Below are 60948 nucleotides of genomic sequence, written 5' to 3'. Positions count from 1 at the left end.
TAGTCTCGGGCCGACCAAAGCCTTGTGAGTGGATTTGGAAGACGGAAACTGAAAGAAGCCCGTCGTATATATGTATATCTATGTATGTATGTGTGTATGTTTATGTCTGTGTTTGTCCCCCAACATCGCTTGACAACCGATGCTGGTGAGTTTACGTCCCCGTAACTTAGCGGTTCGGCAAGAGACCGATAGAATAAGTACTAGGCTTCCAAAAGAATAAGCCCTGGGGTCGATTTGCTCGACTAATGGCGGTGCTCCAGCATGGCCGCAGTCAAAAGACTGAAACAAGTAAAAGAGTAAAGAAATAATCGCGCGTGGCATTATTCCTGTATAGAACTCTCTAATGATGAGAGGTGAATTCTTCCCACACCAGTATATCAACCTCACTCTACTATAAACTTTGTAAGTATATTTTTTCTTACTTTACATGTATTTACATTGTGTGTTATAAATAACTAATTATCTCGTGTAATTAACTTCAGAGATTGTTCATTAACACGTTAACAGCCACATGTACCACCGACGGTTCATCGCAAACTTCACACGATTACCATATGAACCACCGGTGGTACATTTTTCATAATTTGAGAAAACATTTTATTCTGTATTTTTGACATAGTTTCGAGGATATTTAAAAAAAAACATGAGTGTTAAGTATTAAAGTTTAATTACGAACTGTTGTAAAAATGCTAAAAAATTTACACTTCAAAACGAAAGAATACCTTAAACATTGAGAGCAATAACACGCGAAATACGTGGCGTCACCGGTAAATTGCAGTATAAGACCGTGACGGTTAACGTGTTAGAGATACTCTGTAAGAAGTAATTGTCCTTTACCTCCTTCGCCTAAAAGTTCTGCTCTATCTATCAATATCTTCATCAATTTCAGTACGTCTTTTATTATTTCGTCTTATAACATACCTATACAACTATCGCCCATCCCCGCGAATTTGTTTCCTCCTAACTTCCAGAAGAATAGATATTTTTCAATGAGGTTTTCTACAAATAATCTTCAGATGGTGTAAATTACTCTTATAGCAGAATATGTTGTGAAAAGATTTCTTTTTTTCAGTGGTTGGGAGAGAAGTTTCGCAAAAGTTCACCCGAGTCGGCTTTGTTTCCCCATAACTTTCAGAAAAATGGGCTTTTTTATAATAAAATTTTCTACAAATACTTTTCGGGTGGTGTAGATTACTATTACATCGGAATTTAGCGTGAAAAATGAAATATTAGGCACGTACACATACATCACAATTTTTTGTTAGAAATTTCAAGTTTCCATTGTATTTATGTGCGTGCCCACCAATTCTTTTTCCGTATCAGATTCCAATATAATCGAAATCTATACAATTTGAAGGGTATTTGTAGAAAATTTCATAAACAATATTCATTTATCTGAAAATTATCAGGAAACAAAGCCGACTCGTGTGAATTTTCCGAAACTCCTCTCCCCACCTTGGAGAAAATTTTGGTCAAACTAAAGGGTTTGACCCGGTGGGAAATAAAAAAATGAATTATTCTAATAGGTGTAAAACAATTTGCTGGGAACGAATATGAAGAAAAAAACGCGCGCTCGCGAACGGGGTGGGTGGGGAGAGGCCTCGGAGTCCTCTCCTCACCCCGCCTTTCATGGGAGCACATTTGTTTTTTTTCATATTCGTTCACAGCAAGTTGTTTTACATCTATTACACTATTTTTCTTTTGTTTCTTGGCTCCGGTGAGGCGTCTCGGAACATTCAGGATGTGAATGTTCCAAGGCGTCTCCCCACCCACCCCGTTCGCGAGCGCGCGTTTTTTTCTTCATATTCGTTCGCAGCAAGTTGTTTTACACCTATTAGAATATATTATTTTTTTATTTCCCACCGGGTCAAACCCTTTAGTTTGACCAAAACGTTTTCAGAAGAAATTCCGATATCAAAATCTACACTATCAAAAGCATATTTGTGGAAAATATCATAAAAGATTTCCATTTTTCTGGAAGTTATTAGGAAACAGAGTTGGTGGTTGGCACTTATGTAGGTAAGCCCATCTTATAACTACATTACATATTCTTATTTAAATATCATTCATATGCAGGCACAGAAGCGTCTTCCTGTAGTAAAATCTTTATATATATATATATATATATATATATATATATAACGTGAGAGAGTTAGGGGTTGGGGGTTCAACCCACTAAGGGATAATATTTCTATCTTATTTTTGCTGTTGTTTTTCTTCTGGTCTCTACCACACCTCTGTTTTTACCTCTTGCTCTACATTTGTATGTAACCCTTTGTGAATCTCTGAAGAGGCCTAGAGGTTCGGGCATGTAACCCCATTTCAAAATGTCATCCGATAATCACTCCGGAAAGGAATATTCGGATAGAATGGGCCTTGCTAAAACTAGGCCGAAACAGCTGTAAGATTAAACTTCTGTATGTAAACCATGTTGGCAAAATAACATAGTCTGCCATGGACACCTGTGCTTTGGTTCTTTCTTTCTTTTTCTTTTCTTCCTTTTTGTCACTTTTGCTATGAATTAAATTAATGAATTCAACTGTATACACCGTCTGCAAGTAGTTGGGTTCAGCATATTATCCTCCATTTTCTAATTGTTACACACATATATATATATACTAACTGACCCCGTGCTGTCAAAAACGATGGCTAACTGTAGATACATAATTATCACACATGCAAACATTCACATAACTTCGATTGTACATGCACACATATACTCACACAGTGTTGAAATATGCTGTTTGATTTTTCTTTTCAGCCTTGAATGTTCACCATCCCACTTCCATTGCACACACATTCACATGACTCCCTTTTATATACACACACATATACTTACATAGGTTTGAAATGCTATTTGATTTTTTTTTGCACTATAGAGCTTCCATCACTACCAAGTTTGCCATCACTTGCCGTTCTTATTTATAGTGAAATATTTCCTCTCCAATAATATTCATGTTAACACTTCACTGTCCCTTATGTTGCCTTTTTATTTCAGATTATCTGATGACATTTATCAACTTTTGAAGATTAAAAATAACTTTAGGTTGAATGGATATAGAATATTTCCTTGAAATTAAGATTTTGTATAAACATTTTGAAACATATTTACTGGAAGATTTTCTGTACAGATTAAACTTGAAGATTTGCTGTGAAGCCTTAACTTACATGTATGTATGGAAGATGGACGTTAAACGCTGATGATGATGATGTATAGACTAATATCTGGATAATTGGAGCAAATTTAAGAGTCTTTTAGTTGCTGGTTATTACTAACAAGATTCTATTCTAATAAATATATTTGAAAGTCTTTTTTCATCTTATAAATTATCAAGAAAAAAAGATAGAATTGAAAAGATTAAAATAAAATTATGGAAGTGAAATTGAATGGAAAGCAGGTGGACAGTGGGTCACAAACTGAGAATACTGAATTAGCAATTGAGACACAGAAAATTACTAGGAAGAAATCCTACCCTTGTGATGTATGTGGCAAAGTATTCATTGCCAGAAAAAATTTAATTCAACATAAGTTAATTCATTCAATGTCAAAGCAGTATCACTGTGAGGTTTGCAGTAAATGGTTCTCTACAAGTAGCTTGCTCTCTCAACACATACGTATTCATACAGGGGAAAGACCATATCACTGTGATACCTGTGGTAAAACATTCTCTCAGAAAGGTCATTTGTCTGAACACAAACGTATTCACACAGGTGAGAAACCTTATCGATGTGATATCTGTGGTGAAACATTTTCTAGAAGTTCTCATTTGTGCCGACACAAACGTATTCACACAGGAGAGAAACCATATCGCTGTAATTTCTGTGACAAAGCATTCTCTCAAAGTGGCCAGTTATCTGAACATAGACGTGTTCACACAGGAGAAAAACCATATCGCTGTGATATCTGTGGTAAGACTTTCTCTCAGAATAGTAACCTTTCTTCCCATAAACATATTCACACAAATGAAAAAAATAGTTGTGATACGTGTGGTAAAACATTTTCTAGTCCAGGTAATTTATCTGCCCACAAACGAATCCACACAGGAGAGAAACCATATCTCTGTGATATCTGTCATAAAACATTCTCTGCAAGTGGTCAGTTATCTCGACATAGACGTATACACACAGGGGAGAAACCATTCCATTGTGATATATGTGGTAAGAAATTTTCACAAAGTGGTCATTTGTCTTCTCATAAGCATTTTCACACAGGAGAGAAACCGCACCACTGTGATATCTGTGATAAAACATTCTCACAAAGTGGTCATTTATTTCAGCACAAACGTATTCACACAGGAGAAAAACCATACCATTGTGATGTCTGTGGCAAATCATTCACTGAAAATGGTCATTTATTGACCCACAAACGCATTCACACAGGAGAGAAACCATACTGCTGTGATGTCTGTGGAAAAAAATTCTCAACAAGTAGTTATGTATCTCAGCACATGCGTATTCACACAGGAGAGAAACCATTTCATTGCGATATCTGTGGCAAAGCATTCTCTCAAAGTAGTAGTTTATCTTCTCATAAATATATTCACACAAGAAAAAAGCCATTTCACTGTGATATCTGTGATGAAACATTCTCTCAAAGCAATAGTTTATCTGCTCATAAAGTATTTCACACAAGAGGAAAACCATATCACTGTGAAATCTGTGGTAAAACATTTGCCAGCAAAAGCAATTTATCTTCTCACAAGCGTATCCATACGGGAGAAAAGCCATACCATTGTGAAATTTGTGGGAAAGCATTTTCTGGGATTGGTGATTTATCTCGACACAAACGTATTCATACAGGAGAGAAACCATTCCACTGTGATATATGTGGTAAAACATTCTCGCAAAGTGGTACTCTATTTAGGCATAAGCATATTCACATAACAGAAAAATTATTCTAACATCTGCATTATACTGTCATTGAATGATAAATGTTTTCTCTTGTAAGAAACTATGTTGAGGAATTTTACAAATAAGTATCACTTTTGCCATAAATTTGTTCTTTTATTTACATTAGGAGTACAGCAAGTAAAATATATATCAGTGTATTGTAGTGTAAAACTCTAATTTCTCATAATATTTTCCCTTGTAAAAATGTGTTTTTACAAAGGAGATATGATAGCTAAAGGATCATAAAAATATTCACACGACTCACATGGCTATAACAATGATATACGTGATAATACTTTCTGCTTAGATGTAAACACCATATATATTCTTAAATATTATAAAATAATATTTAAATTAGTTCAAACGGAACTTTAAATGACAATCTGCCTACTAGAATATTCAAGTAGTTAACCCACTACTTTTAGAGTAAACTGTCACAAGTATGAGAAAATTTGTAGAATTATACAAAATACAACTTCATTAAAATAAAACCTTGAAATATCAATTTGTGTTGTTTTTCATTTGTTCTGAGCACTCTGTATTGGTAACTGTCAGCAATAATGTTTTCTGTCATTTAGTGCACATCTAATTATTTTTGAATTAGGCAAAAGGCCAGTAATTTGGCAGGTGGTGTTAGTCAATACCACCAACTCTAGTATTTAATTAATAATTATTTCTAATATAGGCTGACCAAAACCTGATGAATGGATTTGGTAAAAAGAAACTGAATGAAGCTCACCATATTGTGCTCAGCTATGTGTATAGGTGTAGCTGTGTTTGAGAGATTTGTTTCCTAACCATGTGATCTTTGGTTCAGCCCTACTATGCAGGGACTGAAAATGAAAATAGCCCATCATGAGTATGTATGTATGTGTGTGTATATATATATATATATATATATATATATATATACGAGGTGTGTATGAAAAGTCTTGAGCCTCAAAAAAACAAAACCTGATGCAAGATTTCTGATGAAGGTACAAGACTTCAAGGCTCAAAACTTTTCATACACTCCTTGTGTGTGTATATATATATGTGTGTGTGTGTAATGTATGTGTGAGTGTACCCTTGTCTTGACATCATGTGATGATAGTAAATCAGCATCACCATCATACAAGCAACATTCATTTGTTTCCTGCATGTTTGGTGAAATATTAACTTGTTTGGAAACAGGTGAGGGTTGGCAACAAGAAAGACATCCAGCTGTAGGAAATCTGCTTCAACAAATTCCCTCTAACTCATGGAAGAGTCGACTTAAGACTCTGATGATGATACATACATATTTGTGTGCATCCTTGTGACATTTTGTTATGGTTGTAAATGATCGCACTCCAAGTGATGTTTATCCCAGGGTGGGGCATAAATACTGTTACAAAAGTTCAAAACTATTTTTCATAATAATATTCAAAGAATTCTAATGATTTATTTGAGTTAAATGATAGTTTATTATATGTTTTCTTGTATTTCAGAAACTAAATATTAAAATTTTGTTGCAATGTCTGTTGAATGGAAGAGAAAATTCATCATAGAGCAACATGAGAAGGGCATGCGTCCACCTGAAATATTCAAGTTAGGAAAAACCTCAAAATTAACAGAATGTTGATAAAAAGGACGATTGATCGTTACCAGGAAACTTCTTCGATCAAAGATCAGGCCGTCCCCGCACCTCCAGAACACCTAAACTCATCAAAAATGTTAGGGAAAAAAATCAGACGAAATCCAAGAAGATCCATGAGGAGAATGGCAAAAAAAGCACAAACATCGCCAAGGACTATGCGGAGAATATGCAAAAGTGACCTAAAGTTGTCACCCTATAAACTCCAAAAGAGACAGCTTCTATCCACGCCCACAAATGAAAAGAGACTCAGCAGAAGCAGACTCTTGTTGAACCGTATTAAAGATGGCACGCTCCGTAACATCATCTTTAGTGATGAAAAGTTATTCAGTTCAACAGTCTCACAATCATCAAAATGACCGAATCCTTGCTAAAAGTATTGAGGCAATACCTGGTAATGCAGGAAAGGTGACCAAAAATTGACCAAGTGCTGGGATAAAATACCCTTAGATGTTGTGCGTGCTGCTATAGATGACTTCCCAAAAAGACTTCGTAGTGTTGTGAAGGCACGAGGTAAACATTTTGAATAAAAGTTACACCATATTGTTCCTTGGGCATTTGCAAAGCATATTTTGTAATAGTGGGTTGTTAAATAAATTTTTGTCGGGATAAATCTGTTTTATTTTGTAACAGTATTTATGCCCCACCTTGTATATAAGATATTAGTTACAATAATATTATAACTGAAAAATAAATGGAAACCAGAGTGACAGACCAAGAAATATGTGAATAAATAATACCAAGTATTGGATAAGGCAGACTTGTTTTGTAAGAAAGTGATAGCTTGAGTGTGAATTGAGATATTGACTATTTGCGGGTCAGACCCCGTTGCGGTACCAACCGCGGCTCGTATCGTGGCCGAGACGTCGGCCTCTCGATCGCACCAGCGGAACTCCGCTGCTTCTTTCTCTTTGCTCCTAATCGCTCGCCGGCTTTAAAGGGATGTATCAGGGGAGGTAATTATATTTGACTTGCCCTCATGACTTCAGCCAACAGGGTGTACCAGGAAGCAAGGTGGGGCATGTTAGGACTCTTGTGGTTATTCCCTCATTTACTGCTTGATACTCTCAATGTATGAGAGATTATATGATGAGAATTAAAAGATACACTTATGTCAATCAAATGTACAACAACAAATACATTTTTGAGTAATTCTGTTTTTATCACAATCATTTGTCACAACCACTGATATTGCTAACGACTAAAACGAAACATCATTATCATTATTTTAAATTCTATACAAGGACGTATTATTAGTCGTGCTCTAAAGTAATTTAGTATTTGAAATCAGAATTAATAACCAAAGTGTTGGACTATAACACCTTGGGTCTCAGTCATACTCAGTGCAGTCAGAACGACACATACTCTCTGTTAAACTGTTTATATATCCAAAATAAATCATTCAGTAGTGTAAATTTGAAAATCTATGCAGAAGAATTACATAACATATCATAGAAAATAGATTGTCGAATCTACACAAACAAATGGCCTATGTCTGTCATATTGATGTGTGAATAATCCAAGAATAAAACCTTAAAAAATGCAAGAATATCACAAGTTTCTATGTTGTATTTTTCTTAACAACTTGAGGTTCCTTAGTTCTTACACAGAAGAAACTCTTGTGCTTTCATTCATATGCCTCCAAACTTCCTTAAACTACTGTAACCAGTTCATGCAAACTTTATTTGGAATTGTTTAGTGATAGAATTAAAATGTTACTTTTCACAGTTTACTTTGAAATAATTCTGTTCTATATTGGTTTCAAATATTTTGGTACAAGGCCAGCAATTTTGGAGGATGGAGTTAATCAATTAAATCACTTCCAGTCCTCAACTGGTACTTATTTTATCAACCTCAGAATGATGAAAAGCAAAGTCAACCCTGGCAGCATTTGAACTCAGAATGTAAAGTTAGAAGAAATACCACTAAGCATATTTTCTGGCATGGAAACAATTCTACCAGCTCACCATCCTAATTCTTTTCTGTATTACAAATATTTGGATTATAATAGAAACACTAACAAAAGAAATAAAATCTAAGCATCACCCTTTTTTTTCACACAGGGACTCCATTCTCTGTAAAGAATAAATAACAAATGGTTAAATTACAAGATTTAAAATTTTTACATTGAAAAAGATCAATTTTGGTTGGACAGACTTGGTGACCAAATTTTACCACTTGTCACTTTTCAATTATAAAAGCCATGATATAGAATCTTATATTGGTTTCAAATTTTGGCACAAGGCCAGCAATTTTGGGGGAGGGGTAAGTCAATCATATCAACCCCAGTGATAAACTGGTATTTTATTGACCTCAAAAGGATGAAAGGCAATGTTGACAATGACAGAATTTGAACTCGGAACAAAGGCCAAATCCTTATTCATTGTTTCTATAACTGATTATCTTTCCTAACACCAACCACTTGGCAGAGTGCACTAGGTAGATTTCCTTAGCATCAGCAACAGAGAGGTTAACTTATTCCCTACTAAACTGAAGAGTCCTACCTGGGTGAAAGAAGAGAGTATGAGTGTACCAGATGAAATTGATTGGATAGTATTGGAGGAAGTCCTAGAAGAGAGTCAGTGATGTTTACATGTTGGTTGTTAGTAAAGAGATTGAACAGAAAATAATAACAGCAGCATGATGGGGAAAGCAGTAAAGATAAGTGATGGATAGAAACATGGTTGAAGGTAGGAGAGTGAGTGATGGATAGCAATAAAGATGGTGGTGCTAGGATAGAGTGAATGATGGATAGTAATAGAGATGGGTGATTTAAGAGTGGCAGATGTCATGGAGAAAGAGATCGATGGTTAGTGATAGAGAAGGCTAATGGTAAGGACATCTCATGCCATCCCTCGGGCATTGTGATAGCAAAAGAGAGATTAATAATAGTTGATAATGGAGGGATGGAATGTGGAAAGATAAAATGTCATTACACATGAAGGTGATAGGTAAGATGGTAATGAAGAGGGCAGTGGATAGAGGCAACATAATTATGATTGGTGAAAAACCCAAAATAGATATATTTTACATCCTAAACTCCATCACAACCATTTTTTAATGACTCTGTTTGCATAAGTGAGCAGTCTTCTTCGATACCATGTGTGTGTGTGTATATATATATATATATATAGTCGATAGCTTCCGCTATCTGGGCGACCAAGTTAGTAGTGGGGGTGGGTGCGCTGAAAGTGTAGCTGCTAGAATAAGAATAGCCTGGGCAAAGTTTAGAGAGCTCTTACCCCTGCTGGCGACAAAGGGACTCTCACTCAGAGTAAAAGGCAGACTGTATGACGCATGCGTACGAACAACCATGCTACATGGCAGTGAAACATGGGCTGTAACTGCTGAGGACATACGTAAGCTCGCAAGGAATGAAGCCAGTATGCTCCGTTGGATGTGTAATGTCAATGTGAATACCCGTCAGAGTGTAAGTATCTTGAGAGAAAAGCTGAACATTAGAAGCATCAGTTGTGGCGTGCAAGAGAGACGATTGCGCTGGTATGGACATGTGGTGAGAATGGAGGAGGATAGCTGCATGAAAAAGTGCCACACCCTAACAGTTGAGGGAACCCGTGGAAGAGGTAGGCCCAGGAAGACCTGGGCTGAGGTGGTGAGGCAAGACCTTCGTACATTGGGCCTCACCGAGGCGATGACTACGGACCGAGACCTTTGGAAATGGGCTGTGCGTGAGAAGACCAGGCAAGCCAAGTAAGATCGTTGCCAGTGCCCCTGGACTGGTTCTTGTGCGGGTGGCACATGAGATGCACCATTTTGAGCGTGGCCGTTGCCAGTACCGCCTGACTGGCTCCTGTAGGATTTTTGAGCGAGATCGTTGCCAGTGCCCCTGGACTGGCTTGTGCGGGTGGCACATAAAAGACACCATTTCGAGCGTGGCCGTTTTCGTGCGGGTGACACGTAAAAGCACCCACTACACTCTCTGAGTGGTTGGCGTTAGGAAGGGCATCCAGCTGTAGAAACTCTGCCAAATCAGACTGGAGCCTGGTGTTGCCATCCGGTTTCACCAGTCCTCAGTCAAATCGTCCAACCCATGCTAGCATGGAAAGCGGACGTTAAACGATGATGATGATGATTATGTTAAACAGATTTATTGACTCAGTGAACTGCTTGAAGCTTGACTGAAACTATGCAATGATTTGAGTTGAGAGAGACACTCCAAAATGAAAAACACAAATGTCTGGTGTAAAAGGCAAGGATGTGTGGTAAACTTCTACAGAAGAAATGATGTGACTAATGAAAGAAACTATTGTCTCCATAATGAAATGGAATAAAGATTTGTCCATCTCCATAATCTGAGTTAAAAATCTAGATTATTCTTGAGGCTTGAGAAATATGATTTAACTAAAATGAAAGCAAAAAAACACCTAGATAAAGAAGCTGTGAAGAAATGTCTCAACTTGAAACAGTTTTATAGCACAGCTTTATGAAGAAATGTTAAATTATACAATGTTTCTGAAAAGTCACCTAAATCTTGAGATTTCTAAAACTGAGGAACTCAATGAAAATATGGTGATGGAAATTTTTCCAGATCAAAGAGTAACCTACTAAACCAGTCTATAATGCTACCTATCATATCACTGTTTGTCTAACACTACCAACCATATTAGTGTATTGGTCATCTGATATTGCTTACAGCACACTGTCTGTTTACCATATCAATGTTTAATATCGCCTACTCCAGCACTGTCTTTCTAACACAGCATAACTAGATATGTGCCCCCACTCTACTACTTTGTTTCCTCATAGCTTTCTTAAACATGAGTATTTCTAAATACAATTTTCTACAAATACATTTCAGATGGTTTAGATTATGATTATGTTGGAATTTGATGTGAAAAAATGGAGATAGGATTTGGATAATTCATATACCTCACCTTTGTTTCATCTGTTTTGTTGAGGGACTTATTCTTCCCCCCACCCCCGATTTTTCACATCAAATTTTGACATAATTGTAATATACACCATTTGATAAGTATTTGTAGAAAAATTTATTTAAAAAAACTCTCACTTTTCAAGAAGTTACGAAAAAATAAAGTCAGCGGACCAAGGGCACATATGTGTAGTTATGATTCTAACACTATCTACTATAACATTATTCATCTAACATTGCCTATACTGCTGCTGCCTTTCTCATTATTTTCTATTTACTATTGGTTGTCTATATATATTGTCCAACGAGGCCTACTAAATTGTTGGAATAGACATGAATTTTAAGTGGTACTACTTAAGAAGAGTGGACCCGAACGCGCCAGTCAGTAGATGGACGCACGCACGCACACTTTCAAGTCAGTGGCACCCGCGACAAAAAACAAACCTTCGGGGGATTTTGTGTACTCCCATCATACTCTTGAATTTGCGTTTTGCATTTTTCCAGTAACTTTCAACTGAGTTTCTCTGGAGGGAAAACTGCGGGGTGGGTGGGTGAATGTTTTCAGAACATTCTAAAACATCTTTCAGAATGGTTCACTTTCGAATATTTTATTTCATTATTTTCACTTTTCTTTATGATTACTTTTGGGTAAGATTTTATTTCAAAATTTGTGTTTTATTAGATAGATGAATAGATAAAATCCCCCCCCCCCTCCGATTTACAGTTTATACATTTTTAATCGCGGGTGTCACTGACTTGCGCATGTGCATGCGTGCGTCCGTCTACTGACTGGCGCGGGTGCTCGCGTCGGGTCCACTCTTCCTTAGTAGTACCATTTCAAATATATTTTATTTCCCAATTATTGAATTTATTTTAATATCCTTCCATCTTAAATGTAAAATTCGTTTCTGAAAACTATCTTAACACATAAGGTGTGACGGGCCACGATCGTGTCCCAGATAGATGCATGTAATTTATGGACGTTTGTTGGGATTTAAGGATCTAGTTCAAAACGGGGGCACCAGTTTTCACTTATGTTTTATGTAGTGTTTTTGGTACCGAAAGACTTTCAAACTTCGTATACTTATCTATTTTGTGTTATAGAACAGAAAAAAATTTTTGTATTCGGAGTTATTTCATGTAAAAAATTGTCTTATTTCGATAATTTCAACCAATAACCCTAACCCTACTGCCAATATGCTTCAGCCATTTTTTGACAAGGAAATAATAATTTTATCACCGCCAGAATCGTTTGTTTATATAGTCAGCACTTACTGTATTCGACTGAATGGACGTCAGTCATTGATTGAAATTACAGAAATACAACTTTAACATGAAATAACTTGCGATGTACGTTTTTTAGTTAAGAAGACTAAGAGAAAAAGATGTTTTATATGACACATTCTACCAGTGTCTCAAGTTTCAAAGTGTTTCGTTAAGAAAATACTGGTGCCCCCGTTTTGAACTAGATCTGGGTTTAATGTTACTCAAACACTCTGGTACCTCCCAGAATACAAGATGATTAATAGTTCAACTAATGACTTTTCAGATGAAATAAAACTTGCAACCATTATATTGTTTTTTATGTGTGCATAGTAGTCTCATTTTTATAAAATGCGCTCAGCAGTCCATGCTATGTAAGTGCAAATCCCAGCGCTTTATGGGTTAAAGTAGTATATCATCATATAAACGTTTCCCCACGCATCCTATAGTCTTAAAAGGGAGTAGACACAATGGATAAAATAATCCTAGACAGCTGGACAATTTTAGAATAAAAGTCATTCTAATCATAGCTGTTGTGGGGATTGGACAAAAACAAGTGCACGCTGAATAATAGTCATTGGTATAATGTACCGCAAAAGCAGAGAGAAAACTACGGTTGGACCATCTTGGGCAAAGCAGTAACGTATCGCGCATCAGGTAAAGGAATAAGCAGTAAACAACTCTCTAGTGCTTAGAAGTAAGTTCTTCCAACCTGAACAATGATACTTCCGCTATGTCTCATCAGTGTGTCTATAAACACTGTTGACATATTATTTCTTAATATTTATTTACACCTTGTCATTAGTAAATTATTAACTTCTGTAACTAATTTTAATCATTGTTCATTAGCCAAAAGAAGACAATAGAGATATCCTGTAAGAAGTAGATGAAAGTTCTTTTAAATCTGTCAATTATAAGTCACTACTTCAGTACATCTCATTTCATTTTATTAACTATATTATGTAAGTATCATTTATAATTTACACATTCTCTGTTTTATATTTACATTTCTACTTCATCTGCGCCATTCTTGCTCCATTGAAGAGATAGTTTCATCTCCTCATTTTTACTTTGCTTCGTTATCTCTAATTTCTGTCTTAATTTAAAACCCGTAGTTAATATACTTTGCAGGAAATTTATTTTTAATTTTTATTATAATTCATTTAACTTCGGCGATCCTTTACATTACTGTTGTAAATTCAAATGTGTCTTTTCAGTTTACAGTAACTGAATCATTAACATTTTAAAACAATAAGTAGTTAAGGCGGCGAAACAAGAAGTATCGCTTCAGTGTATCCCATGTTGTGTATTAACATGAAAAGATGAGAGTGAACATGATGAATTTTGATAAACTAGTATGCTGTATAGTGAAATGTCTGAAGTTTTAGAACTGATACTTCGAGAGAAAAGGAATTTTTCATTTCTTGAACATATCTTTTCATTCAAACGAATTCCTAGTCCAAAACTACAGGTTCCTCCTTGCCTCACGTCATTCAAACTTAATCAAATTTATGAATTTCCTTGTGTATTCTTTTGAGTCCACGGTGAAAATGTAAAAGATTGCCCTACCTCTAATAAAATCATTAAGGTACTTATTCAAGTCCTACAATGAATTTTCTCACTCAAATATTTAAATGTTACTATAATCACAATAGGTCTTTTACCTCCAGAAGCCTGATTCAATTAAGTAACCAACATCTCGAATGATGTAGGTATGAATTTTTGTTTGCTTTGGATCTGGTGAAAAATATAGTTTTAGGATATTCTAGGTCTGCTGAGCTTGGTTTATCCACCAGTGGGTATTCTAAGATCCACACTTTTAGTCCTTATTCATTTCTATTACATATCTATACCAAAGTGTCTGTTCTCTGTAATCATGTTCTGACTGTTTCTTTCGGTTCTAACTTTCAATATCTGTGGTCAATTATTTTCTCCAATAATCAACATGTTAATATTTCATTATCCTTTATGTCTTATGTTGTCTTTATTTCAGGTTATCTGATGACACTGAGATAAAAATGTTTCATGGATCGTCAATCTTGGAAAACTAAAAAAAACTTCATCAAGCTGATGTTAGCCCATATCTACAACTCTTGGTTGAATGGATGTGAAATATTTCCTTTGAAGTGAGAATATTTCTAAAAAAATTCTTATACAAATATTTACTCTAATATTTTGTGTGCAGATGAAAATTGGAAGATTTACCATGAAATTGTAATTTTCTTATGTGTGATTACTAATATAACAAAAATATATATTTTTAATTCGGATGATTTTAATGTTCTTTTAGTTGCTCATCATTAATTATAAGATTCCATTTTAAGAAATTCACTTGAATTATTTTTTAATAGACCATCTTACAGAAGATAGTATAAATTAAACAGTAAAGTTATGAATGAAAAAGCAGAAACTGAGAATATTGATGCATCTACTGCTATACAGGAAAATCTGGACAAGAAATCACATCCTTGTGATATATGTGGAGAGGTATTCACAAGAAAGAATTTAAGACAACACAAATTAACTCACTCATCCTCTAAGCTGTACCAGTGTGAAGTTTGTAATAAACAGTTCACCAGCAGCAATTTGTTAATTCGCCACAAAGATATTCACACAAGAGATAAACTATACCAATGTTATATCTGTGATGAAACATTTTCTACAAAAGATCATTTGTCTTCACACATATGTGTTCAAACAGGAGAAAGACCTTACCAGTGTGATACCTGTAGTAAAACATTTTCCAGAAGTGGTCAGCTGTCTTCTCACAAATTAATCCACACAGGAGAAAGACCATACCATTGTGATATTTGTGGTGAAACATATTCTGGAAGTCGTAGTTTATCAAAACACAAACGCATACACACAGGAGAAAAACCATACAACTGTGATATTTGTAGTGAAAGGTTTTCAACACTTGATGAACTATCTTCCCATAGACGTTGCCACAAAAGAGAAAAACCATATCACTGTGATATATGTGGTAAAACATTTACTAGAAGTGATCATTTGTCTTCACACAAATTTATTCACACTGGAGAAAAGCCATATTACTGTGATATATGTGGTAAAACATTTTCTAGAAGTGATTATTTGTCTAGCCACAAGCGTACGCACACAGGTGAAAAACCATATTACTGTGATATTTGTGGAAAAACATTCTCTAGAAGTGGTGAATTATCTTTGCACAAACATATTCATTCAGGTGAAAGGCCATATGTATGTGATGTCTGTGGTAAAACATTCTCTCAAAATGGTATCTTATCTAAACACAAACGTCTTCACACTGGAGAGAAACCATACAAATGTGATATCTGTGATAAGAAATTTTATACAAGTAGTAATTTATCTTCCCACATACGTACTCACACAGGAGAAAGACCCTACCGCTGTGATATCTGTGGTGCAACTTTCACTCAAAGCGGTAGTTTATTTAAACATAAACGTATTCACACAGGAGAAAAACCATATCAATGTGATATCTGTGATAAAAAATTCTCTACAAATAGTCATTTATCTCGACACAAACGTATTCATACAGGTGAAAAACCATACCACTGTGATATATGTGGCCAAACATTCACTCAAAATAGTAATTTAAACCAACACAAACGTATTCATTCAGAAGAAAGTCTATAACATTGTGATATTTGTGAAAAAAAACATTTTCTTCAATTGACTGTTTATCTTCCCACATATGTATCCACACAGGAGAAAGACTGTCACAACACTATAGTATAATAATATTTTCTAGAAGTGGTGATTTTTGTCTTCTGACAAATATATTCATTATATTCATACACGTGAAAGGACATTACTACACTGACGTTTGTGGTAAAACATCCTCACAAAGTGATCATTTCTCTTGGCACCAACATATTTGCAAAGAAAATAACTGTACAACTGTAATATTTTTTGGAAGTAGTGATTTAACTCCGCACAAATGTATCCACACAAGCGATAAATCATATCTATGTGATATCTATAGTAAAATATTTTCTATAACTAATAACATTTTGTAATAAATGAATTTGTTAATGTATATCACTGACTCTTTGGCTTTTATGTTTTAGACTTCTGAACATTCTTCACAATTTTGAACTTAGTTTATCATTCTTGACATGTGTCATGGACTGAACATAAAACATCCAATTCTTATGCTGGCATGGGTTGGATGGTTTGACAGGAGCTGGCAAGTCAGAAAATTGCACCAAGTTCCACTGTCTACTTTGGTATGGTTTCTACAGCTGGTTACCCTTCATAACACCAATATCTTAGAAATGTTTGAGACAAATATATTTTTTGGAAGGAAAAGTAAATGGTACAGATGTGACGGACCAAGAAATATGTGGACAGGCATCACAGAGTGGATACAGTTACAGTATAAAAATGAGATGGGACAGAATGGTTATCTACAATGACCTATAAACAAATGAAATATAATGATAACAAATATTTAATATCAGTGTAGTTGTCAAGTAATATTGAGAGAGTCAGTATTCATGCTTCATGTCAGGATTATTATGTTATATGAGAGTGAAACGTTAGCATTAAGGACTTGAGATCGACATCCACTGGGGCATACCACCTTCATTTCTCTCCAGCCTATGCATGCCTTCTGCATTCAGAGCCCATGTCTCACTACCATGGAGTATAGCCATTTGCACACAAGCATCATATAGTCTACCTTTCAGTCTGAGAGAGAGTTCTTTTGCTGCCAACAGAGGTAATAATAGCTCTCTGAACTTCCTCCACCCAAATCTTATTCTAGAAACAGTACTTTCAAAATATATTTCAATCAATTCCAAAAAGCAAAGAACTTTTATTTTGGGGGAGGGGATTAGTCAATTACATCAACCCCAGTGTTCAACTGGTACTTATTTTATCGTACCCGAGAGGATGAAAAGCAAAGTCAACCCCTGTGGAGTTATAACTCAGAACATAAAGAAAGACAAAATGCTGCTAAACATTCTACTTGGTGTGCTAATGATTCTGTGAGCTTGTCACCTTAATAATAATAATCCTTTCTACTAAAGGCACAAGGCCTGAAATTTGGGAATAGAGGACTAGTTGATTACACTGACCCTAGTGTTTCACTGGTACTTAATTTATCGACGAGGCAACAACAAAAGGCAAAGTCAACCTCAGTGAAATTTGAACACAGAACATAAAGATGGATGAAATACTGCTAAGCATTTTGCCTAGCTAATGATTCTGCTAGCTTGCCACCTTTATAATAATAACGATGATGATGAAAGTGCAGCAAAGTACTACATGTTAAAATTTTAAATATAGATATTCTTGTACAACTTACAAAGGAGTTGGGGATCAATTTTGAAAATAGTGGCATCAGTGAAATTTTCATTTCTAATAGTTTAATGTAATATAAATGAAAATACATTTTTAAAGCTAAATGCATCATTTTATGTGTAAAATACAAACATATATGTTGATATATATATATTATGCCTCTTATTAGCCTGCAGGCATAATACATATATAGCTATCACCTTGCCCCTCCTCTTTGATAACTTCTTGTCTTTCTAACGCTCTTCCTTCTACCACTTATCATTATTCATCCTCTTCTTTACACTTTCACTATACACTACTGCCAGTGTATCAGTGGATCGCCCCTATTCATTGTACCATAACTTCCAATGTAACTAGGGATGTCATTGAACCTTTGCCCATTTCTCTAACACTTAATCTCTTTCATCCTTATAACTCCATCTCTTGCTCGTCACAAGACATGTATGAGGGATTGTATCAGATCTGCATGCACCGCATATATAACACTTTCTATACTTCTGGTCATCACTCCATTTTCTCCAGGCCACTGTTATTGGCATCCATTATTCACACTTACTGTTTGTCCACTTCCATTACTAACATTTTATGAACATACAACTTCTCTAGTGTTGGTGCCACAAAATGCATCCAGTACACTTTGTGATAGGAAGGGTATCCAGGCATAGAAACCACGCCAAAACTGAAATGCAAAAGACAAAAGTAATTCCAAACAAAGACAGTATGAAAAGTAGATGCAAAATGATGAGGACAATAAATACATGAATAATTGAATTTATCATTTAAAATTCTTATTAAAATTGTCTACCAACCTTTATTTGTTTCTATGAATTTGATCACTAATTTGTGTTGAATAAAAACATGACATTTTATTTTCCAACCATTTAGTATTTGTCACATAGTTCTCTGAAGAAACTCTTCAGATTTGTCTTTGGAGATGTCAGAGGAAATAAATAGGTAATTGAGATAAATACAGACTGTCAATACTTACAGTACAGTATTTCTTCTTCTTATTATTATTTCTAAAGAAATCATTCAGTAGAACTTATTTGGATGAATTACCATTAACAGTACATAAAATACTACAAACCAAAACCATTACGAAAATCAAATAAAACTATTAAATATCATTAAACCTTGGGAGAGGCATTATGCTGGTAATAAATAACACTCGATAACAATGAAACTGTACGGGAGATATGTGGATGACATTAACATCGTAGTCAAAACACCATCAAACATTCAGACCGAAGAGAACGAGAAGATCGTGATGGAAAACATCCAGAATACAGCTAATGCAATACACCAGAGCATCAAAGTAACAATAGATTACCCAACAAGAGACTCCTGGTACTTGACACAGAACTTTGGCTAGAAACAATTAACGACAAATTCAAATCCTCCACTCACATTATATGAAACCTATATCTTCAAAGTATGTTATCCATAAGAATTCGGCTCTATCACACAGTGTGAAAATTAATATATTAATAGCCGATTTAGTCAGAATAATGAAAAACATATCCCCCCTGTGCAGTCCTTGGGAGAGACAAAGACATATACAAGACTTCATGCATCACATGCAGTTTTCGGGATACAGCCAGAAAGATAGGATCTGACTATACAGAGGAGCTAGCAAGAAATTTGAGGAGATTGTTGTCAAAGATACAGATGAAACACAACCTAGGTACCGTAATAAACAGTGGAATCAACTACAAAGAATTAGTGACAAAACAAACAGAAAGAACATGTGGTACAATACCGTCAAGTTCCAAGGTGTAATGTTTATAGACACCACACCACACGGAAAACTAGCCTGCAGATTTAGAAAAATCCTCAAAAGTACTAAGTTGAAGATAAATGTCATAGAAATCCAGGGAGATCCATTAGGTCGATAATATGCAAAACATACCCCTTCAAAAGGACAAAGTGTGTAGAAGAGAATTGCATTGTGTGCAAATATAGTCCTGGTATCAACTGCAAAGCCAGAAATGTGGTTTACAAAATAAGCTGTATGGATGGTGATTGTAAAAACGGAAACACGGCATACATAGGTGAAACGGCGAGAAGTTTGGCTGAGCGTGTAAATGAACATTGGAGGGACTATAAGAATCATAAACAAACCTTGGTGTTATACCAGCATGCCAAAGAACAACATGGTGGTGTACTGGACCGAATTAGCATAGAAATCCTGTCTAGACACCCTAATGACGCATCGTTACGGCAAATACAAGAGTCAGTCCTCATAACTGAAACGCAACCAATTTTGAATAGCAAGTACACGTAGATAAAAGCCTTACAATTACCCATGGTTGCAGATGTTGTTCACACATGAAATACAGAACATGAACATAAATAAAAAAAAAAGATGCATTTACGAAGAAAACAGAAAGGAAACCAAAACCAAGTCCAAAGTCTCTATCTTATCTGATATGAACGAAATTTAACAAACACACACTCACATGCTCATACCAGACAATTTCAAAACAACGCTAAATCATACATTCAAAATAAATGGAAGTGGAGAGACAAGTTACTGAAGAGATTGCAATGAAATGATTTAACAAAACAAAAACAACACAAAACTAAATACTGTTTATAAATTAATAAAGGACTGAACCAGTGCATGTGTTTATTATCTCCCAAGGTTTAATTGTATTTCTTTCAACACACGTATCCACATCAAGAATCTTGCACACCAAATACACATACGAAATATTAAATATCAACTTTTCTGAAATTGTGTTTTGATGATTTCACTTCTATAGATATTGTGACAACCCCAAAGATTTCTGTTATTACCGAACTCACACAATTGATCAGTGTTATATGTTGGATAGATAATATGGATTATTAATAATGATACTTTCTACCATAAGTACAAGGCCTGAAATTTGGGAAAGTGGGTAGTTTATTACATCAACCCTAGTACTCAATGGGTACTTATTTTATCAACCAGATAAGGATGAAAGACAAAGTTGACCTTGATGGCATTTAAACTCAGAAGGTAGAGATGGAAGAAATGCCATTAAGCATTTTGTCCACCATAGTAACCATTCTGCTAGCTCATTAACTTAATAATAATCCTTTCTACCATAGGCACGGTGTGATGGTGAGCTTCCATAGTTCTGCAGGTTGGAAATGGGATGTCCTCCCATTGAAACAGAGGAGTTGAGGTCTTCAAGTGTCTCCTGCATGATGTTCTCCAGGAAGATGTTGAAAAGCACTGGAGAAAGGGTACATCCTTATTGAATACCCACTGTTGCCCTGAAGAATTCTTCGATGTTGTTGTTCAGGTGAACTGCATGGATTGAGTTTTCATACAGTGCTTGGATTACTTCAATGTGGTTGTTGTCAAAGTTGTAATTCTTCACCACCTACCACAAACCATCATGCCAAATACAGTCAAAGGCCTCTTTTGAAGTTGAAGTTGATGAAGTTAGACTGGTATTGCAGATGCTTCTTAGTGAGCAGTCTAATGTTAAATATCTGCTTCACAGTACTCCTTTGGAGCTTAAAAAGTATCAGGAATATACAAGATGGAGTTCAGCTCAGAAAAGAGCAAGATCCTGGTTAAGAGCAACAGCTAAACACCAAATCAAAGATAGAGAGTCATCAGCAGCATTGTCCTTCCTTGGCCTATCAGTTATATCATATTGAAAACGGCCAAATTTTTTTTTTACAGCCTTTATTTTACTCTTCCATCTATTATCAAACATGAAGGTAACTGATTTCTGATCGGTTACTAACTAGAATTAGTAGATAGTGTGTCCACTTCTTTAAAGATATAGCATAGGATTGTTTCCATAAAAGAATGTCTTTGCTCACAAGCTAAAAGTATTCTTGAATAGAAAGCCACTGGGCATCCTGGTTGGCACAAGATATAGGCTGGCAGCAATAGCATGCTCTGAAGCAATGTTCTCAACTACCAGCAGCACGGCCAGATCAATTGCTTTTGTAGTAGAATTGGCAATGTCCTACTTTAGACTCTCAAAAGCTTTCAGTTCTAAAATGCAGTGCAGAAAGCATTTAGTATTAATTATAAAATGGAGTTTATCAGATAATTTCAGGACTCAACATAACTAATTAGTGTTGACAAAGATGTAGCTGCTATTGCTAGCATAGCTGACTGTAGTACTCTCACAGACTAATGTGTGTATGTATTGCTGTTGCCAGTTATTTAAAGGCATTCCATCTTTTATTTTTAAAGCATAATGCATTCTGCTTTACAGTATCTCCAGTACTGTCTTTAAAAAAATTGCATAGTGTGGTACAAGGCAGATTTTGGGTTACAAAAAATAGAAATAGTCACTATTGTAATGGTTATGCACTTTGGGGAAAAAAAACCTGTTGGAAAAAGGGATGGGGATGGTGTGAATGATTTCAAAAAAGCTGAGTCATGTTCAGAATGTAAGATGGTTATGCTCTTTAAAAAAAAATGGTGATCATGGCTTGAACATTTTAAAATAAAAATGGAATGGACACGTTTAAAGATGTGTACTTAGAATGATGCAGGTTTTTAAGCACCAACATAATGAGCAGAACACAACTAAATCAGATAATGGACATAACACAACTGAATCAGATGTTTTATCTTCCATTGCAAAAAAACTTTCAGATGCTCAATTACTGAATATAACATTTGTTTCTGTTTAGGCTATCTCCCACTGATATCGTTCAGGAAAAAAAAACAACATTTTAGGACCTTCCTGCACATGTATCTAGAAAGAAAAATGCTTTTCTGAAATATTTCCCCAAACCATTTTATGGGTAATAATATTAAACCTCAATACATTCAGTATTTCTATATGTAAACTGATTACTTCTAAATCTCACCAACAAACAATATGCATTGCTGAGGAGGTAGGTCTAATAAAACTGAAACATACCTTGCTATTACTTGTTGGCATTAAAAACAATAACCATAACCACTCATATCTGATAGTCTTCGGTTTCTAAAATTTAAACTTAATTTTACTAGTTGTCCCCCTTTTTTGGTGTTTATAAAATGTTGCACACCCACTGGAGGGGATATCTTTTGTCTTCAGACTGCATGGACAATCCAAGTTAACCAAATTTTTTAACTCCTTATATTACATAAGTGAGGCCACATTGTATTATACCTAATATACAAAACACTCTTCTAACATACTTTAACTCAACTAATATTAAGTTCTGTGACCAATATCCATGGAAGCATTTATACCAACAACTTTCACCAGATAGTCAATACGTATCAGAAAATGATATTACCTTGATTAACTCTTTTGGTACCAACCTTATTGAGACTCCTCCTGATTCTATAATACAAACTTCCTAATTTACAGTAATCTAAATTGAAACCTTCCATCAAAATTTTCAGTTAATTTGTGTTCTGAACACTAGCTTAAAAATGACAAAATTTGTTTCACAAAATTCTTCATTCTTTTCAAAATGAATGTAAATGAAGGCAGCCTATTTCATTGAAAATATAGTAATGAAAGTTTTAAAATATAAGGATTTGAAATTTATCAAATTACATGCAAATATTCAACAATATCAATCTTACACACAACAGGAGCATTCAAGGAAGAAAAACTTTCCCTTTCAGTTTCAATTCTTAAGGTCTGCCACGATACAGAGTTACCAGGTCAGTTTCATGAAAAATGGCAGATTGTATTAGAAAGTAGCCCAGAATGAAAATATAGCTGGCAAATTGAAAATATATAAACATAAGGATTTCCTGTAGATCAGTTCTAATTAACACAGTTGATAACTGAATAAGACATTCATTATGATTCATACCTTTAAGGCACTGAGGTGGCATATTCATTAGCATGCTGGGCAAAATGCTTAGTGACATTTTGTTAATTTTTACATTCTAAATTCAAATTCTAGAGGTCGACTTTGCCTTTCAGGGTTAATAAAATAAATACCAGTTGAACACTGGGGTCAATTGTAATTGACTAGCAGCCTCCTCTGAAATTGTTGGCCTTGTGCCAAACTTTGAAGTCATTATGATTCATGCCTTATATTTTAGTGCATTGAAAATTTCATTCTCTTCCTTAATTTCTTTCTCACTGTAGCTTCACTAGGAGCAAAATCAGTAACAAATATAACTACTTTGAGTTTTAGTTGTAAAACTGACAAAATGGCAGTCCCCCAGCAGAATTGGCACAATTTGCAAAACAGGGTAGCGAGTAAAAGAGAAAGTGTATCGAAACCATCCTGTTTTTTTCACTCAGCTTTGATGGAGGTTATTCTTTGAAACACATTTTCAACCAAGAAATTGCTTAGTGGCATGCTGTAAACAGACAACACATGACAAATCTAGCAAGCCAGATTCATCCCTACATCTTTCGGTGTTGTTGGTCTACACCAGGCTTCTAACTTGTCTTTAAGAATTTGCTTAGTATACTTTTCCAATGGTGTGTTAACAGTTTGAGCCACTAGTTCTCTATTTCCCAAGTTTAGATTGGTCAAAGTTAAAGGCAGACCTACAAAAGAAAGGTGAATGTCCAACCCATGCTAGCATGGAAAGCGGACGTTAAACAATGATGATGATGATGAAGAAATGATTTTTAATCTTCTGAAGGGTTTCACTATTTCTAGCTACACTGTTTAAGAGTTCTGAGTACATCTCAAGAGGCTTAGATAGCTTTTCTAATGTGTGGCTTTGTTCTTAGAAAATTTTTTTGATGAAATTTTATTGGTTAAAAACTGTTAAAACAGCTCATATATAAAGTCACCTATTTATAAGGTAGATTTTCTACAACTGAATGCCTTTCCTGTCACCAGCATTCACTTGCTTCCAAGCAGAGTAATTTTTCCCCATGATCTGACACATTTCCAAAGAAGAGTGGAAACAAACAACACTACTTGTATGAAGGGGACGCTTGTTTACAACATCACATAACAAGACCAGGAGACACAAGCACTCATACATGTATGGATGTGCTGGGCTTTCAATTTGTTTGGCAAATTTACTCACAAGGCTTTGGTTGGTCCTAGGTGCCATGCAGTGTGACTGAGCTCATAATAATGTACTTAGTAAGAAAACTTAATCATACAACCATGACTGCATGTTTATAAATCAATGTCTAAATTCATTTCAAATTTCACATTGAGTATACAAAATTCTTGTAACCATAAATTGTAAAACTATGCTGTTCATGTTACAGTGATCAAACATTTCTTTTTTTGAACAGCACATTAATTTTAGCAAATTCACACAACACAAGTCTCATAGATGTTAAATTACATTTGTTAGCTGCATTCAAGTAATCTTACATAAAACATTTTATAACTAGATGCCACATAAAAATGCAATTTTAAAGCATCCCACTAAGAATTTGTTTTATATAGTTACTTCTTGCCAATCATGTGGCTGAAAAGGGAATTATTTTAACTGGCTCCTCACTAACATCGATTAATTCATATGCTTCTGTGTAAAATTTTCATTGCAGCATAAGGCCTTCTTTAGTTTTGCCCTTTTTGCTATCATATTCTTCTTGATATACAATGTCTTTCTTTTAATCAATTTTAAAAATAATGAAAAATTCAATAGGATACCTTTCTCCTTATCAACCCGGTGCTTGGAACATGAAATTATATAGAAAGGTTTTTTAACTTATATCACTTTAAAAAGAGGAAGTATGTATCACAGATTCAGGAGCAGCCTCAGGCACATTGGTATCAAAAGAGTTCATTCAGTATTATCATGATTTAAGTGTTAACAAACTCCAAATATTATTTGGCCAACTATTAGAGTTGCAAATCTTTTTCACTAATTTCTTGTAGTTGCAATCATTGAATTAAGTCCACAATAGTAAGGAATTTATTTAGCTGAGTAAATTGAGAGCATGAGCAATAAACAATAGAATAAATAATCCAATATCAAGAAGTTCACTTTCTCAGACATCTGATAAAACTGTCAATGATTTACCAACATTATCCAAGTAGTAAGCTAGATGGAAACAACAGACATGTCTTACCAACACTCAGTTTACTATACATTAATAATATAGAAAAGAGAACAAACTAAGCAATTATTTCAGGTATCATAAATATAAAAGGATGTCCAAGGCATGACACTTCTAATATGGCTGTAGACCAACCGAAGCCTTATGAGTGTATTTGGTAGACTGAAAGAAGCCCATTGTATACAAGTGTGTGCGTGAGTGAGAGAGAGAGAGAAAGAGAAAGAATATGATTGTGTCTCTTTGACAGCATGATAGTTGTAAACAAGTGTCACTGTTATACAAACAGTATCATTCAATTCTAATATATGCAAAAACATGTCGGGCCATGAGGAATTTTTACCTTGTTTTGAAACAGAGGTAGATTGACAACAGAAAGGCATTTGACCATAGAAAATCTGCTTCAATAAACTCCATTTGGTCCATGCAAGCATGGAAGAATATGTGTTAAAACAATAATGACGAACATCTAGAATAGATCATCTGGATGAAATAACCAAGGAATTGTGAATTTAGAACTAGATTTCATTCAGCCACCCCATATACACACTCATATATCAAGCAAAATACAAAATAAATTAGGTTGGTGTCAGTTTAACACTATCATGGTGTATTATAGAATTCTAAGAGACACCAGTTATCAAAAATACAGCAGCAAGTGATTTGTTCTGGATATTTATGGGTGTACAAACAAGTATAGAGAATATGTGCAGTTATGATGGCACTGATGATGACTGAGTCCCAACTAGGAGCTAAATTCCTATCCTTTGATTATTAACTCTAGTGAGATCAAGTTTTAAATTATTTCAGAGCAAGATAAATATTTTTATATTGTGGAGAATAATTTTAACCAACCAAAGCTTGTGAGGGGATCTGGTAGTCAGAAACTGAAAGAGGTTCATACGTGTGCATGTATGTGTTTGTGTCTCCTTGTCCTGACATCATGCAAAAATTATGATTATCGCCATCATACAAGTGACATCTTTTACCTAGCTTGGAAACAAGTGAGAAATGGTGAAAGGAAAGGCATCTAGCTAGGGAAAACATGCCTCAAAGAATTTCATCAGATCCATGCAAGTATAGAAAATTGGACATTAATTGATGGTAACTGTTTATTACAAAGTGTCACCATAGCTATGATTTACCTCCCTTATGGATATGTTTACTTTTAGGAAATGTATCATTACAGATATCACAATGGTATGATCTTCCTTCCTCTGTGAATATAGGTGTTGAGAGAAATGACTATGCAAAAGTTTCACCACAAATTTCATAGTATATCAATAGCTTTTCTCCTGTGTGAATATCTTTGTGGGAAAGTTAACTCACTTCTATGAAGGTTTTTCTTCTGTGTGCATAAGTTCATGGTAAGACAAAAATGTCTTTGTAGAAAATGCTTTACCACAGCTATCGCATTTATATGGTCTCTTTTTAGAGTGGATAAGTTTGTGTTTAGAAAAAGAATCACCTCTTGAAAATGCTTTACCACAAAAATCACATTGGTATAAAGGTCTTATTCTTGTGTGCATACGTCTGTGGCAAGACAAAGAAACTTCTGTAGAAAATTTTTTATCACAGCTATCACATTGATATGGTTTCTCTCCTGTGTGGATACATTTGTGCTGATCTAAACTAGCACTTTGGAAGAATGTTTGACCACATGCACCACAATGATAAGATGGTCGCTCTCCTCTGTGTATACAAATGTGTGAATGTAAATCACTAGTCATGGAAAATGTTTTATGGCAAAAATCACAACGGAATGGTTTTTTTCCTGTATGAGCAAGTTTGTGATCAAGCAAATGACCAGTTCTAGTAAATGTTTGGCTACAAATATCACAAGAGTATGGTCTTTCTCCTGTATGAACAAATTTGTGGTTTGACAAATAACCACTGTAGGCAAATGTTTTACCACAGATATCACATTGGTAGGGTTTTTCACCTGTTTGGATACATATGTGGGAAGATAAATGACCCTTTGTAGAGAATGTTTTATCACATAAATAACATTGGTATAGTTTTTCATTTGTGTGATTATGTTCATGGCAAGTTATTTTTGTGTATTTTCGTGTATTTTCTTCTGTATGGATAGATGAATCAATATTCTCAGGCTCTAGTTTCTGATCCATAATTTTCTCTTTTAATTTATAATTTCCCTGTATGATGATCTTCATTAAAGTGTGATGGTTTGGCTGTTAAAAATAGAATAGGGATTTATGATGATAGAATCTTGTAATTAATAACCAGAAAATAAACAATCATTAAACTTGCATTAGTTAACAAGATATAACAAGACATTAGTCTGTACAATTAAAACTTCATGGTAAATTTTCCACTTAAACATTAGAATAAGAATTTTCATAATCTCAATTCCAGGGAGGATAATTGTAACTCCATTGTAGTCTTCAATACTGACAATTACAGTTCCTTTCTTTATCAGTAATTTCTGAACACAACAGGAACATTGAAAACAATTGTTATTGCAAAAATTTCTTTAAAAGGAAGTTTTCCATATTAGTAAACTACACTAACAACAGAAAAGAAAAATATACACATCAGATATTTGCCTTATATTCACAAAATTACTTTGACTCTTCTAATTTCATTGACCTCTTCCAGTTTTCACACACTACCAGTTAACAATGGTCAACACTGCTGTAGATGTACAAAATATTATCATTGTGATGCTTGTCATCATCACAAATTGAAAAAGACCAACAGGGGTATAGCAACAAAAGTTTTCAACCTGAGAGATCTGTATGAAAGGTGCTGGAATGAAAGTAACTCCTACACCATCTCAAAAACAATAAATATAGACTTTATACTTGTAAATGAAAGTCATTATCATTATTAATGTTGCATCCAATGGTCGCCATTAGGAAGGGCATCCAGTTGTAGAAAGCATGTCAAAGCAGACATTGAAGCATGACAGTCTACTGGCTTATCGAATCCTATGGAATCATCAAAACCATGCCAATATGGAAGACAGATATCAAAGGATGATGATGAAGCTTTCACCAACGTGTATAGAAAGATATTAACATCTGTGGAATTTAAATAAAAACAGAATAATGAAATGTGTAAACAAAAAGTTAGTAGTCATCTGCAATAATCCAAGGAATGGAATCAATTGTCAACTAGGAAAGAATAAGGTATGCATTTAGTAAGTTACTTGAACAAAGTGACATCAGGTAATGGCAATCGAAATTACAAAAATAATACTTCAAGCCATTAATCAAACATACTATTTTGAGAATTGTTTTCAAAATATACACTATAAACTAATTTGAAATTACAAATATTGTTAGTGGTACTCAGAATTTCAAGGATCCATTAACTAAAGTTCTTGCAAATATGCTTGAAAACATTTCAAAAAGGTATAACTACAGAAGTATCACCAACCCCATAACTTGCTAAAAGAATTAATAGTATTAAATGAAATTTCTCAGAGATACATTTTAGATGGTGAAAATTACAATTATGGTGGGATAGGGAAATAACTTTTGGGGGAGATGACAATGCAGTCCTAGACACCGAACTTTGTGAATTGCATATTTTGGGGAAACAAAATTTCCCTGAGATACGTTTTCTATAACACAGATTACGATTATCTTGCTAAAATTTAAAAAATAAAAAGTTGCAATGAACACCTTAGAAAATTTCACTAAGAAGTATTCAGTGGTTAAATCCTTCGAAAGAATGTAAGTAATCTTTTTAAAATTGTTATGAACAGCATCAAAAACATAATCTAATGAAACTGGATACATAAAGAACAATTTCAACCGAATATATATCAATATCTCTGTTTATAAACAATAATTTTGTTTTATTAATCAACATTCGTAACTGACAAGTTTCATTTCCTCCATTTGTAAATTTCGCGACTGTTTCCATTACTTCTCCAAGATTTGTGTAGGAGATCCCCAATGTAAAGGCATTACCCATATTTCCAAATGGTATCAGTCAAAATAAATAAAATCTAACGTGTTACGCCATGTTTTTAACTGAATATACATTATATTAACGATTTTTGGAGAAGTTTCGGAATAGTTATCATTATCTCATGCGGAAGGAAAGGGAGACGGATTGGAAGAATGTTTTGAAAAAAATTCTTTGACAATTTTCGATGAAACAAGAATACTGAAAAATGAAGGAAACAAACGGCGGAATTCTGGTTTAAGCACCCATATAACCGAACTTTTTTTTATTTTTTGTACTTTTCACAAAATTTTTGCGTATTTGCCCTTTTCTAAAGAAAGAAAAAGCCAAATTCGCAAAAAAAAAAAAAAAGTATTCTGAAAGTCCGCTCAACTTTTTTCTGCAACTCTTTCCTAGCCAACTAATGAAGCATATTTTATTCACATGAAGCCCGATAGATAAGAAACTTCTACATTTGTCGTTCAATTCTAGCAGATTTTATAAAATGGTTACCCACCATTACCTCCACGTGTTTCTTGTAGGCACAATAGCAGTTGAGTTTCGAAATATTCTATAAATGTGTAAAATTTATAAATGATACTTACGCAACAATGTAGTTCGTAGATTAAATAATTGAGATGTAATTGAGTTCTAAATAGAATTGAGTGATATACAGAAGGAGCAAGACTTAAAATTGATGAGGGCATTGATAGATTGAGAAGAACATTTTTCTACTTCTCTATTGTCTTCTGGTTAATGAACAATCTCTCAAGTTAATTACAGGAGTTAATTAGTTATTACTATTACAGTATATGTGTAAATAAAAATAAATAACATATTGACAACTCCAGATGGAGCGAAGATGACATAGCGGAAGTGACATTGTTCGTACGGTGAGAACTCACCTCTAATCACTAGAGAGCAGGGTAATGATCCATGCATCGAGGTTGCTTTGTTTACTTTCGTAAATCCAGCAGTGATTTTTAGTGTTTACGACTTATCGCTGTTTTAATTGGGGCTAAGGAAATCATTCATTGAGTATGAATATGTAAATATATTTTTTTATTTTCGGCACTGTCATGGTTAGCTGTCAGAAGTGAAAGTAGAAAAATCTGAAAAGGAACGTTACTGCTGGTTTGAGTTGATTCTTTGGCTACTGACTGGCCGGAGCTATCTGTCTCTCTGTCTGCCTATCTATCTATCTATCTGTCTGTCTATCTATCTATCACTCGCCCACCTTCGTTTGTGTCCGTAGAATTTATCAAATTAGAAAACGCAAATTTAATATAAAAATATATTTTCTGAAATTGCAAATGATTTAAAATATAAAAAATATAATTTTCAACAGAGAGAATTTATCAAAATAGAAAACAAATGAACTTAAGTTTAAAAATAAATGTGATACTTATAATGTTTCAAGCACATGGATATTGGTGTCGAATTTGTTCCAATAACTTTCCGAAGAATAGTCGTACCAGGCAATATATGCTCTTGTATAATTTCTAAAAGAGTGTCTGCAGACCGGTCTTCCACTGCCACCAAAACACATCTTGTATCCCTTTCCAAAGCACCAAACACCCACTGCGTTTTAACCCGATGGCCAACATTGTACTTTCTTCTGACAAACGCACTTTCATCTATCTCCACAGTTCGGTTTGGCCCTCCGAGCTTAATGTTTTGTGCAACATAATATTCTGCACATATATCACGGCAAAAATTTCTCCAATCTGTGACGGCTACATTCGCCAAACGACATTCTTGGGATATTCCCTTTGCTAAATCTTCTTTTGCCCAATAATATAATATATCAATAATTTGTTCGCACTTCAATTTACTATTTTCTAGAAATGTTCCTTTTCTAATCGAAACCATTTTTCTACAAGGCCTTCCACATGACCATATCACGCCATCCGACAAAGGCTACTTCCATCATGCTAGCTCCATACGAGGGGCATATTTTTTAGGTATTTAAAAGTCCATGTCTCTTAAGCCAATTAATACTATCTGCTGTTGTAGCGGTGCCGATGGCAATATCGCGGTGATTAATTCCATTTACACTGGGGTATGCAGAAGTCATAGTGAAAAACCTTCAACTAATTTTTTCACACGTGTTGATTTCAGAGTGAAGAACTTTGAATTACGCGCGGTGGTGATGCTGGTCATTAGTGGGGTCGATGGGTGTATGTGATTTGTTTATAAAAACAATAATGAATAATGCAAAAATATATTTATTTATAAAGTTTAAACTCGACATGGAATGAAATATATTAATTTATAAACTTTAAACTGAACTTCATTTGTTTAAATTCTACGAAACAAGCGAAGTTGGACGAGTGATTGATAGATAGATAGAGAGAGATAGGTAGACAGATAGCTCCGGCCAGTCAGTAGCCAAAGAATCAACTCAAACCAGCAATAACGTTCCTTGTCAGATTTTTCTACTTTCACTTCTGACAGCTAATACCATGAGCAAGTCGCTCTTCAAAGATTATGATATCTACTGAATTCAAGTCACTTTGCTTGTTACAAAAATATAAAATTATTGAACGAATACCCCAGTCGTGATCAGTATTCCCTCAGTTCTAGAACCAGTGGGATAGAAATCCCACAAACTTTACTCTTGGGTTACAGACAGATGTCTCATACAGGACATCACTATTAGCTACTCATTTACTCTATAGTACAAAAGTTTATGCTGGGACAATGCTTACTTCATGTTACATGATATATTGTAATACTAACAAGAACACTATACAAAATGATAGCAAGTTGAACTCGGTATTAAGAGCAAGAATAAACACCACAAGGCCGTTTTTCCCCTGACGTTCCAACGATTCTACCAGCTCGCTGCCTTAATAATCCTTTCTACTATAGATAGGCACATCAACACCAGTGCTCGACTGATTCTTATTTTATCGACCCTAATACGATAGAAGGCAACGTTGACCTCGGCGGAGTTCTAACTCAGAACTTAAGCCGGAAGAAATGCCGCTAAGCATTTTGACGGATGTGTTAACGATTCTGCCAGTTCGCCGGCTTAATAATGGTTTCAAATTTTGACACAAGGCTAGCAATTTCAGGAAAGCCTGCTAGTCGATTACATCGACACCAGGGCTCAACTGGTACTTATTTTATCGACCTCGAAAGGATGTAAGGCAAAGTCGACCTCGTTGGAATTTATACTTAGAACGTAAAGACGGACGAAATGCCGCTAAGCATTTTATCCAGTGTGTTAACGATTTTGCCAGTTCGCCGCCTTAATAAATAACACAGGCCTTCAGAATTTGGGAACGAAAATATTTCTCTTGAATAGATGAATGCTTCTGAAGCACTTTTCGAGCTGAACCCAGGTATGCTATTCGTTTTCATCAATCACGTCAGGAATTTTGTGTACACACTACCTTGGTTTTTCACACACACATACAAAAATAATAATAATTATAAATAAAGAAAAAAGAAAGAAAAAAATGAATTTTCCTTGATTTTTATGTCTTTGTCATAAATTATATTAAAATTATGATTATAAATGATTTTGCGTATAGGTAGTTTAATTGTAAAATTTCGAACAGAAATAGGAATATTTTACCTACGATAGAGAAAATACAAGAGGCGGCCTAAGGTCATTATATTCTAATGATACAGTATCTTGAACGCAAAAAAGTCTGCAAATTATATGCATATTAGCAGTAATACCCGTCGTTGATCGAGTAATTACTTTTCACTCTTTCTCGGGATCCACATTCAAAGTGTTGAGATATATATATATATATATATATATATATATATATATATATATGTGTGTGTGTATATATATATGTATATATATGTAACGGCTTTAAGTTTTTGTGTTGTGTAGTTGATGTGTCACCCATTGTAACGATAAGTATTATTTACCAATTGTACAGGTTATAAGATGAACGATGAAGATGATCAACATTTTTATAGAAATATTTTATTTACCGTTACTTTGATAGTTGCCATACTACGACGGGTAGGTTAGTGTAATCGTATAACAGTTTGTACGTAAAGCATGCAAGGTAAAGAATTTTTGGCCTGTATAGGTATGTACACTTTCTCATAGTAGTATTTATATATAGAGAGAGATGGTAGTGTTAAAGAGAAAAGGATGCGAGCTCGTATTAGTTATAAGGTGTGCGACGTTGTCTCACAGTGGCTGACAGTAAACTTCTTTCTCCCTCTGGCCGTTTGTCTTTTAGGGGCTGCCTGCTTGAATCTATATCTGTAGATGTCTATTCCCTAACTTGTTACGAGTTGCTTCGCTCTGTTGTCGCCAAGTGACCACTGAACTTTTGGCTTGGGGTCTCCTGTTTTTATAGCTATCTAGAAGAATAGTGAGTGCAAAGGATTTAGCTGGCGGTCTTGTTATCTCTATTGTAGATTTTATGGAGTAGAAGAGGTCAGAAAGGGTCAAGTGGTGGAGACACCGCTTCGGCCTAGCTAAAGGCGTCTGGGACATATCTAACTGCTGTCAGATCAAAACCGTTGTTCCACCGCGGGAAAAGTTCTGACGCAGTGTTAATTCAAATTTGGGTATAGTGGATCGAATCCACTTCACGCCTGCAAGATTCCTATATATATATATATATATATATATATATATATACTCCTCCTGTAGGTGTGTATTTTATAAGAGAAAAAAAACGTAATAATTGAAGTAGAAAAAAGATTAATTTCATACACGAACTTGTATTGTAAAAGTAAATGTGATAAGTAGCTCAAAAAAGAAGTTTTGTTTCTTCTTTTTAAGTTTTTGTAAGGTTTCTTTTTCCTTTAAATTCATTTCAATCCATTGAAATTATAGATTGTTCGAAGTACATGGGTATGTCATAGGGTTTGGAAACAACTTGGTTTCTCCTATTGTATGACCTGTCCCATTTGTACTGGTGTAACGGTAAAGATTTATTGCAATGGCATGTTGTAAGATGTGAAAGATGGACGGCGATTGAAGTTGTAAAGAGATATTTATTTACTGTTACTTTGTATATATATAAAACCACGACGGGTTGGTATGTATAATTAGTAAATGGAAAAGCATGCGAGGAAGAAAGAGTTAATTTCGGCCTGTATGTGTGTACACGATCTCATAGTAGTATATATAGAGAGATATGGTAATATTCCAGAGTAAAGAAAGTGAGAGTGGTGAGAGGATTCAGCTTCTAAGTTTAATAAGGGGCTCAAATTACACCCTCTCCCCCAATTTTAAATTTTGAACTTTTTTATCCATTTATTTATTTGTCTATCTATTTATCCCTCTCCGTTTATTCATAAAATATATTTGTCAACTAAATGTGGCAGTCCTATAGAAGACGGTGTTACTGTTGTTTTTAGCCCCAGGAAGACATTCATATCTATCTCTTTATACACACATATATATGCTTATTGAATTTAAAATTTTGAAAACGTGGTTTCTTGCATATTCGGAATCTCCGTCATCTAAAATATAGGGGAAAAAAACTTTTGAAAAAGTTCAGTTTTAAATGGGGAGTAGTGGTGGTGGGGTTTAAAATTTGTCTTCTATTGCATATTAGTAATCTCCGACATCTAAAATATACACATCCGAAATTATTTTCAAAAAAGAGCATTTTCCAAGGAGAGGTGCGAAACTGCATTAGCCCCTCGTTTTCTACACAGTTGTTAACACCCAGCAGGCTGCGGTTTTTTTGGGGGGTTTTTTCCTGTAACGGATAAAGATCTTTATATAAACTCTGAATTATGGAACATTGCCGGGTTGACATGCTAACGAGTAGCGGTTTATGGTACAAAACAAAAATGACTTAGCTCGTAAGAACCCTAATACTCATTTGTCATGTATTTGCGCCCATGAAGTATGCAAAAGAAAACCATTTTAATTACCATTGCATTATATCTATATACAAACAAACTGAGTTTATATTCATTCGTATATCTCCGAAATTAAAAAACCCAAATTAATTCACGGGGTAACTGAGCTCTTTAGTGATTAGAGGTACGTTCTTCTAAATTATACTTCCGGTATATCACTCGCTAAACCTATAAACATTATAGATGTATTCTTTTTTTGTTTACATATATTTACAGTGTCAGTGATGATGAATTAACTTGTATAATTTACTTAAGAGATCATTCATCAATCACGAGAATAAAATAGAGATATACTATAAGAAGTAGGTGAAAGTTCCGCTCAATTTATCGATGTCCCCATCAATTTCAAGTCTTACTGCTTCAGTACATCTCTTATTATTTTATCTACATTGTTATGTAAGTATCATTCATATAGGTTTTACACATTCTTTTATACAAAATCTCTAATTATTTACATTACTTCTTCACCTACGCTTTGTTCCCTGCAAGATCCCGCTTTTATTTAGCTCTTCACAGCAACTATGTAGTTAATCAAGTTGACAGGAAATGTATTTTATATTTTCATATTCTTTGACCCTCTCTATTATTTTTGATCTCTGTTATTCTTTAATGTCCCATGTAATTATTTTGTATTCCTCTGCGAATTGCCTACTCCAATGTTCCTGCTCAGCTGTGAGCGTGTGCGCACACACGCATAAGGTTTTTCAAGATGCTATCAAATCTTTCATTGAAGAAACGCATCGTATGATCTCATTAATAAGATCATAAAAATACACACTTAAAAATTGTGTGCATTTGCTCAGGCGGTCAATATGACTTTTGAGCGCTGGTTACTCGCATACTTTGCAAAGAAAGAATGGTTAATGCAGCGCATCTGTTACTGATTTTTATTTTAACAGAAAAAAATTTCTTTTTGTTTTAATGGATTATTTTAATAGTCACATGATAAAATGTTAAACAACGTAAATCGCTATAAAGTGCTTGATTTATACACTTTAAGAAAAGTCACTTATTTGCTTGACAAGATATGAATAGAAGAGGTTGACTTTTAAGAAACGATACTAATTGCAGAAAGTGAAAATTTTCTGGAAAGACTCCCCCTCCCCCCATTTAATCGCAAATTATTGTTTTTAAAATCTTTTATTTATTTTTTTTTTTTGCCCAAAACCCACCTTTTCGGATACAGAGTTTCCGGAAAATTGCCAAAATTTTGAAATTCCCCCCCCTATTTCTTCATTTTTTAAATTTTTTTTTCACTTTTTTCCGTAATCTTAACCCTAAAACCGCAACCCTAACCCTATACCCTAAAACCCTAACCACAACCATAAAATCCTAACCCTCTCATCTAGCCAGAAAAATTTTTGGAAATTTAATTTTTCTTCAGAATCATAATCTCTATTTTTCCGCATATTTTGAAAAAAAATTCTGAAAAAAGTTTTAAATGAAGAATTTAGTGGGGGTGGGAGTTAATTTCAAAATGCCGATTTTTGCCAATTTTTTTGCAGATTCGTATTCTCCGTATCCGAAACGGGGGTTTGTGTAGAAAAAAAAGTTTTTAAAGGTTGGTTTGGTGTGGGGGGGGGGGTACCAAAGAGAGTCTTGCCAGTTTTTTTTTCTCATTTAAATGCTTCTAAGACTTTGGCACTTCTTTGGAAGTGCACCTCTCCAAGAAAATGACGATTACTTGTTAAAAAAAGTTACGAAAATGGTAAATATATCCAAAATAAATGAAGCATACAAAAAAATTGGAAGATTCATCTATTTTTAAATATTTTATACTAAAAAATAATATACGGAAAACGGGCACTCGCGAATATAAACAAACATGGACGATAACTTACTTTTACCAGTCAGATATTATTAATGATACAAGGGACCCGACAATATCGTCTGCGAATTGTAAGAAGACCGTTTCACAATCTTTTTTCTTAAAAGTCAGTTTATAATTAATATATACTATTATGTCAAATTTTGTGCCTGAACGGGAAATATCACATTATAAAATGGGCGAAGGTAAAGCAAGTCCACACCACCTAACCCTAAACAGTGTGCGCAGTGAAAAATCTGATTAAAAATTATCAAGAATTGGCAAACGTTATTGTGGGGCCTCTCGTATCATTAATAATATCTGATACATCGTCTGACAGGTTTGTTTATATTCGCTAATGCCTGTTTTCCGTGTTTTATTTTTTAGTATAGAATATTTAAAAATTGATGAATCTTCCTAATTTTATGCATACTTCATTCATTTTGGATATATTTCCCATTTTCGTAATTTTTTAATAAATTAGGCGTCATTTTCTTGGAGAGGTGCGCTTCTAAAGAAGCGCCAAGGCATTTATTACTATATATTTCTAGTCATTAAGGATTGCATAATCATTGGAAAGTAAAGATTGCGTTCAGAACTGAAATCCCATCGAAGTCAACGTTGTCATTCATTCTTCTGGAGTCGATAAAATAAAGTACCAGACGAGTACCAAGGCCGCCGTTATCAAATATGCTCGTGTAAACGTCTTTAATATTTGTTTTTAATTTCACCTTTGGATTTCATATTGACAATTATTGTGTTATTGTGTTGAGTCATGAGTTTTGCAATGTTTTGGTAACTTGTTTGCTTTATCCATCAAGTTACAACAAAAGCAACCTAACATTCAAAGTAGAGGCCATTGCGTTGCACCGTCTGAAGCCACTTTTCTGCCAGTTCTTAGATCCTTCGAAGAGGATTCCTTCACTGAAAATGATAATCCGGACTATATGCTGGGTGTGGCATCAGTTCAGCGCGTTCAAGTTCCTGGAGTTTATTTGGGGTTTTTCCAGCGATACGAGGTGTTGCTGCAGAAGAGCTCGCTTTCTGTTAACCAATGCCAGGTATTTTTCCACACAATGACTCCAGTTATTCAGAGTACAGGTTGGCATCAACTGTTCAAAACGCCTGTGTTTGGCAATAGGTTCCAGGAGCTGACCTTTGCTTAACCACTGCTTATGCATGATAGGATTGTGGAAAAATATCTCCATCAGATTATTACTTGTTCTGATCTATTGCTCACTTCCTGTGCTCATCAAACAAGGTGGAAGCTTCGGTGAAGAATTACTTCACCTCAAAGGGTAGGAACTGGTATTAGCATAGGATCAAAGAACTAGCACAAAGATGGCTTCAGACAGTACAACTATTTTGAATGCTGCTTTTGTTGTAAGTTGAATAAACTTTTGACTCAATGCAATAATATCGATTGGGATAATGTAATTGAGTTTCAGCAAGTACATAATGTCATATCTAGAACCCCGTCTTGCGAATGTAATGAGGTTAATAGTAATGCAGAAATAATACAATTGATGTTATAGATAGTTGAAATACTTGTGATCTCTTGTGAAGGGCTTATTGGTGTCGATTCTGTGTGGATGGTATTCAATGGTGTTAGTATTTTGGAGATAAGCTATCATAGAAGTTATCACATTGATGATGAGCTAGGTTAGTATAGTGTTGAAATGCAGTTGGATGATACTTTAATTATTCAATACTTTTAAATGAAAGTATTGAATAAGATGTGAACAGTTTTTCATAGAATTCTGTGACAAGACTTTAATAGTTGGTAAATATAGTATCACATTTTCATGTTTGAACTCATAAAGGTACAGAGGTGGTTATTTGGTAAGCTTATTTGCCAACTACATACTTCTGGGTCAGTTCCACTGCATGGCACCTTGGGTAAGTGTCTTCTATAGCCAACCAAAGACTTGTGAGTGGATTTGATTGATGGAAACTGAAGGAAGCTCATCATATATATATATATTATATATGATAAGCTTCTTTCAGTTCCTGTCTGAATATAATATATGTGTTTTCTTTGTGTTTTTCCCCTGCACCACTTGACATCTGGTGTTAGTTTGTTTATATCTGTATAACTTAGCAGTTTTGCATAAGACTGACAGCATAAGTACCAAGCTTAGAAAAAAAGTAATGGGGTCAATTCATTCAACTAGAAAACCTTCACGGCAATGCCCAGCATGGCCACAATCCAATGACTGAAACAAGTAAAAGGTTAGGTCTGATATAAGACAAATTTTATCTTCAGGAATTGATTGAGATACATCTGGATAAAGAGAGAACTAAAGTTGGACTCAGCATAGTACCATATTGTGCATCTACCAGTGTAGATATGCATTTTTATTTGCTTGTAATAGGTAGAATATATAACTATAGCTATTCTCTACAGCTCAACATAGTGTCCAAGTGTGTCTTCATTCACCCTCACAATATCATCAACCATTTACTGTCTAACTCTTATAGTAAAGCATTCTCTCTCCAATATTGTTCATGTTAACATTGTGTAGATCCTTATGTCTTATGTTGTCTTTTTATTTCAGGTTATCTGATGACACTGTGATGAAAAAAAAATTTCATTGAAAATGATCAACATCTTAATCAAATTTTGAAGACTAGATGTAATTTCATCAAGCTGAAGTCAGCCTCTTACTACAACTCTTGGTCCAGTATTTCCTTGAAAATGAAATTATTTGCAAAAATACACCAATGTTTACAGAAATATTTTCTGTACAATTAAACCAGTAAGATATTCAAAGCATTCGATAATTGGAACTATTATAATGGTCTTTTAGTTGGGTATTAATTACAAAATTCTATCTATATAAAACTATTTGAAGTTGTTTTTTTGTTTTTTTTTCTGACTAGCCAAAACATCATCAGTGCTTAGGAAATACCAGCAAACAGGAAAATAAAGACTAAAATATAAAATTATGGCTAAGAAAGCAGAACGAGTAACTGTTGATTCATCTACTGATACACAGGAAAATACAGAAAAGGAATTACATCCATGTGATATATGTGGAAAATTATACACAAAAACGAATTTAATTCAACATAAATTAATCCACTCAGTATCCCAGCTGAACCAATGTGAAGTTTGTGGTAAAAGATTCAGCAGCAACAGTTTACTAACAAACCACAAACAAATGCACACAGAAGAGAAACTATACCAGTGTTATGTCTGTGATGAAACATTTTCTACAAAAGATCATTTGTCTTCCCATGTTTGTATTCAAATTGGGAAAAGACCACATCAATGTGATATCTGTGGTAAAACATTTTCTAGAAGTGGTCAGTTGTCTTTCCACAAATTTATCCACACAGGAGAAAGACCATTTCACTGTGAAGTCTGTGGTGAAACATTTTCTAGAAGTGGTCATTTGAATAACCACAAACGTATCCACACTGGAGAAAGTCCATACCAGTGTGTTCATTGTGGTAAAACATTTTCTAGGAGGGATGCTTTGTCTTCCCACAAGCATATTCACACAGGAGGAAGGCCATACCATTGTGATATCTGTGGTAAGATATTTTCCAAAAGTGCTGATTTGTCTTTGCATAAACATATTCACACAGGAGGACGAACATATCACTGTGATATCTGTGATACAACATTTTCTCGGAGCAGTGGTTTATCTAAACATAAACGTATTCACACTGGTGAGAAACCATACCAGTGTGATATTTGTGATAAAAAATTTTCTACAAGTAGTCATTTGTCTACCCACAAACGTACACACACAGGAGAAAGACCCTACCATTGTAATATCTGTGGTAAAACGTTCACTCAGAATGCTAGTTTATCTCAACATAAACCTATTCATACAGGAGAGAGACCATACCATTGTGATATTTGTAGTAAAACCTTTTCTACAAATCGTAATTTAACTCGACACAAACGTGTCCACACCGGAGAAAAACCATACCACTGTGATATCTGTGATGAAACATTTTCTTCTAGGGGTCGTTTATCTTCCCACATACGTATTCACACAGGAGAAAGACCATCGTAGCACTGTGATATCTTTGAAAACATTTTCTAAAAGTTATTCAGCTAAATACCAACATATCCACACTGAAGATAACCCAAAGCTATATGATATGTGGTGCCATATTTTTTAAAAGTAATAATATATTTTATAATAAATAAATCTGTTTATTTATATCAATGTTATGTATTTTCCTACACCAAAATCATTGTCATTATCAACACTTTAATATCACTAATTCTATTCGGGCATTTTATCTAAGATCATATTACATGTCTTTATGACTGAGATTTCAAACAGCAGATCTCTTGAGCATTTTATTGCTGCTAGTGTCAACTTCTGTGTGCAACTAGATCAGGTTAGGGAACCATTTTTATACCTGGCTGTGAATTTCTTGCAGAGAAACATAATGAATTCCTTTAGTGGTTTGAGTTATTGGACTGGCTGTACTGGGACACTGCTTCCAAGAATTTTTTGTGAGTTATATCAGCTTTAGTACATTACCAGAGTGGTGCACAATGGGATCAAAACCAGAAGGTTGCCAAATGAAATTTTTAACTACACAACTATGTCTATTAGAAATTAAGCTAGATGATTCAGAGTTATATAGAAATATTCATTAAGTAAAATCAGTCTTCCATATATACAGGCTTGTCCTTTACAGGTGCCAGTGCTGTGTAAGCACAGTCATGCTGGTGGTATGTAAGAAGCACCCTCCGTGTGGTGGTTGGTATTAGGAAGGGCGTCTAACCATAGAAACCATGCCACAACAGACAATTGCAGTTTGGATGGCTCCCCAGCTCCTGTCAAACCCATGCCAGCATGAAAAACAGGTGTTTGATGATGATGACAATGATCGTCATACATTGTGATCTACAATACAAAGTTAATATATACTACTTCCTTGATGTATTTTCCCGTAATCATATTGTTTATATTCATAATCAACATCATTCTCTCTCCCTCTCTAAACATATATGTATATATTGATATATAGCAGAAGCAACAGAGTGACTCAAGGTTTGAGAGATTCATGCATTGGCACACATGTACACACTCATATGTATATATATATATATATATATACTAGTGGAATCTGTGGAAGTTCCACAGAATGAAAAAGATTAAGAGAAGCTATTTAAAAAAAGAATTTTTATTTTGCGAAGTTATTTCACTTCCAGTCACAATAATGTCATCATCATCATCGTTGTTTAACGTCTGCTTTCCATGCTACCATGGGTTGAGGACTGGTGGACCAGGAGGTGACACCAGGCTCCAATCTAATTTGACAGAGTTTCTACAGCTGGATGCCCTTCCTAATGCCAACCACTCAGAGAGTGTAGTGGGTGCTTTTACGTGCCACCGGCACGAAGGCCAGTCAGGCAGTACTGGCAACAGCCACGCTCAAAACGGTGTATTTTATGTGCCACCCGCACAAGAGCCAGTCCAGGGGCACTGGCAACGATCTCGCTTGAAAATCCATATATATATATATATACTAGTGGAATCTGTGGAAATTCCACAGAATGAAAAAGATTAAGAGAAGCTATTTAAAAAAAGAATTTTTATTTTGCTAAGTTATTTCACTTTCAGTCACAATAATATATTATATGATTTTAAAATTTACCTCTGCTAAGCACTGTATATTTCTCTTTCTCTCTACCTGTTCAACAAACTTTTTAACCATGTAATTCCCCACTTTATGTTTTTAACATTTCTCTCTTTCTCTTTCCCTGCCCACCCTACAGCACATCATTAATACTTTTCTCTCACTCTTTTCCTCTCCCTCCAACTAACCATGCGAAGCATTTGGCCCCAGTGTATTATTATACACTTCGCTACTCACATTTCTCCTCCTCTCTCTCTCTCTCTCATTTTTACTCCACTTCTCTAACTAACCAAAGTATAACAGGCAAACGAACAAGCAGATTATCAAATAGATATATATGTACATGTGTAATTGTAAGATCGAAGGATTTAGATATAGGAAGTTAGTAAGCTTCAAGCTTCAAGCAGTCTGTGGTAAGTTTCCTGCTATCTAGGAAACATATGTAGCCTGGATTTTACCTGCTCCATTCCCTCAGTTTGGATTTATATATATAAATTTAATGCACATTATGTATATTAAATTGATTATGTATATTAAATTGATATTTATCCCTCACTGGATGGAGAACTTTTTATTGATTCTTCCTATACTGGATCTATAAACTACATACAGTAGACCCTACTTTATAAATCCATCTTGGGACTGCCTATTTTGGATTTATTAACCGAGAGAACAAAATTCGCCGATGATTAAACATTTATTGAAATACATACATATGCGACTACCTGAATAAAAACATAAACAATGTCATTGAAAGAAAGATTTGTTGAGTGTTGTTTGCTTTGCTGGACGCTTTGTTTGCAACTCTGCATTGATATTTTTCTTTAAAAGTTCTAAAAAGATACGTCACTGAAATCAAAACTTTCAAGGCTACTTTCTAATGGAGTGAGATAGCATCTCATTTCAGCTGGTGTTGGAGGCTCCGGAATTCTTTCATCAACATGAACATCAGAATTGTCATCTTCATCTTTGGTTTCCTTCTTAAATTGCTGAATACCACGAATGATCTCTTCTAGTTTTTCTTCTTTTGTGATGATCTCTGGAGCAACAACAGCCCCATCATCTACAGACAACCAGTTCTCAAACTGCTTTTTGATCAATCCAGTAGGCAGTGAAGGCAGGATCAAATCTTTGTTAACATCTATGGCTTCATTTGATTCTTCAGCTGAAACAAAACTTGCTTTGGTCCAACAGTGTTTGATTGCCTGACTAGAGACCTTCTTCCAAGCTATGCTTAACATATACATGGTATCCAAAATGGTGATCTGCTTTGCAACTTCTTGGGTAAAAAATGACACATTCAGCATAATTCCATTATGCAGCCGAGGAGTACATTTTCATTGCACATTTTATGTAGTGTTCTCACTACATGAATAAATGAAGTTTGTACAAAACGTACGTACTGCTATAACCTATTGAATTTTTGTTGCTTTTCTTCAAATATATATATATATATATAATAATAATAATAATAATACAAATAAAATGAGAGTATATGCATATATACATACATGTATGTACATACCTACATCTACATTTGTATATAGATGCATATCTGGGTACAGGACGTCACAAGAAAACGTGGGCAAAATGAGAACATAAACAGAGCACAGAAAACACACAGGCCACAGAGAACATTTCCTTCATCAGCTGCCCCCATTCTAAAATTAAGCGTTTCGAACACATACACACATAGGTATGGATAAAACAGTTTGATTCAAATTCTTTGCTAATCTTCAGCCAGTAGAATTAGAATAAGATGTTGATGAAGGAGAGTTTCTGTTTGTGTGTGCACATGCACTCACATAAATGCAGGCACACATACAAAGATGTCTAAGCACATGAATGTACACCCATGCACACTCACATGAATGGAGCCACACACACATACTTTTATACTTGCATATCTGCCACTCCTTACTTTCCTTCTGCACCAAATGTGTGTTTTCAAGTAAATGTTGCTGAAATACCAACATCAAACTGTGATACTATGTGACCTTTCTTGACCAATTGCAGGCTAATGCCCACCAGTAAACACTCACTCTCATCCAACATCTTTTTCTAATTCCAATGGCTGAAGACTAGCATCATGCTTGAAACTTGAAGTACCAATCTGCTCACTCATGTATATATATATATATATATATATATATATATCAATGGGTCCTGCACCTAATCTGTCCCTTTCAAGCCTATTTCCACTCCTCATCTTCCTAACATCCATCTCTCCACTCTTCAGTTGCTATAATCATGACAGCAGAATATGCACTCATCTCATCCCCTCAATACTACCAGTTATCTCCCCAAAACTACTTCCTTTTAAAATCCATCTCTTCCCATCCTATTTTCTATAAGTCATCCTTTTCTGTGCCTGCTTAAGATATATTTTGGGAGTACCATTACCTTATCTTTAACAATCTCTTTTATCTGCTCTCATTTTCTTTACCCTGGCATATATATCATTGCCACCCTCACCCACCATTGTCTCACATTCACTACAGCTACTTCTAAGTACCTTTGACATCCTTTTTTGCCTTCTCTCTCTTATTTCTTTACTGCTCACAAGGGGCTACACACAGAGGGGACAAACAAGGACAGACAAATGGATTAAGTCGAGCCAGTGTGTAACTGGTACTTATTTAATCGACCCCGAAAGGATGAAAGGCAAAGTTGACCGCGGCGGAATTTGAACTCAGAATGTAGCAGCAGACGAAATACCGCTAAGCATTTCGCCCGGCCTGCTAACGTTCCTGCCAGCTCACCGCCTTCTCTCCCACCCTGCTCATCATCTACACATTTTCTGATCTACCTACTGGTTTATTATACTGCTGTTCTCCTTTTCTTTCCTGAGCCTATTTATCTTGGCCCTCCAGGTCATAACAGAGGAATTTAAGAATGGCTGCCCATGTTGATGATCTTGTTCTTATAGCCAAAACTAGTAGAATCAAAGGAAATTCCAAGTTTGGAAGCAAAGCCTGGAATCATAGGACCTTAAAGTTAACAAGAAAACAGACAGGATACTAATCCCTTAAGGTAAATGGCTGTGCTTAATGTAGAAGAGTGTTGGTAGAAATTCCTAAGTATTTTCAGTGCAAATTGAATACATAAGAGGTGGAGTGGAATCACAGGAATGTTGATTTTGTGACAGATACATAGGTTCAATAAATGTTAAGAGCACTTAGGAAAAAGATTTTCTGAAATGTCCAGGAAGGTCGTTAGGGGCTGTGAATAGTTTCTGTTACATAGGAGGCCTAATTATCAGTTGGATGGGTGGTATGCTGAAAGTATAGTTGTTAGAAGTAGAATTGATTAAAGAAAATTTAGAGAACTATTACCTTTGTTGGTAACAGAATACCTCTCTCTTAGAGTGAAAGGTAGATTGTATGACATTTGTGTATGAACAGCAATGCCATGTGGTTGTGAAACTTGGGCTGTAGATGCAAAGACTAGAAAGAAATGAAGCTTGCGTGCTCTGTTAGATATTCAGTATCTGTATAGTTGTATGACAAGGTACATACAAGTGCCAATTTAGCTATTATGGTAATAAATCTTTTTTATTTATTTCATACATTCAGTTACACTTTTAATCATCTGGCTCTTTAGGGGACATCCCTACCACCATTTATGCAAGACCTAAGCATATTTCTTCTAACAAATTATGTTCAGGTTCAGCTTCCATATGGTTGAGATATAATTAACACCTAGTGGTTCAATAGGCATTTTTCATGAGCCAATTTCACATGTTTATTTTTGTAGTGCAGTTAAAAAAATATAAATTATCATTTATGTTGTTGAATTTGAACAAGGACTATACAAAATAACTGTTTTAGTTGCTTACAAAAATTATTTTCTATTTCAATAACTTAAGCAATATTCTCAAATTCTTCTTGTTTGAACTTCTTGAACCTACAAATTTTATGAATGTTATTACTACTGTTGCTGCCAGTTTTTGCAAATAAATGTCAAAAGTGTGATAACAAAATATTCACAAGAGAAAAATTTTGCAAATTTTGTATTTAATATCAGTGCAGTACTTTATTAGTTAAATGGAAATAAACCAGCTCCACAACTAGAGCAATCTTTGTTTATTGATAACTGAAGCACAGGCTTGGCTGTGTAGTTAAGAAGTTTGCTTCCCAGCAACATAGCTTTTGGGTTCAGTTCTTCTATGTGGCACCTTAGGCAAGTGTTTTCTGCCATAATCCTTGCAATTGTATTTGGTTGACAAATTAGAAAGAAATCTCATATATATAATTTAACGACTGTGTTCTATGCTGGCATTGGAGTGGTTGGTTCGACAGGATCCAACTAGCCTGAGGGCTATGTTGGTCTCCATTACCCTGGACAACAAAGATTTTGCTACTGGAGTAAAATCAAATGTTTTAGACTAAATCAAGGATGCTGACTCCAAATCTGCACCCAGAATTGTTCTAGCATATCAGGATTTTGAGTTATGTGCATGCACAAGATTATAACTATACTTTCGGCTAGATATAGGCCTATTATAAAATTTGCTAAAATGAAAGTGGTCTTAATTTAAAATTAAAGAAATAACAGCAATAAAACAAACGATCAAAAGATTAGAAAGTTCATTATTTAGTTTAGCAATAGATGGTGCTGATGTATTGTGTGCAATGCCAAATACATCAGTTTGTTCTTGGTAACTCTCAGTGTTGTTTGAGATACACATATCACACGTATGTGCGGTATGTGTGTCTCTCGCTCTGCGTGATTACTGTTTTAACTGTTCATTGTGTTAGATCATGAATGGGAGAGGCTGTGTGAATCATCCAGACAACTTTTGTTAAGTCTGTGGAAAATTTGCTCTGCATGACCAGCAGAGGAACATTACCACCGAATAAAAAATTGCCTATAAATATTATTTCAGGTGTAAAGTTGGGGACCAAGACAAGAAGTGGGCACCTCATATATGCTGCACTGTGTGTTACTGAGAGTTTACACTGTGGCTGAATGGAAAACAAGGGAATGCCTTTTGCTGTACCAATGGTATGGTGTGAGCCAACCAATCATGTCTCTAACTTACTTTTGCATGACTAATATTAGTGGTTTCTCAAAGAAGACCAAAGCAAAAATTGTGTATGCAGATTGTAAGTCGGCTCTATAACCGGTCCCATATGACTTTGAGAACCCTCTCCCCGATCCCCTCTCACATGCTTCATTTGACACGTTGCACAATAAACTTCTTGATTCTCCTATTGATGAAGACTACGTAGGTGATTCTAAGGAAAATAAACCAGGCTAGTTTAATCAAGGTTTGAACAATTTAGTAAGAGACCTAGCATTGTCAAAGGAGAAGGCAGTAGTTTTAGGATCCAAACTACAATAACGGAATCTCTTACAGCAAGGTACGAAAATTTCCATTTTCTGTTCTCGCCACAAAGGCTTATCTGTCTTTTACAAGCAAGAAAGTAATGCTTGTTTCTGTACTGATATTAATGCACTCATGCAAAACCTAGGACACGTGCATGTGGCTAACGAATGGAGATTGTTTATAGTCTCCAGTAAGGTTAACCTCAAAGCTGTGTTGTCACATAATGGTATTGTTCAGTGGGTGTCATGTAGTCATATAAATTAACCAACATAAATAACCATTCTGTCCCATCTCAAGGTATGAGATGGTACAGATGGTTGTCTATTCTTACATTGATATTAGTTTAACTATCCACTCCTTGATATCTATCTGTTATCTGCATATTTCTTGGTCTGTTACACCTTTTTCTATTTACCTTTCTTTCGAATAACACTATGACCCATATCTCAAACTATTCACATTAACTTGTTTTGATGGTTAATATTAAAGATATATTTCAGGTTCTATCTATGACATAGAAATAACTATGCTTGTAAAATTGGGGTTCAGATTCTAAAATTGAAACAGTCAACATGATAAAATGCAAAGTGTCAATGAATAGCAGAAACAAAGATAACCCAGTACCATATAAGAAGGAATTTGATACTGTGTACAAAGATGGACAAAGGCAGTATATGTATACTGCCATGGTAATTGAGGACAGGGTCATCAGATGTTTTAGCAGTAACTGTAAAATGTTCAAGTGACCGAGTATTTAGTGTATTTAAAAGAAGATACTCCAGATAGCTTACCATCATGTTGTAATAATGGATATTACAACAATTTTTAATGATAACAACAATGTAGTAAAAGTCATACCATTGATTAAAAAAAAAATTATTTATTACAAAATATGTTGTTATCTGTAGAAAATATTTACCATAGATCTCACATAGAGCCTATATGAATATCCTAGTATTTGTGTTTGGATAAATGGTGATAAGTTAAAACCATTCGATATAGGTGTTGAACTCCACCAAAGTGCATACTGTCACCTTTCCTGTTCATAATCTTTACAGACAGGTTTGACATGCACAGCGAGGTTGGAAGTAACATTCAGACCGGGGATGTATAGGATCAGTTGGCTGGAACTTGCAGACGACATGGTACTACTTAACTCATTGGAAGGTGGTCTCCAGCATGCACTTGATGTTTGCTGCCGAGTGCTGCTCAACAGGAATGAAAATCAGTGCTGCAAAGATTGATACACTTATCTCCTAAAGGAAGCCTGTGCAATGCACTCCGCATATGAGTAGGGTTCCACTGAAGTAGGTGGAAAAATTTAAGAATCTTGAGGCCATGTTCATGAGCAATAAAAAGCATGAGGCTGAATTAAATGCAAGAATTGCAGGAGCTGATGCAGTAATGCACTAGCTTCAACATACGGTCATCAGAAGAAAAGAGGTAGGTGTAACAGCCAAACTCGCTATCTTCAATTTGGTGTTTGTGCCAACTCTTACCTATGATCATAAATCTTGGGTAATGACCAAAAGAATATGATTGCAAATACAAGCAGCCGAATTGGGGTTCCTCCAAAGAGTCTCTGGAGTAACATTACTCAATAGAGTGCATAGCTCAGAGATTAGAGTGGTGTTCCTTATAGAGCCACTACTTCTCTGATATTACAGACATGTGGTAAGAATGTCTTGGGAAAGAATCGTTGGGTAGGTCTTGTGCGCAAACTCAACTAGCAGGAGACACAACTGGATCAATTGGAGACAGCTGCTTCTGACAGAATCCAATGGCGGCTGTGCTTGAGGATTCTGCCGTCAAGACAATCCAAGGATTAAGTGGGCAAAGATGAGATCTCACATAGCCATGATTTACCTCTTGTGCGATTACACTGATAATAAGTTAAATCACCACTTCTATTACCTGTTCACTACAGATATCCCAGTGATATGGTCTTTCGCCAGCACAAAAATATTTCTGTAGCGATAAAGTACCATTTTGTAAGAATATTTTACGATATCACAGTGCTATGACGGTTTTTCTTTTGACTGAACAAATATCAGCAAAGAAAAAACCCCCCCAATTTTAGCAAATGTTTTATCACAGAGTTACAATGATCTTTCTCCTGTGTGAGTACGTATGTGGGAAGACAAGCGACTTCTTGTAGAAAATGTTTCATCACAGACATCACAGTGGTATGGTCTTTTCCCAATGTGGATACGTTTATGTCGAGTTACATTACGATTTGTAGAAAATTTTTTACCACAAATATCACAATGGTATGGTTTTTCTCCTGTATGTATAGGTTTATGTTGGTATAAAGTACTACTTCGAGTGAACGTTTTACCACAGATATCACAGTGGTAAGGTTTTTCTCCTGTGTGTGTACGTTTGTGGGTGGACAAATAACTGCTAGTAGAAAATTTTTTCTTGCAAATATCACACTGGTATGGCTTCTCTCCTGTATGAATGCGCTTATGTTGAGATAAACTACCACTTTGAGAGAATGTTGTATCACAAATATCACAGTGGTATGTTCGTCCTCCTGAATGAATATGTTTATGAGAAGACAAATCAGTACTTTTAGAAAATATTTTATCACAGATATGACAGCGGTATTGCCTTTCACCTAAGTGAATACGTTTGTGGAAAGACAAATCACTAATTCTAGAAAATTTTTTACCACACATATCACAGTTATAGGGTTTTTCCCCTGAGTGAATAAGTTTGTGGGAAGATAATTCACTAATTCTAGAAAATTTTTTACCACAAATATCACAGTTGTATGGCCTTTCGCCTGTGTGAATGCGCTTGTGGTTAACCAAATGTCCGCTTCTAGAAAATGTTTGACCACAGATATCACAATGGTATGGTCTCTCTCCAGAATGAATAAATTTATGGGAAGATAACTGACCGCTTCTAGAAAATGTTTTACCACAGATATCACAGCGGTATGGTCTTTCAGCTGTTTGAATACATGTGTGAGATGACAAATTGTCCTTTGTTGAAAACATTTCATCACAGATATAACATTGGTATAATTTTTCTCCAGTGTGGATATCTTTGTGGCTAGTTAACAAGCTGCTATTATTGAACGTCTTTCCACAAACTTCACAGTTATACAGCTTTGAGACTGAGTGAATTAGTTGATGTTGAATTAAATCCTTTCTTGTGAATAATTCCTCACATAACTCACATAAATGTGATTTCTCTTCTGTATTTCCCTCTGCATGAGTAGAGGAATCAATAGTTTCAGGCTCTACATTCTTTTCCATATCTATTAATCTATTTTACCTGTACGATGATCTTTAACAAAGTGTGATGATATTTTGGTTCATAAGAAAGGATCTCAAGTAGATTATTAGGATTGAATCTAGTAATTAATAACCATTGATTAAAGGTTCAGTAAACTTGCTCCAGTTAAGAAAATATACCCAGATATCCAAGACAATTAAATTTTAGAATTTTCCAGTACACAACTCAGTAAGAATGTTTGCAAATAATCTCAATTCCAAGCTTGATTAACTTATCTTTAGTTTTAAACAGTTATTCCTTTATTTCAATATCATCAGATAACCTGAAATAGAAAGACATAATACATTAGGGACAATGAAGTGTTAACATAAAGATTATTGGAATAACTAGAAACAGTCAAAACATATATATAAAGGGAAAAGACACAATGATGTGAATTTTGGCATGAAAACACTGAGATGACTACAGGTCACTATAGTTTGGTCTAAAAACATTCTAAAATAATTTAATCTTCCACCTGATCTAAGCAAGCAAAAATACATATCTACAACATAATAGATACAAAGCTGATTACTACATTCATTCCAAACTTTGGTTGATCTCCTTAGTCTACATCACTTGTTCTCACGTCTTCCTTATTATCCACACTATAATAGATCCAAAACGGATTACTTCACAGTTGTATTTAATCAAATCATTGATTCAGGAAGGCAAACAGTATATAGCTGTGGTTAAGAAGTCTATTTCATAACCACGTGGTCTTGGGTTCACTCCCACTGCATGGCATCTTTGATTCACTTCTATTACACAACCCTTTGGGCAAGTGAATGGAAACTGAAAGAAGCCAGTAGCATATTTATGTGAGTGTCTATGTATCATCCCTTCTCTTGAGATTATAAGATTGTAAACAAGCATCATTCTCATACAAGTGAAGTTCATCTCATGCCTTCCGTGAAAAATATGCCTCACCATGGGGAAATATGACTGCTTGGAAACAGGCAACAGAAATGATATCCAGCTGTATGAAATCTGGGGGTAGCTAATGCAGTTTTGTACCTCTCCTCTCTTTGAAAAATGCATTTTTCTGATTCTTATGTTTTAGATGTCGGAGATTATGAGTATGCAAGCAAAAAAAAAAAAAAAAAAAAAAACATCCCCCCCATTTAAAATTTTGAACGTTTTCGAAATTTTTTTTCCCTTATGTTTTAGATGACAGATATTCCGAATATGCAAGAAACTACATTTTCAAAATTTTAAATTCAATAAGCATATAGATGTGTGGATAAAGAGATAGATATGGATGTCTTCCTGGAGCTAAAAACAACAGTAACACCGTCTTCTATATGACTGCCACATTTAGTTGACAAATATATTTTAGGGATAAATAGATAGATAAATAAATAAATGGATGAAAAAGTTGAAAATTTAAAATTGGGGGAGGGGTGAAATTTGAGCCCCTTATTAAACTTTATAACATTAATTATTAAACATTAATATTTGTTTCTCATAAAATGGGCGAAATATGTAGAAAAATACGGAGATTATGATTCTGAAAAAAAAAAAAAATTGTAAAATTTCAATTTTTCAAAAAAAAAAAAAAAAAAACACCCCTCCTCGCCGCCCTATGACAAGAAGTGAAATTCATGTGTTTTCTCTACTAATGTTTCATGAAGAACATAACCCAACATGTTGTGGTTGAGGGTCTTTTGGAATTAAGAGAGGTATGTAAAAATTAGATTTTTAGCACTCACACACAAACAAAATGACATTTAAAAAATTTTTTTCCTGTTTTGGTAATTCGTATTTAGAAAGTTGATCCTTGGTTTGGATGTTGTTTCTGGCTTGTCAGATTTCCAGTTGGGGCGTACTTAAAAATTGAAGATTTTGAAAATCTGCAAAACACGTTTTCATTCTTTGCCCCTCCTGCAAAGAAAAAAAGGGGGCGGGGGAAATTTCACTTTCTGTCGTAGGGTGGAAGGGAGGGGTGTTTTTTTTTTTAATTGAAATTTTACAAACAATTTTTTTTTTGAATCATAATCTCCGTATTTTTCTAAGAAATATTTCTAAAATAAGTGAAAAATGAAGAAACTGGGGGGGAGGGGGATTTAAGTTTTGAAATTTTTTCTTCCTTCGTAATTCGTATTAAAATTTCTACCAGGTCAGATTTTCTGTTTAGATACCTTTTGTGTCCGGTATTTTATAATTCTATGCATGCGTGAAACATTTAGTACAGAAAACACTTTAATTTCACTTCTTGTCATAGGGCGGGGGGGTCTATTTATTTATTTATTTTTTAAATCGAAATTTTACAAATTTTTTTTTCACAATCATAATCTCCATATTTTTATACGTATCCCCCCCCCCCCCACCGCCAGTTTTTTAATGAAAATTAAAGAAATGCATATTCAAATGCAGATTTTTTTTTTGCAGATTCGGAATCTCTGCTCAAGATATTGTGCATTCCTGCAAAAAAAAAATAATAATAAATAAATAAATAAATAAATTTCTTTTTTAAATACCAAAGGGGCTGAACACATTACGAAACGATTTGAGCTCATTTTCGTTGTAAATACTGAGTAAGCGATCCAAACGATTCGCGCATACACATAATCAAAGTGCAGAAATGTGCGTATGTTATATAAAGCTTTGAAGAGTGTGTGTGTGTGTGTTTGTCCCGCCACCGCTTAACAACAGGTGTTTGGTTACATTCGTAACTTAGCCGTTCAGCAACAGAATAAGTATGAGACTTTAAAATAAGTGTTGGGGTCGATATGGTCGACTAATCACTATAAGGCAATGCTATAGCATGGCAGTAGTCAAATGAGTGAAACAAGCAAAAGAATAAAAGCATGGCAAGAGAAATTCTTTTACTGCTCACTACGAACATTTCTCATTCAACAAAGAACAACACTGCTTATTCTACTCTTCGGTTGCTTCTTTACCTGAGAAATTTCCTCAATCTCAGATCGCTGCATCTCAATAAAATTGGGCCTGGCAGTGCCAAATATAAGAAAACACCTTGGGCATAGAAAGGGCGACTGTGTCTTGAAAAATATCAACAACCAAGGAAGTACTAGCCAAACGTTTAATCTGACTCGTTTAGTTGCTAACAAAAGAGAAGGCGGGTAGATATGGGCCACATACAACTTTTCAAATACAAAATGGTTGGCATTCCTTCGTTAAATGCTGCTTCCAAGAAACAAAGAGGGAACATTAAAAAACGACAGGATCGATGGAGTGGATAAGGGAGAAAATATGGAGCAAAAATAATAAACAGGGAGGTTGAACGAATTAAAATAAATATTACGATGTTTAGATGAAATGATCTTGTGAATTTTCCGAAAGTCCCCTTGTCACTCGAAGGGTCGTCAGCTTGCATTTTTTGTTTCCATATTCGTTTTCCACACACAGACCGGCTGCCAGGCTGGTTTATTATAATTTTTTTTTTTTGTTCCCGGGTGAAGGTTTTTACATTGACCGATGAAATACATGAGAGAGAAGTAAACGTGAAGAGAGAAAAGAAAATAGGATCTTGTAGGGAAAAGAAGTAGTGGAGGAAGTAGAAATGTAAATGCAAAAGAGATTGTTCGATAAAATAATGTGTAAATTAAATATAAATGATACTTACATAAAAATGTAGTTATGAGATGAGATAATGAGAAAGGTATTTAAATAGTGAGACTTAAAATTGATGAAGGCATTGATAGACTGGACAGAACTTTTAACTACTTCATACAGGATATCTCTATTGTCTTAGTCTGGTTAAAGAATTCTCTCTTAAGTTAATTACAAGCGGTATTTAATTATTACTAACATAGTGTAAATATGTATAAAGAAATAATAATATATCTACAATATAAATGGACATACAACAAAATCAGGAATAAACCGGAAGTGCTCTTGATCGCATCGGAATAAAACTACCTCTTATCAATAAAGAGGTTTTATAAATAGCTTGTTTCGCTTCCATTCAGATCTATGAGCAATTGAATTGGGTTTGCTTTTTCAGGAAGAACGACTGAATGAAGTGAATAATAGTGGAGTTATACTAATGTAGAACAAATGGACGACGAGATGAACAGAGTCGGAAAAGCCAAATAGAAAATTCCGAAGTGAGATTGAGGGTGGGATGGATGTGACAGCAGTACATTATTTTGGGACCCAACTGAGTTTTCTAAAAATGCCGTCTAGACTACGCAACCCTTAACTGTTAGTAGCTACGATACCATATTTCTACATTAATAACTCTCCAATCCATGCCAGCATGGAACATAGACATTAAGTGGAATGCTAGAAGAAAGTTTTCAACTCATATGTATATAAAGTAAATACACGTAATTCAGAAACAAGTTTTGTGTATTTTATTTCATAACCAAACAAACAGGTACAGATTATAAATAATGAAAGGCCAATTTTGGTGATTCATTTGACAGAGGTAGTAGAGAGACAATGCGATGATAAATCTGAGGTTGGATCTTGAAAGTTTGGATGAATGCTGCCTCAGTTAAATCTCTTGTGGTTCCAAATGATGTCATCTGTAGTACAGCGTCGTATTGTCTAATTTTGTTTTGCAAATGTTAGGAATCTTGGTCAGTTGATGATAACAGTTTCTTCAATAGCTCTGGAGGTTGGGGATTGTGGAATTGTTGGGAATGTTTTTAACTTTGGTGTTATATGTATTGCTTGAATTTCTTTGACATATGAAATATATGTATTTTCACTGGGTTTGTAAAAGAGAGTTGTGTAGTTCTCGAGTTTTAGGGATTCACACAGACAGACAGACACACATTCTCATCTTTATATATAGAGATATATATATATACACACACACGCACCCAAACACACGTATATATATGTATATCAATATAAATATATGAAAGTCAATTAAGTTTCGTAAAAGAAGGTGATCATGTACATACTTTGTTGCTGTTGTGATTATAACACCTCGTTGTAAACAATGTTCCTTATTTTCCCTTGTGGAGCATATGCAAATAGGTTTCTTTTTGCTGCCCGCTCTTGAGCAGCCAACATACAGTTGTCCATGTGAGAAGCGGGGCTCTTCCAAGAGAAGACCAGCTACAGACAGTGCTCATCTGTTATGTTCGGGTTAAAATTTCATCAACATCAAAAATATATGAATTTTCATGGGAGTTATGGCCGTTATGCATAGAATATAATTTCCAAATTGCAGACAAAATTTACAATCGATAAATGTCTTAGAACAACCAGTCTCTCATCTGGGAAAGCCTTGAAATCAATGTTACCAACTGGGGACTATGTGTGTCGCAGTGATAATAAAAAGACTCAAAGGAGGACTGCAACGAAATAATTTTACTCAACACTTTGCAAGTGAATCAGTGGAGGCAAAGATGCGTCTCATTTACTTGACAATTTATGCACCACATTGCAGAAATCACAATGTAAGTATATCTGAACGGGTAGTCTTACACTGTTGTACTGTTGAATTACAAATAATGCTTATCTGTTATGTTCGGGTTAAAATTTCATCAACATCAAAAATATATGAATTTTCATGGGAGTTATGGCCGTTATGCATAGAATGTAATTTCCAAATTTCATAAAGATCCATTCAGTACTTTTGACGTAGTTTTGGATAAGAAAACAAATTACTAATGTGTGTGTTTGTGTCCATGTGTATGTGTGTATATATGTATAGATATCTGTATGCATGTATATATATGTGTACATATTACATGTACATCTATATATATATATACATCTACATATATGTATACATATACATGTATGCATATAGATCTATATCTATATATATCTATACATATACGTGTACATATACATCTATATATATACATATACATCTCTCTCTCTCTCTGAAAGTATCTGTCATTACAGTATCGAAATGTGATTGTTTCAGTTAGAGGAATAACGTGTACATATACATCTATATCTCTCTCTCTGAAAGTATCTGTCATTACAGTATCGAAATATGATTGTTTCAGTTAGTGGAATAGTTTCATTTTTAAAGTGAAAGTATTTGACATGTAGTGGTTAAATGTGTATCATGGTAAACAGATGCAAAAGGAATGTGTAAGTAAACAAATGAGTGAATCGATTCATAGTTAAAATAATTTATTCACTGGACTTAATATGTTGTTGGTACACATAATTCTTCACTACATGCAAAATATTGATAACTGCTATGAGTTGATAGAAATAGAAACAGGAATCTGTGGAAATGATATGTCAGAAATGAATAATTGTTTGTGTGTGTGTATATGTAGTTCATCTGAGACAGTAGTCTACCGTGGAACTTTGAACATTGCTCTGGTCTCTGCTTTTGCCAAAACCTGTTGTGTTGTAGACCTTCCTCGTTTGCCTGCTAGGCCCTTCTCTTTTCCTGTTTTGTTGACCACCATATTTATAATAATCGTGGCAGCTAGAAGGACAGACATATTGCAGCAGAGTTTGTACCTAAATAGGTCAGCTCCTGTCCATTTGAACTTCGCCTGACATGGCTGAGGTCATAGGTCAAAGGGAGATGATCAATCACTTTTTGACAGGCCAAAGAAAGGTGTGGTTTGGACGACCGAGAATTCTTAGATTCGGTTTTGAATTTAGGCTTGGAGAAGGAAGTGTTAATTTTTATACACATATTCACTCACATATTACACACATACACGTAAAGTAATATGTCTATACATTTATATATATATACATAAATACACATACATTTACACATATATATGATCAAACACATACATACAGGTATGCATAGGCATATACATACATATACACATATGTACACACATATATACACCCTGTTGCACATTACAAACGTGTATGTATGTATATATATTTTCTATGCCATGAAGGAGTAAGTTGATTGAAGAAGTGATTCTTAAGTAAGTACAGTCACAATTATAAAATATGGAATAGTTCGAAAATGTCTCAAGTCCAATTTATAAGAAAATCATACATTCGCTCCAATGTTGATTGATTTCATACAAAATATGTTTGAAGATGGCCAAACTTGTGTATTCAAGTACTCACATTATTTCACTCCAATCATATTTTCCAGGAAGGTCAGTTAAATACAGTACTTGTATAAGCTAACTACACAGTATTCATAATTTGTTCCATTTGACAGAGTATCCATGCATATTGTCTTTGCTTTTCTTTCAAACGTTTAGTTTTGGTGAGAATTTTTTGATAAAATGCAGTTCCATTGCCTTTCGGAACTTTGGATCATCCATTGAATATTTGTAGAAGGGTAAGATCTTGGATTTTCCTCCTCCATGTATTTTCAGATGCTTACTCAGTGGAATTTTGTGTAGTTTCTCTTGTTGAATGTGCTGTTTGTGGATTTTTACATGTTGGCAAAGGGAATTGTTGGCTCCATCAATATAATTCTCCTTGCAGTTTGGGTAAGTAATGCAATACATAAGATTCTGTGTCTTGCATTTTGGGTAAGTAATGCAATATATGAGAGTCTGTGTCTTGCAGTTCATATGTCTATTTACATTGAACGAGAATCCACTCTTGAAGTTTATATGGGAATCACTGTCTAAATAGTTACTGTTGTTACATGTTCCACATCCACTATCTCAAGATTCCTTTAAAGGGAACTGTGATTCACTCTGATATAAATTTTGCCCTTGTGAGATGTCTTTTAAGATCTTTTGGTTGACATTTCCTGTTTCATATGAAATTTTCATATTGGAACTTTATAGTAGTAATGGTTGGTTTGTTTTTATAGCATGAAAAATGTTGGTTGCTCTAGAATTATGTATTAATAAATGGAATAGTACGTTCTTTAATTTTTTCTTTCGTGTCCTGAGTTGTGATGTCCAGCTTTGTTGACTTTATAATTCCATCATTTATTAGTTTTAAGGGATAACTGTTTTTTTTAGGAAGCCTTTCAGTTCATCAAGTTGGAGTTGACATATTTTTGGATCAATTACTATAGTACAGATACTTCTTGCCATACTCTATGGAATGTTCCTTTTAATCTGTGAAGGATGAAGAGAGAAGTTCAGCAGTGGGGTGTGACTGATTTTTTGTAAAATGTCTGTTGTGATTGTGGAGTCATGAATTTTTATGTGAATGTCTAGGAATGGTAATTCATGATGACTGGTTTCTGTTGTGAATTTGATAGAAGGGTGAAGTGTATTGAGGATGTTATTAAATATTTTTAGACCATCATCTGATTTGTCCCCCGTAAAAATCAAGCAGTCATCGAGGAAGTGCATCCACTTTTCAATGACATATTTCTTGAAATTATGATTAAAAGCTTTCTCTACTTTCTCGCAAAGGTTTTCTTCTAAGAAGCCCACGACTTGAAACTTCACCCCCAAAGCAGTGCATTTTATCTCTCCATATATTTTATTATCAAAGCTAAAGGTGTTCTCTTCTAGGACCAGGAGAACATGCTAGACAATAATTTATGCTTGACGAGATTGGGCTAATCGACTAAGAAATGCTTGAAAACAACTGCACAATCAATGCAGAGCTTTACATTTGGCAAATACAACAGCTCAACAAGGTAAACAGCTGACACAACCCAAATGGCAACATGAAATGCATATTTAACACAATAGCGCTTGCCGCTTCTGTCACCATGCAAGCAGTGTCCATTTCCAATTGTCCCTCGAGACGTTTGGTCATAGAGAGATGTTATACAGGAAACAGATGAGAGTTCATGACATGCATACCAAAGAAAATCCACATAAACAAATTCCGTCCAACATGTGGAACCGTGGAAAAGTGCCTATTAAAGTGGTGATATGTGTGTGTGTTTGTGGAGGGTGTATTTATGTCTTCTAACCATGACATTACATGCTAAAAGTAAAGGAATGTCATTGTCATACATGCTTTGTCCTTCATTTCCAATCCTTGAAAACATGCCCAGCTACAGGAAAATATTATCTTGCTTGGAAACAGGCAAGAGTTGACAACAGGAAGAGCACCCACCTGTAGATATCTGCCTCAATGAATTTTGTCACACCCATGCAAATCATGGAAAGGTGGACATCAAAAAGACAAAAAAAGCAATATCATACTCTTGACATGAGTTATAATTAATTTTTTACGAAAAAAAAAAAAAAAAAATTAACTCTTATTTTCTTTATCTAGTAAAATTCCCTAAAATATCATTAGCTGATATTTTCCCCATGATCTGGAACACAACTGAAACTGTCATCTGAACACATCAGTAATGAAATATAAATTCTGAACTCTGTCTATCTTGTTGAAATATTTCAT

The 60948-nt window shown here is 34.8% G+C and overlaps 5 protein-coding genes across 15 annotated transcripts in view; 2 read left to right on the top strand and 3 right to left on the bottom strand.

The window, feature by feature from the left end:
- The first annotated feature begins 281 nt into the window (after positions 1 to 281).
- On the top strand, positions 282 to 41692 carry LOC128248344 (uncharacterized). 10 transcript variants are annotated; one of them, XM_089355884.1, is made up of 4 exons: positions 282 to 402; positions 6360 to 7018; positions 14653 to 16200; positions 40521 to 41692. In XM_089355884.1, exons 3-4 carry the CDS (start codon positions 15051 to 15053, stop codon positions 41540 to 41542), a joined length of 2172 nt encoding a protein of 723 aa, XP_089212010.1. In that variant the 5' UTR covers positions 282 to 402; positions 6360 to 7018; positions 14653 to 15050; the 3' UTR covers positions 41543 to 41692. The 10 variants fall into 10 exon arrangements, with proteins under 10 accessions (XP_089212010.1, XP_089212003.1, XP_089212008.1 ...); XM_089355877.1 differs by lacking the exons at positions 282 to 402; positions 6360 to 7018; positions 14653 to 16200 and adding exons at positions 31994 to 33192; positions 35921 to 36100 and having other exon boundaries at positions 40070 to 41692; XM_089355880.1 differs by lacking the exons at positions 282 to 402; positions 6360 to 7018; positions 14653 to 16200 and adding exons at positions 33810 to 33903; positions 35921 to 36100 and having other exon boundaries at positions 40070 to 41692.
- Positions 334 to 5395, top strand: LOC106872828 (uncharacterized). The gene is made up of 2 exons (XM_014919955.3): positions 334 to 402; positions 2999 to 5395. The coding sequence occupies exon 2, from the start codon at positions 3372 to 3374 to the stop codon at positions 4899 to 4901; it is 1530 nt and encodes a 509-aa protein (XP_014775441.1). The 5' UTR covers positions 334 to 402; positions 2999 to 3371; the 3' UTR covers positions 4902 to 5395.
- On the bottom strand, positions 24507 to 30758 carry LOC106872821 (uncharacterized). The gene is made up of 2 exons (XM_014919945.3): positions 30448 to 30758; positions 24507 to 28116 (listed from the first exon to the last, which is right to left on the bottom strand). The coding sequence occupies exons 1-2, from the start codon at positions 30547 to 30549 to the stop codon at positions 27256 to 27258; spliced, it is 963 nt and encodes a 320-aa protein (XP_014775431.1). The 5' UTR covers positions 30550 to 30758; the 3' UTR covers positions 24507 to 27255.
- A 7627-nt stretch (positions 41693 to 49319) lies between the features above and the next one.
- LOC106872826 (uncharacterized) lies at positions 49320 to 55653 on the bottom strand. Of its 2 annotated transcripts, none has more exons than XM_014919953.3 (2): positions 55334 to 55653; positions 49320 to 52027 (listed from the first exon to the last, which is right to left on the bottom strand). In XM_014919953.3, the coding sequence occupies exon 2, from the start codon at positions 51723 to 51725 to the stop codon at positions 50559 to 50561; it is 1167 nt and encodes a 388-aa protein (XP_014775439.1). In that variant the 5' UTR covers positions 51726 to 52027; positions 55334 to 55653; the 3' UTR covers positions 49320 to 50558. The 2 variants fall into 2 exon arrangements, with proteins under 2 accessions (XP_014775439.1, XP_052825342.1); XM_052969382.2 differs by lacking the exon at positions 55334 to 55653 and adding an exon at positions 55013 to 55306.
- A 2138-nt stretch (positions 55654 to 57791) lies between these two features.
- Positions 57792 to 60948, bottom strand: part of LOC149134625 (uncharacterized) — a 6686-nt gene continuing 3529 nt past the window's right edge. The window contains exon 1 of the mRNA XM_089355841.1: positions 57792 to 60948. This exon is cut by the window's right edge and continues 3529 nt beyond it. The gene's annotated coding sequence lies outside the window, so the exon portion shown is untranslated.

Source organism: Octopus bimaculoides, chromosome 7 (assembly GCF_046866305.1).
Source record: "Octopus bimaculoides isolate indiv1 chromosome 7, ASM4686630v1, whole genome shotgun sequence".
Taxonomy (NCBI): Eukaryota; Metazoa; Mollusca; class Cephalopoda; order Octopoda; family Octopodidae; genus Octopus; species Octopus bimaculoides.
Note: the sequence above shows the minus strand (reverse complement) of the source record. Positions and strands in the feature narration are given on the sequence as shown.

Bases quoted from the DNA above. Each gene is read 5' to 3' on its own strand.
- LOC106872828 (XM_014919955.3), top strand. From the start codon at position 3,372: ATGGAAGTGAAATTGAATGGAAAGCAGGTGGACAGTGGGTCACAAACT.
- LOC128248344 (XM_089355884.1), top strand. From the start codon at position 15,051: ATGAATGAAAAAGCAGAAACTGAGAATATTGATGCATCTACTGCTATA. The intron at 16,201-40,520 runs GTGAAAAACCAT...AGGAAAATACAG, and splicing joins ACACAAACGTATTCATACAG to AAAAGGAATTACATCCATGT.
- LOC106872821 (XM_014919945.3), bottom strand. From the start codon at position 30,549: ATGCCCTCATCAATTTTAAGTCTTGCTCCTTCTGTATATCACTCAATT. The intron at 28,117-30,447 runs GTAAGTATCATT...TATTTTTAACAG, and splicing joins TCTACGAACTACATTGTTGC to CCAAACCATCACACTTTAAT.
- LOC106872826 (XM_014919953.3), bottom strand. From the start codon at position 51,725: ATGGAAAAGAATGTAGAGCCTGAAACTATTGATTCCTCTACTCATGCA.